This window comes from Cheilinus undulatus, linkage group 13 (genome assembly GCF_018320785.1).
Source record: "Cheilinus undulatus linkage group 13, ASM1832078v1, whole genome shotgun sequence".
NCBI lineage: Eukaryota > Metazoa > Chordata > Actinopteri > Labriformes > Labridae > Cheilinus > Cheilinus undulatus.
This window is the reverse complement of record NC_054877.1, coordinates 10,126,186-10,187,360: the sequence shown is the minus strand read 5'-3', so window position 1 is coordinate 10,187,360 and position 61,175 is coordinate 10,126,186. Positions and strand designations below refer to the sequence as shown.

Sequence of the window (61,175 nt, the reverse complement as noted above, 5' to 3'; positions counted from 1 at the left end):
TAAACACATGAGCCCTGACTGTTCTCCTGCATGTCTGTTAGAATCCCACTGATATCCCTGGATGAACCATGAACAACGCCATCAATTCATTTCAATTCAACTTTATTTGTATTGCATATTTCATACAAATGTAAACACAAAATACACATATCATCAGCTTATGCTGTCTTTTCTTTCAGGACAACATATCCAAAATGCAAAAATACTGTATTTCTAACAGTTATGAGAGAAAAGCAGTGTTTTCAGACCACGTTTAAAGAGTCTAAAGTGTCTACAGATCTTAGGTCAGCTCAGGCCATTGGACAACTTGGGTCTGTATTTTTACCTTGACAAGAGCAATTTTAACCATTTGCTGAAAGCCAGAGGTGAGTATGCCAATGTACATAAGTGATCAAGACCATAATTTCACCTCTGGATCAGACCCACCAAGATTCAGACAGATCTGACTGATTTAAGGCACTTTATAAAGCCATAGCCATTTTTGTTTTTAAATATATGTTAATAAAGGCCTTTTAGTTCAATTTAACTCACAGTGTAGTAATGTCTGTTGATATATCTTGCATAATATATACAGTAATAGAATATATATAGATATATAATGCTTTCCAGTGGCATTAAAGTGACCTTTTTGAAATGATTTATACTTCACTCAAAAAGCACTGTATATTTTATATTGTGCATTAATCTTACCTTATCTGACCTACAGCATAGAGGTGTGGGGAAACACATATAAATGTAATATTCAAACAATAAATACAATGCAGAAAAGGCCGCTCAGATTCATCAACAATGCAGGCTTTAGAGACCACACAAATAGACTTTTCTTACAACTACAAGCTCTTAAACTTCATGATCTGATTCAGTTTAAAACAGCACAAATAACATTCAAAGCAAAAAAATAACTTACTTCCAAACAAAATAAATAAACTGTTCTCAGAAAGAGAAGGAGGTTATAATCTAAGAGGGGAGCTGAACCTAAAAATGCATCGTGTCAGAAAAACATTAAAAAGCATGAGTGTGTCAATCTCAGGGGTTAAATTATGGAACAGTTTAGCAGAAGAATTAAAGAAATGTGAAACCATAGGTGAGTTTAAAAGCACATTCCAAATACAAATCTTAAATCAATACAAGGATGAAGAGCAGCGGTTTGCCCAGGACATAATGGCAGGATTTAGAAGAAACACGGATTTATTGTCCTGTTTTGTGTCTTTTTGCTGTGTGTGCCTATGGGATATCATATTTACAGAACTTATGTAGTATAGATAGGTGAAATATTATCTGTATATCTGCTTGTTTGTAGCTTAAATTATAGTCAATATATTAAAAGAACCATTGGTTCTTGAATAGATGTTCAGTGTTGTAAATATTATTATTATGGAAAAAAAAATAATAGTTTAAAAAAACTATATTGTAGTAATTGGTAATAAAAGGGGTAGATTAAATACGTTTTTTTACTTCTGCCTACTCCTTTTTGAACATGTAAACGTGAGACAAATGCAAGACTTTGTTAACACTCCCCTTTTTTTTTTTTTTTTTTGCAAATGCATGGGTGACTGTATTTATTATGGTGACAATCTCTGGTTGCTTTTTTTTTAACTTTTAAAATTATTATTATTATTTTCATTTTCATACATGTTCAAAATGAATAAAGATGAAAATTAAATTAAAATTAATAAATGAACATTATTACAATGAATATACTTAAATATCTTCAGTATAAGGTTGTGAACTAAAGTGGGCTGGTCTGAGTCATCAAATCCAGAGCTGAAAGTAAGTCCCAATCCAGTTCTGGATTCTGTCATAGACCCTGAGAATGAAAATCTACCAACCACCTCTGAATCTAACAAAGATTTCTAAGAAAAAAAAAAAAAAATCTAAACGAATCTTAAGCTATTGGTGAATGAGGCACAACCTTCATCCTGCAGAATTGCACATACAAAGCTCGAGAACACAAAGTCATTCATTTTTAATCCTGAGAAAATCAGCTCTATTTAACTACCTGTGGTCAACACCTGTAGAGGAGACTTTACACTAAACACTGAGAACTACAGTATAAAACAGCTATGTTGTGGTGAATCAGCGGTTCATTCTTTCTTCTTGAGCCTCTCAAAGACGTGAACACTGATGACGGCACACACCATGATGAAGAGACCGACTGAGACCACGATGATCTTCAGCATGCAGAGCGAGAGACCAGAACCACTGTGTGACTCTAGAAATAAAAAAACAGGGAGTTTGGTTAGAGACTGTGTGTCCTTTGGTAATAGAAACTAAGGTGAGGGAACAGATGTTAGAAACTAAGAGACTAGCAGTGTTAATTTTGACAACTAATTAAAATTTTAGTCTCAGTCTTAGTCTTTGGATTAAATACTTTTGTCACATTTTAGTAATTTACCCTTTTTAGTTTGAGTCTTGTTTTAGTCCCTAAAAAGTCCTCACATTTTAGTCTTTTGTTTTAGTCCAAGCATTTATTCTCTTGCCTGGAGACTAGTTATTGGATTTGTGTTGTTAAATCGAAAAATGTAGAAAAGTGTAGTCCACACTTGTTAATTTTTAATGTTCATTTCTCCTTTCCTATACAGTGTTTGATTGTTTTATGGGCATCATGGACTTTTGATTGATATTATGTAATATTTAGTTCAGTATATATATCTACAGGGAGTTCAATCTTATGTCTTTACTCAGCGATTAAACCATGTAACAAAAGATGTCTGTGAATGGCATGTTGGACCACTTAAGTTGATCTTTCAAGCAGTCTTCTATTAAACACATCAAGGAGAGCCATCTTGCAAAGCTTCAAGCTGATGCACTTGCCTTCATTAAAGGGATACTTCAACATTTTGGCAAATTCATCCATTGCCATAATCCCTATAGTCTTAGTAATAGGTTTGTTACCTTTAGTTGTCAGTGCAAGCTGTTTTTAGATCACCGCTGCTGAGTTCGGACCTGCTGTGCCAACTCAATGTAAGCAGATGGTATTCCGGCTTTCCCTCATCAAACTCATCAAATGCACAATCCAACAACTCCAAAACGCTCTCGTGGACAAGTTGTGACCTGCACATTCACCACGCTATAAAATAATAACGTATAATTATGTAAAATTACGACGCATGAAGCAAATACTCGGAACTATTTCTTGAGTAAACCACTGGGCGGAGTGACACAGTGCAGCAGCCATGTCTGGAGTATAGTTCAGGCTTTGCATTTAACTTTAAAACATCTCCGTCTTGTAATGTTCCATGATTATTTCATAGCGTGGTGAATGTGCAGGTCACAACTTCTCCACGAGAGCGTTTTGGAGTTGTTGGATTGTGTATTTGATGAGTTTGATGAGGGAAAGCTGGAATAGCGTCTGCTTACATTGAGTTGGCACAGCAGGTCTGAACTCGGCAGTAGCGATCTAAAAATAGCTTGCATCGACAACTGAAGGTAACGAACCTTTTTCTAAGACTATAGGGATTATGACAATGGGCGAATTTTCCAAAATGTTGAAGTATCCCTTTAAGAGGATGATCAGACCAATCAGGATCATTTCAAGAGAAAGAAGCAGTAGCTTTGGGTGTGGTTCAGTTTTACTGCAGGCCTGTAACTATGACATGGATACAGCTGCAGAGCTGATATTCACCCCTTGTGTTTTTCACCCTTGTTTGATTTTATAAGTCAATCATGGTCAGATTAATTTGGCTTTTTTGACAAAAAAAGGAAAAAAATATATTGATGTCAAGGTGAAAACAGATTTCTACTAAGTAATGTCATTTAAATAAGAATATATAATGGTACGTGACAAAATTCAGCCCCTTCAAGTCAGGCTTGCACATCTGGACGCTGCAGTTTTACTCCATTTTTCTTTTCCAAACTGTTCAAGCTCTGTCAGGTTACAGGTTAATTCAGGTTAATTCTCTGTTGGATTGAGGTCTGGGCTTTTGGGCTTTCTGTGGAGCAAAAGACAAAAGACAAACACTAAGCTGAGTGTGCAGGGGGGCAGGTTTAGGAGAGACTGTAAGCTGTGGTGAACAGGTGGTGCTAGAGGAGTTTGAGGAGGCTGTAGTCCTGAACACTCTGTCTCTGTAGGTACAAAATTTGGTGGTGGGAACAGTGAGAAGTCCAGTGTCGGAGGAACAGAGGCTCCTGGTCGGGGTGAAGGAGGTCAGAGAAGTACTGAGGGGCATGAAGGGATTTGTAAGTGAGGAGGAGGATTTTGTATTTGATTCAGAATCTAACTGGGAGCCAGTGGAGGTGGATGAGGGTAGGGGTGATGTGCTGCCAGGGCCTTGTGCGGGTAAGAACCAGAGTTTTGGATGTATTGGAGCCTGTCCAGGGCCAGACATAGCTGATGAATGAGTGTATGAGTGTCTCTGCAACTGAGTCTGTGAGTGATGATCTGAGTCTGGAGATGTTCTTTAGGTGGAAAAAAGCAGTTTTAGTCACAGATTTGATATGGGACTGGAAGGAGAGGGTGGAGTCCAGGATGATGCCCAGGTTTTGGACCTCAGAGGATGGATGAATGGGATTGCCGTCCACATTAAGTACGAGATCTCCAACCTTCCTGAGCAGTGCTTTTTGGGCCACAACCATTAACTCTGTTTTATTGCTGTTCAGGTGTAGGAATGGAAGCTGAGACCATGTTTGCAGATGATGTGACCAAGAGGGAGCATGTAAAAGATGAAAAGAAGACCAAGGACAGAGCCTTGGGGCACGCCTTGGTCTACAGGGGTTAGGGGAGAGCGGGACTTGCCGATGGTGACAAACTGCTTCCTGTTTGAGGTAGGACAGAAACCAGGAGAGAGCTGTTCTGGTAATGCCTAGGTGGTTGGATAAACAGTTTAGGAGGATGGTGTTGGAGATTGTGTCAAAGGCTGCAGAGAGGTTGAGGAGAATGAGTAGGCAGATTTTTCCAGAATCTGCTGCTATGAGGAGGTCATTAGTGGTTTTGATGAGGGTGGTCTTAGTGCTGTGGTCTGAATCCTGATTCGACTTGAGGGGGGGTGAATATTTATGCAGTCACTTATTTAACATTACATATTTTCATTTAATTGACATTACTCTGTAGAAATCTGTTCTCACTTTGACACTGAGGAGATTTTTTATATAAATTTTTGTCAGAAAAGCTAAATTATTTTGACCATGATTGATTTATAAAATCAATAAAAGGATAAAAAAAAAATCAAGGGGAAATACTTTGGTATTGTAATGTAATTATTTTGAACCACGTTACACCAAACACTAATTGTTGCCCTGTGTTTATGAATTATATCCCATTCTGTGGTTATTTTTCTATCTAGCATATTAATCCACAGTACACATTAGTGTTAAACGTTTGTTCAGTCTTTAATTCTTACCAGGAGTTTCTCCACAAAGATCTTCTATCTTTATGAAATCCTCTTCCGAGCTGACCTGGTTGCTATGGTTACAGATGACAGAGCCGTTCTCCAGGTAGACGTCCAGAGAAGCACCAGGTGTGGTTCCCTCTCCTCCGTCATGAGAGCAGGTTTGGTTTCTACATGTGAACGTGCTGCTGATGAGAGAGTCCAGACTTCTGCAGATCACTGTGAGGTTAGACCAGTCTGAGCTGCAGGATTTCACCGTCAGTTCTACTCTAGACACTGGATCTGTGAGAATCAGAGTAAATGTGAGGAGTTTATAGACAAAGAACTACTTCATCCACATTTATAATATGAGGAAACTTACCCTGAACTGTGAGCTTGTGTTTGGCTACAACAGTGACTCTGTCACTGTTAACACGTGCTGTGTAAACTCCACTGTCACTCAGCTGAACATTCTTCAACAGCAGAGTGTGATTTTGTTCAAAAAATTCAGCTCTTGATTTATAACTCCCCAAAATTATTGGTTTACCACCATGAAATAGTCTTCCAATAGTAGTTCTGCCATTAAAAAGCCATGTTAAATCGTGTCCTTCTTCTAGGGTAACTTCCTTTACATCCAGGAGTAAATCCGTTCCTGTTTGCTTAAACACAGGAGTCTCTGCAAAAAGAACAGAAATCAAAATCATTTATATGATCAGGGTAACTATAATCAATGTTTCCTTGATAACAATTTGTTATGTGAATACCTGTGTTATAGATATTATTACGTATACACCAAACCCAAATAGGAATTAATATTGGACTTTAATGATGATGTTGAATGCTTAGACTAAGTGTGTCAGTTTACTCATGTTTTTAGCTCAAAGTTCCTCTTATGTTTCCTAATTTATATTTAACCCAGCACTTAATAATCTTTTGCTTCTTTGATGCTCTGCTGTATAACTTTGATTTTACTGTACTTAAATTTTTGAGAAATGTACTAAATAAATCAATGCCACACACCACAGTAATGGAGAAAAAGTATAACAGCCATGATTGATAATTTTCCAATTGCAACAAAATCCAGAATGAGACGCTCAAATAATGTTCACACATTTGACTTTAATACTTCAGGCTGTTTACCACATAATCATCTAAATTTAAGAACCATCAGATCTCAACTAATATTGACATTCAGCCTCTTCATGGTTCATATTTACACTTGAATATAAGAAATACAGCAGTGTCTTCTTTTAAAATTAGATAAAGGTAAACACTCATTGCATATTTAATCCTTTTAAATTTGAATTTATCCATTTAAGGGATACATGAAAATCAATCAGACCACCCATGGATGAGGAAAATGAGCCCTAAACGGCATCATTGATAAAGTAAATTGAGATTAATGGTAAAGTGTAAGCTCAAATACATCAAAGTTTTACTTCAGGCTTGAACAACTCTGTGATTCATTAGGTGTTTTGTCACATGTTTAATGAGTCTGACCTTTGGTTCCTGTCTTTTATTGGTTTAATGGTTCTGGTTAGAACTCTAAAGCACTTTGAATTTTTCTGTGTACTATTGGTGCTTTATAAATAAATAATGTTGCCTTAGATAAAGAAAGGTCCGCTCTTGACTCATAATTCTGAACAAATGTTGATTTACCACTAGGATATAATTTTACAATATCAGTCCTACCATTGACTCTCCATGTTAAATCGTCTCCTTCTTCTGAAGTAACCACTGCCTTGACACTGAGGAGTAAATCTTTTCCTGATCGCTCAAACAAAGGAGTCACAGCAGGAAGAACAGATTTCTACATTTCCAGTCGCTCTTGTGATTGTTGCTCCAGTTTTTCAGGTATACTTGTGGTTAGAAACAGCTAATGTGTCCAAAATAAAGTTCTAACATATTGAGAGTTTTGTCATGATGTTGTTGTGATGTTCTGAGTGAGTTAAAGTTACATTTGCTGGTGAGTAATACTGCTAACTAGTGAGCTCCTGCTCTGTGTTGCAGCATCACCCATAGAGAGATGAATGTGTCTGAATTAGTCTTCTGTTTCTCAGTGAACTAATGCAAAAACATGCCAGAAATAAGAGTATTGCTGAATACGTGTTTGAGTTAATACACTTTGCATTATTTTGACAAAGAATTTAATAGGAATGAATGATTTTGGATCTTTGAAAATATCCAATATGCCAATTATTATGGATTAATTTAAGCAGAGACTAATATCAGAACCTCTATTTAAAGGTCCCATATTTTATTCTTTTCAGACAAGTTCATGTTGGTCTCAGAGGTCCCCAAAACATGCCTGTAAAGTTTGCATGTCTAAAAAACCCTCTGTTTCTGACTCCACCCTTGACCACGCCCCTATCAGGAAATGGATGTGGCTTAATGTAAGTCATTCTCCTGATCACGAGAGGAGGGCAGAACTTTCTTCCAAGTGGGGAGGTGGGGTGCCAACTCCCCATATGACATCATGAGGGAAAATCTGAGAGTGGCTTGTTTCAGCACACATTTTCTACAAGTTTGAGAAAGGGGGATGAGCACATATTTTTGTTAGAAAAGCCTGAAAAAGTGTATTTTGCATAATATGTTTTAACCTCCTGAGACCTGAGCTTTTTTGATAGCTTGGTAGCTTTTGATCTGAGCCATTTTTGATATTTCTTACATATTTGGGATTGGTAGAAGCTGATAAGAATAATAAATCATTGTATCTCAACAATAAACAGTTTTCAAAAGAAGTTGATGTCCTCATATGAGGACAGTAGGACTATTTTACTGTAAAACACAGTTAAGACATCATTGTGTAAAACAGTATGGAGAATTATTCCAAACTTGTGCAAAACAGAATTCAAAACCTGCTGAGAGAAAAAAAGTGTTTATTCCCTGACATCTTTTAGGCTATGGTAAACTTTTCTACAGTTTCTTCCACTAAAGTCTGGCTCTGTAATTTCTTATTTTCATATTTTTTTTTGTCTTCCAAATTGGTCACTACTCACAAAAAAGTTTATTATGACAGTACCCCTGAAGCTTTTTATATTTTGTTTAAATTTACACATAGGATATGTATATTATTTAGAAATTATTCAGTTAAGGCCATATTTTCATTAAACAGTTTTAAGTATTATGTTTCAGGTGTTTCTCTTTATTGAATCATATTTTTTGTTATTAAAGGCTTGCATTTATTTAAACTGGTTTCATAGTTAAAGATTCATAACATTGGATCCACATTTGACAAAATAATCAAAACATCATAATTAATGCATTAATATCTGATTATTTGGGGCATTTTCAGAAAATGCAACAGAAAAAATGCTAAAAATTATGACTGTTCTGTCATCATGAAATAAAATTTATAGGTTTAGGTTACGAGCAAAAATATTTTTTGCTTGAACAGTCTTAAATGAAAGTGAACAAAAACTTTAGCTCATGTGGTTATAAAGTCAAAAATTCAAAAATCCAACCACTGTTTTCAGTTTGGTTTCTTTTAAATTTTTGCCTTTACAAGGTTGTTAATTCGTGATTTAAAAAAAATAACTCTGTAACACAGGAATCATTCTACGCTGAACTAATGGCAAAATTTAAGACTTTATAAACATGGAAATTTCAAGATTTTCTTCTAAATTGACACATTTATATACTTTGAATTTCTGAGTTTTTTTCCTGTAAAATCCAAATTTATGATCTTTAAAATTCTTTTTTTTTTCCAAAAATGTTTACTGTCTTGCTCAAAATTACATTTCGTCTTGATTACAATTTTTTTTTATGGTGGCCCTAATATGTCTTTGTATACTATGTTTACAATCATGATATATTTTCATTATTAGAAATATATGTACACCTAATATAATAAGGTCAAAGCAGACAGCCCCCCGACCCCCACCGGTTGGGAATCACTGCTTTAAACAAACAACACCAAATCACTCATTATTATTTCTCTTTTTTCAGGGGTAACATTCCCTAACTCACTCTTATATGTTTTTCATATCCCTGTCTGATTTATGATTGTGTGCCACAGACTTTAGACTTCTTGGGGCTCTTCTGCCTTTATTCAGACGGGAAATATGAGGAGAGAGAGTGAGGGAAGACATGCACCAACCTCTGAGACCAGGAATGGATCCTATGACCAGTGTGTTGAGGACTACAGCCTCAGGATATGGACACCTGCGATGAACACTGAGCTAAACTGGCACCCGGATGTTGGACTTTGAGCAAGGTTTATGTGGTTTGAAGCGCAGCCATTTTCTATCACCTTAAGATGAGAACTTGCCTGCTCTGCTCCTGACCACTTCTCATTTTAAGATGCATAGACAGATAAAGGGAGTGCAAACTTCTCTGCTATTTAACGACATGAGTGCATGGCTGCATGTTTTAGCAACTGTGACTGTTAAAACAAATAGGACAGACATCTACACTGTATACCAAAATGATCATTGAATTTATTTTCTTTTTTTGTAATTGTAAGATAAAACCTGAGGTGACCTAATGCTGCTCTAAAGAAACCGCCCCATGAAAAACAGCTGCATCTTCAGATAACTGGAAATAACTGATAATCTTTCAATGATAATAGAAAAGTAGTCTCCACAAACAGCAAAGAAATGATGGGAAGAAATATTCTGTTGTTATTGAAGGGATCATAAAAACTTAAAAATATTAATTGGTACCATTAATGGTTTACAGAATAAAATAAGAGATCCTGTTCTCTACTTTGTCTGATTTTCATTGAACCTCCTTGTGTTGAATCTTCTTCCTCCTTTTTGTGTTCTCACATTAAAACCTCATTGAACTGTTGATGTATTCTGTGAACTTTAATTCCTGCACGTATTCAAACGTAGATATAAATATGACAGTGTTGTTCTCCTACCTTGAGCTTCACTGCAGACCAGCAGTCCCAGAATCACAAAGAGGAACATGATGGGGTCACCATCTGTCCTGAACATTGTCACCTGTGTGATCTGTTTCACTGCAGCAAACTCAGTGGACAGTTAAAGCTTTAACAGCGGTCTTTGTTTCCTGTCAAACCCACACATGAAACGCCTCTTTTTTACTTCTCTGAGCTCTGCTGCAGTTCATGAGAGGAAGTGTTAAAGTTATACTAGTGTGTGAGGAAGTTTATCTAAATGGTCAAATCCATGAGAAGATTGGAAGCAGTTTGACTTTATCTGGTCAGTCAAATCCAGATTTTGAGTGATTATGATCGGTACAATTAGGCTTCAGTGTTTTCTATTTTTTTTAGAAATTTTATTATTTGAATAATTTCTTCGGTATCAGATGAATATGAAAGAACAAAGTTAATCAATTCGAGGATAAAGTCCAGGATAACAAATATTTAACACAGAACATTAAAAGCATAATAAACTTGAGTTTGTTTTATGTTTTAGTTCTTGTTTTTGTAGCTGACCTGTGGTCAATATTTCTTTCATAATAATTTCTTTTCACAACCTTGTTGCTTTGTGCATTTCCTGTGCAAAGCAACAAGGTTTCAGTGCTAAACCTCAAAAGTTCACCCTGAAAGGAAGCACTGTTATCAGAGAAAATGATCAGACAAATGCAGACTTACACAGAAATCATTCTACACTGAACTTGCTCTGATAAAATGTTTTCTGGATGTCAGATATTCAACCCAATCACTTCAGAACTGTAATGGAGCTAAATCAGTCTCAAAAGGAGAAAATCACATTTATTTAAAGATTTCCTGTATGAATAGATGACTGGTTGTGGATCTTGTTGTTTAAATGGAGATTTTTCTACACTTATATAAGAGGGCAAATATTTAACAAGTGAAATTTCAGGCAAGAAGACTTGGTTCTTGGATTTTACTTTCTTTGTGCATAAGGATTTCTACTGTATTGCATGTGCTTTCTAAACTGTAATCCTGCCAGAAACCGGCACTACTGAGGAGACTCTTCAATGAAACCAGCCAAGGTTTATTGACTTAAATGCAGAGTATGTAAATGTAACCTTTATTTAGCCAGATAAAGACCTGTTGAGATCTCTTTACAAGAGTGACCAGGTCAAGAGGTCAGCAGCTTCATCTATCTATTGCTACTGTCTTACTCTCTTACCTTCTATGACATGGTGTAATACTACTAAAGGTCATGTAGCTCTCACTATTTAAGGTGATGCTTTATTTTTGTTTTCTGTTATGACTGTTCAGGTCAGGTGTGGGAGCATGGTGTCAGTTTGGCACTTTGCCACGTCAGTCTTGGTCCTGTACCGCCCGGGCCTTCTGATGACCATCCTCCAGGCTTGTGCCCCATCTCTACTGGTGTCTTCCCAGCTGCCCCATCCACAGTGCACTGGGTCGCCCCCAGTATCTGGACCAGCCCACTGGATTCTGGGCACTCATCAGTAAACATTCAGGCCTCACAAAGAGTGTAGTTAGACTGGAAGGACCAAGAACTGTAAGACTCTAGCTCATCGCCCCATGTGCCTCACAGTCAGCCGACTGATGGATTACACTGCCAAGGTAGGTTAACCTCTCTACAACATCTGGCTCTCACCATTTACACACACAGATTCAATGGCAGCATCCAGAGCATCCCCAAATGCCTGGATCTAGTTTAGTGGTGAAAGTATGATCTGTCTGTTCGCTCTCATGGTCGTTGTGTGTTCTCTGTCATACCCCTTTCCCACTGGCCAAAAAACCCGTTTAAACCTGCTAACAATCGGCTCCTGTCGGCAGTGGGAAAGGCTCTAATCGGCATTCAGACCCGGGTCGACTGACCCTGCAATGGACACGGGCCCACCTCCGATCGGCTCCAGCGGGAATGTCACACCCGGGTGTGACATTCCCACTGGAGCGTGCCTACGTTTATATTAATACAAGTAATATGTTTATATTACTTGCCTGTTGTGATCTCATTGATCCTTTTGGTTGTTGTTGTTGTTGCACAGAAACTTTATTCTGTCAGCTGTGCGTTTAATCCTGAGGAGGCAGGAGTTTAAAGGCAGAAGTTTCACAGCACGGCAGCAGAGTTTAACAGCGCATATAAACACAAAAATGCCCATGTCATAATGAAAATATCCGCTGAGAATATATATTTTTTCCCCCCAAGGACAGATTTAGCTCATTCAGCCTGTTAAAATCTCACGGATTACCCCATAAAGCGCCTGTCCGTGTGCAGCTGGAAAGAGAGATCCTTTTCAAACGATATAATCTATTAACCTTTCATTTATTTATTTATCGCATTATTTGCTTCTTGGAAATGATCACATCGATCCTCTTTTTTGTTTGTTATTACGCAGAAACTTCAGCCCATCAGCTGTACATTAAAGCCTGATGCGGGCTGCTACTGGACAGAGATTTCCAACACTGCAGCGCTGTTTAACGGCACAAATAAACACAAAAGTGCTTGTCTAGCTCACTCCTGTGATAATGAAGATATCTGCTGAAAGCTATTATTTTTTAATGAACAAGTCAGGCTTCTACAGCCTTGGATTTCTCTTGGTTTATCACAGGAAGCGCAGTGCTTCCTGCGTCACTTCCAAAGTGACCTTATAAAACAGTTGTTAATAATATGAAATGGAAGGAAATAAAACAATTATTTTCCTTATATAGAAAACAAGTTTCAAAGTGGTTGTCACTGTAAACTTAAAGTTCTGTCTTCCTTATGAATGTTTTAACCTCTACAGTCTCCCAGTCCATTAAACAAAAGGTAACAACCATCCTCGATCGCAAATGTCCTTCGATTGTCTTTGAAAGGAAAAGAAAAAAAAAATCCTGGCCAGTGAAATAAAAGTTTATAGAGCTGTATATGTGTGTGTGTGAAAAGGGAGTATTAGGCGTGTAATACTCAGGTTGGTCCAGGAGGGGGCAAAGCGACAGCAGCTTTCCTCATTGGCCACCAGGAAACAGCAACAATTCCATTCCCATAAGAGTCCATACACTAGGAGTGAAACTATGATGTGAGCAGACGATATGATGCAGCTGGTACAGAGAATGGAGAAGCAGCACACACGTGGGCTCCCTTTACTCCTGCTGCTGCAGCGTCTGAGCACACAGTTCTCCCCTAGTGGAGTTTTAGTAAACAACAACTGTCTTAAAGGGACAGTAGCATATTAGAGCTGTAACTGCTTAGAGGACATTTTACTTATAATCAGGGGCGCTGCCAGGGCCCATGAAAAGAAATCTAACTGGGTCCGCCCCAAAGCCAGCCTTTTTGCCGGCGGAACATTTTGATACTGTGTTACATATAACTATGCATTTTAATGATATTGTTTTACTATTATTTCCATATTTGTGAAAAGAACAACATGACAGTTACTTGGTAGGGAAGCAGTGAAAATACAATGAAATTCAAATTTAGATTCAATTGTTTGCTGCAAGACTGATACTCTATAATCAAAAACCCATCTCTTTCTTTAAATACTTGAACATAAAATTCTCTTAAGATTAATTATCTGAAAATACACAATCTAAATACAAAATAACCTCTTCCATTAAAATGAAATGCAATTATAATCTGTGGAGAAACAAATAAAATCTCAGCTAAAAACACCATCAAAAACAAAATGGCCAATTGCCTTTTATGATTTATTGTAATTTGAACATTATCATCTATAGAACAAGATGCAACAAGCAAACAATAAAAATACATAAAATTCATAATAACAATAATGATGATAAATAAAATCAGCAGCAGATGTTAAACTAAGTAAAGTAGGCTCACATTATATAGTATTTCCTATAATGTAATACCGTTTGTAATAGCATCATAATCACCATTTCAGGTGGCCTCACCATTTTGTTTTACTTAGTGGTGTTTTCAGTTATTTGCCTAAAAATAACAAAGGAAACTGTGATTTTACTACCAATACTCCACTGCTCACTGTCTCCCTCTTGTAGGCCCACATGCAGGTCTAATTTATCTCCAAAACCGTAGACTCACAGGTGATGGCATTAGATTTGTGGTGAAAAATACATATATAAGGCTGTATGGTTGTTGCTATTTAATCTTCTGATTTCCAGAAAATGTAAACATTTCTCTGATTGGATTGAGAGCAGTAACCCAGTCTGCATGCACTAGAAATGATCTCTGTTACTGCAGAGCAGTGAGAGTCCCAAACTACTGACCAAACATTATATTTCAGAGATAGTTGATGCTTTTTAAACCATTAAAATCATTCTGAAATAAAAACATACTATAGACTTTTTTAAAATTTCAGAACAATTTTATATTCTTTAATGTTTTTTTTCCATAATAATCAATTATTTGAACACACAGCTGCTCACCTCCTTCCTCAGGGGGTACTTGGGCTTGTTCAGGTGGGGCAGGGGGAGGGACTGACAGACAGCTGCTGCTGCTCTTGACGTGTCTGTTCGGAACATGCGTCATTTTTTAACTGACTGAATATGAGAAGAGCAGCTTGCTAAACATTTGCCTGCGTTGATTATTTAACTACAACAGTGAAATGTATAAATCCAGAGTTTTCTCCAGAAATATGAGCTAATATGGGGAGAAAATTGAGCTAGCTTATAAAGTATGTATAACGTTAGGAATAGGCAACAGGCTAATGTTCCAGAACTTGAGTATTTCTACATCCTCCTATAGAAACTTCTGTCATCATTTATGGTGTAAATTTTTTTATATGGGTAAAATCAAGCTAAATATGACTTTATTCAGCTGGAATCTCCTTGACTCCTTAGTTACTCATTTAGGTATCTGTTCCAGCCTCTTATCTGTCTGTCTCTGTGTTTCTTGCCTCCATGAACCGTATTTAAAGTTTTAATTTCCCTATCGTCTTTTATGTCCGTTCATTCTCAATAAGCGACAATGCAGAGATTCTAACATTTATTTGTTCCCCATAAACATATGATATTAAGGGAATTATCAACCAAATAATATTTTAACATTGTGCACACCCATGGCTCACACGGGTGACACAGAGACACACACAGCTCACGCACACACACACAAACAGCGCTGACATGGAGCTTTAAGGAGGAAAGAGTTTAGGTATTCTGAAACTTTTGCCCTCAACAGACTGAAGCCTGAAGTCTGCAGTCTACCAACATGTTAGCGTGCATTTCAGAGTAGGTGTGTGTGTGAGGGTTGCGTTTGTGTGTCATTGTTTTGCAGCATGAACGAAGATGAGGAAGAGAGGAGAGCAGCGCGTAAAAGACGCACGAACCGTCAGACGTAAGGGGAGGACAAGAGATGATGGAAAAATTAAAAACGGAAGATTGTGCACGAGTCCCAAACCACGGGTCCGAGTCGACTCTCGAGTCTTTTCCGTACGAGTCCAAGTCAAGTCTCAAGTCACTGATGTGTGCGACTTAAGTGCAACTCAAGTCCAAGTCGCTGACTCGAGTCCCCATCTCTGGGAGAGACTGACAAAGGGCATTAAAATCACCAGACCGGTGATGATGAAAATGACAATAAAGGTCACACTTTCATGAAACAATTACAGACATAAGGTTGGAGGTTTAAAATAACATTTCTAAAAAAGCCCAAAAAAGCTCAGTAAACTTGAGCAGCTCCTGTAGCCTGTTCCACGAGTCAGGAGCTGAATAGGAAAAGGCAGTCTTTCCCAGGTCAGACCTGACTGGAGGAACATGCAAAAGCAGCTGGCCAGAGGAGCGTGTGTGACGTTGATTGTTAAAAGAGAGATGGAAGCTCAGAGAGGTAAGATGGTAGTTTTTCTAAAAGGGCTTTATAAAAAAAAAAGATGCCAGTGGAAATTTCATCTCATCTGTAGAGAAGACCAGCCAACCTTACTATATAAAACACAATGATATGTGTTAAAAGGATCACTGGTGATAAAGCTTAATGCAGAGTGGTAAACAGAGTCTAGCTGTTTGAGGGTTGTAGGGGCTGCATGTCTGTAAACAACATCACCATAGTCAAGGACTGACAGAAAAACAGCCTCCACTACCCTCTTCCTACAAAACATAGGGAAGTTTAATTTATTCCTGTAGAAATACATGATTTTTTTTGTTGCCAAAGTTGGCCAACAATATCACTGATATGACAATTGAAAGTCATTTTATCATCAATCCAAACACCCAATTTAGTCTTTCAATCATTTCTCCATTTCTCACTACAATTGTCAAATCATTTTGGTCGACTGCTTTTGATCTGAAGAAGAGCATTAATTTTGTTTCCTGCATTAAGGACCAAGTCAAGATCACTGAAATTGTCTTGTTATATGTTAAATGACTGCTGCAGCACATTACAAGCAGACAGTACATTTTCTGCAAAACAATACAGAACTGTATCATCTGCATACAGATGAGTATGACAGTTAAAAAGAGAGTTGACAACATTATTAGTAAATAGAACAGGACTTAAGATGGAACCTTGTGGAACGCCTTTAGTAACACTTAAAAAATCAGAAAAGTGGTTTCCTAATTTCTAATCCACATATAAACCATTTTGAAGTGAAAATTGATTTATTCAGATTCTTTAGAAATTTACATCTTAAAGCATGGTACTCCTAGAGACAACCTGCCGGGCTTAGACCAGATCCCGCCCACACCTTAGAGAGGACATTTAAACCCAAGTCCCAATTCTTCCCCCTAAATAACAATCCCAGCCTCGTGGCCTTCACAAAAAAAAGTGGATTATGACATTGAAAACTATTTAACATACCAGCGCAGCCTTCACCAAAATACAGTCTGACTCACCTGGAATGCATAGCTTTAAAAGGATTACAGGACAATAAAGAAATTATCATTAAAAAGGCTGACAAGGGTGGTGCTGTGGTGATCTGGCCCTATGACAAATATGTTCAAGAAGCCCATCGCCAACTACAGGATATCCACTACTATACTGAACTGGGTAAAAACCCCCTTCCCCGCATGAAGGAGAACCTTACAACTCTCTTAAACAGAGCAACGGACTGCAGCTGGATTAACATCCATGAATGTGGCTTCCTGTTATGTGAACATCCTAGACATGCTACTTTTTACATGTTACCTAAAGTCCATAAAGAACCCAAAGACAACCCCCCTGGGAGGCCCATTATTACTGCAAATGGGACTCTCACTGAAGCAGCGTTGCAGTTCATTGACTATTTTCTAAAACCCTATGTTCTTAAGCTACCTTCATATGTCCAGGACACCACAGATGTGTTAAAGAAAATAAGTGATGTGGAGGATATGATGTGGGATTTCATGGTCACCATGGATGTGGAGGCCCTACATACTAATACTGAACACTCTGATGGCCTTAGGGCAATTTGTCATTATTCGTCAGAAAGAGAGGGTATGACACCCCCTACTGGTTTCATAGTAGAACTGACTGAATGGGTTCTGTACTACAATGTCTTTCTGTTCCAAGACAGGTTATTTAAACAATGCAAAGGAACCAGCATGGGAGCTAGTTTCACCCCAGAATATGCTCGTCTCTATCTGGGACTGTGGGAATCAGAAAACGTCTTTAACCCTCTAAGAAATCCTTTTACAGACAATATCAAAATGTATTGTAGATTCATTGATGATATTTTTCTTCTCTTTCAGGGAAGCCAGAAAAATCTGATGGATTTCTATAACTATTTTAACAATACCAATGATAATATCAAACTATCTATTGAATACTCTGAGGAGAATTTCCTTTTTTTTAATTTAACAGTTTACAGAGGTGATGACAGCAAATTACATACTACTTTATTTAGAAAACCCACACATTGAAATTCCTTGTTGCATTACAACTCCTTTCATCCTCAACATCTAAAAGATAACATCCCCTATGGACAATTCCAAAGGTTAAGAAGGATCTGTGACCAGGACTCAGATTTCCAAAAACAATCTCAAGCCATGACAACGCACTTTTTAGATAGATCATATAAAAAACCATCATCTCCACAGCTCAGACCAAAGCTGCTTCCATTGGACGTCACCACCTTCTACACCCTTCTGATAAACCAAAAAAAGACTCTTCAGGTATACATGCAGTTATACGCCATAAGAACTAACAATGTGGACTACCCTATGGTCTGCCATTTCCAGGAATGTCATCAAAGCAATGACAGCCTTCTGAAGGTAGAAGGTTTAAAACTAGTGGAGCAGTCAGTTAGAGGTGGGGGTCGTCTCAAAAAACTGCTTCAAAGAGACACCTTCTGGATCTTTAGGTTTGGTGCTATGATGAACCCAGGCCTTAATGAGGAGATTGATTTCAAACCTTTTCTACAGAAGATGGTTTCTAAAATTTAGATCAGAGTTGTTAGATTAACATATTTCATAGTAAATCTACCTCTTTAGTACATGGATCAGCCCATATTTTGCATTTTAAATTAATATTGTGATTGAATTGAGTCACCAGGTTTATACACTCTTCCCTCTTTTGAGCATCTTACCCCCCTTTTGGTGTATCTGTCTTTAATTAATTGACATTTTCACTGTAGCATTTTAGTTTGTAGGTGTATGCATATACTTGTATGTAGGTATGTGTGTGTACAGGTACATGTGCTCTTATGTATGTGTGTAGGTGTATGTGTGCATGTGTACATGCATATGCACATGTATATATTTATGTTCTGCATGTGGAGATATTTTTCTTATATTTTGCTTTTCGTTACTCTCTCCTATAATTGATCTTGGATATTATCTCTATCCCAGTGTCTCACAGTTATAAGGTGTTATATATTCATTCTGGGAATACCTTCAGCATTGTGCCTCCAAGCTGGTGTGGCTTCAGCCCTCAGATCACATGACTCCTTTAAATGAACTTCACCTGTGTCAGTGTTTAGTTCACGCCCTGATGAAGACCCTGTGCGGTCAAAACCGGTCGGCTTTCCTAGTGAATTTTAATTTTTATCAGATATGCCCTGAGACAATAAAGGCTTTTTACTTTAATCCTTGACTGGAGCGAGTGTGCCTGAAGATTGCCCTGGTGGCTTCTCCCTTTTTTTAACAGATTGTTGTCTGTCTGATAAATAGCTCCTGAACCAATCACAAGCGTTACTGTCAAACCCAATATTCTGGAGCCAATGGTATCAAACATTTTAGACAAATCCACAAAAATTGCTACACAGAGTTGCTTTTTATCCAGAGCTGATCGAATGTCATTCACAACTTTAGTGACAGCAGTAGTAGTACTGTGCCCTGGCCTAAAACCAGACTGGTGAGGGCTCAGGGTGTTAGCTCTTGATTAAAAGCTTTTTTTTAATTGATTATTTATTAATGATTCAAGGATCTTGGCTAAACAAGGCAGTTTTGAAATTGGTCTGTAGTTATTAATGTTTTTCTTGTCCCCGCCTTTATAAAGGGGTATGACATGTGCCATTTTCCAGACCTTAGGAACACTACCAGATGTGACTGAGGAGATAAAAATGCCTGGATTGATCTGAGATGAGTAGAGCAGACAGATTGAGAGAAAAGGATCCAGATGATCTTCTCTGATGGGTTTTTTAGGATCAAGCAAGCAGAGCATCTCCAACCATGCTTAAGAAGACTGGATGTATGGTAAACAGTGGAGAGGATGGAGAACACAATAAGCTGTTATCAGAGTGATTTTTTTTTTTTGATTATTCATTTAAGGCCAGACTAATCTGTTTGTGGTCAGAGATCACATGATCGTTGTCCAGAATCTGAGTGAGGATGGAGGAATTGTTATTTTTATTTGAATTAATCACTTTCCAGAATTTGGCAGGATCAGAGTAAGAGTTAGAAACTAGGTTAACAAAATATTCTGATTTGGCTTTCCTCACCATTGTTGTACATCTATTTCTCAGCTGTATGAATGACAACCAATGTGAATGACCCCCAGACTGTCTGGCTAAGACCCAAGCTTTGTTCCTTCCTATCAATAAATCTGACAGATCTCTGCTAAACCAGGGGTCTGACCGATTTTTTACCCTTTGTTTTTTAAATGGTGCATGTTTGTTTACAACAGCAAGAAAAGTTTTAGGAAAGTAATCCAAGGCCAACTCGGTGTCTGGAATATGAGATGTAACGTAAATATCACTATGAAACAAGTAATTCAAAAACGCTGGTTCATTAAAGTTTTTTAGATGTTTTTTTTTCCAAAATAATTTTGTACGGTAATTTCTTTATATTCCTAATACAGAAAACTAGACAGTGGAGATTATTTCATCACCTCTGTTAGAGAGGACAAGGTCTATTAATGTGGACTTCTCAGGATGTTTGAGATTCGGCCTTGTTGGTTCAGAGATCATTTGAGAAAGACCGAGACTGCAGCAGAAGTCTTGAAAGTTGTTTGAGGAGTCAGAGAGCCAATCAAAGTTCAGATCACCTATAATAATAATAACCTCTCTATGCATGTATTTAGAGATTAAATCTGCCAGAGTATTAGTGGATCTTATGACAGCTGAAGGAGGGAGAATAAAACAATCATTAGATGCCAAAATGATTTCAGTGGCAATAAATTCAAAACAATTTGTTAGAGACACAGAATGTAGCAAAAAGACAGAGTAACAAGATGTAATATAAACAGCAACTCCACCTCCTTTCTGTTCCCTGTCTATTCTGAATAAAGAGTAGTCATTAATGGCTACATCAGAGTCACTGATTTAGCCATGATTCAGTCTAGGGTTGCCACCCATCCTTTAAAATACAGTATCGTCCTGTATTTGACAGTTAAATGCAGCGTCCTGTTCTGAGTCAATACAGGACTCCATTTGTTCTGTATTTTCATCCCTCATGTACTACTTTGCCACTGATTTGTCGATACATAAAATCATCACTCCCTTCAATACAATTGATATCAAATTTGCAATACAGGACAACAAATTTGCAATAGGACATTTTTGTTAGATCCATTTGAATTTTGGGGGAAAATTAGCTAAGAAATTAAGTATTTTTGCAGAAATTTGAGAAAAGTATTTTGAAATTTTTAGGAATTTTAATTTGATTTTTTTTTAATTTGTTTAGAAAATTGTCCATATTTTAGGGAAATTTTTAAATTTTTAACATTTATTTATAAATTTTGGAGAATTTGATTCAAATTTCTGGGAGATTAAGGTTTAAAACTATAAATCTTAGTTATTTTCTTAGAAATTTGGAACATTTATTTGTAGATTTTGGTTTGTTCAATATAAACTTCTGGGGAAATAGCTTTGTGTGTTATAATATAGAATGGCTTATAAGATGAGGAACCTGAAGAATAATTGCATGTTAAATTGAAATCACAATATTGGATGAAAAAAAATTGCAATAAGATTATTTTCCCAAATCGTTCAGCCCTATTAAAAACACTCCAAAAAGTAAACAATGGCCTCCACAACAAAACTTAAAGAGTGGTAATAGTAGTCATGCTACAGGCACCCCATTCCTCCAGCCCGTGATAGCTGTGGCCCCAAGGATTGTGGGCGTTCTTTATTTTTATGCTGAAAAGGTGGCAACCCTAATTCAGTCAGAACCAGAACATCAGGGTCTGCCTGAGAGACTAGTATCTTAAGATGATCTCCTGTCCTCCCCTGTTATGCGTCAATGTCTTTTTTTATGTTTCTTGGACGGGATGTAACTGAAAGGCAATTTCCCCCCCGGGGATCAATAAAGGATTGATTGATTGATGATCTAATTTTTCCTGTTTGAGCAGACTTCTGATATTAAGATGTATAAAGCCTAAACCTTTCCTCAATTTGAGGGTACTTGGTGAATTTAGGCTTGGTTGTGCAGGGTTTTCTATAATATTAAGGGATTCCAGAGTTATGTAGATAAGGTTATTGTAATTTATGCCATTCTGGGACTTGCTGTACTTAGATTTAGTCCTTTGAGACTTGCAAACAGTGATTTGATGAGTTGGTGGGTTAATTCTTTGTTCTGGCCAGAAGAGGGCACTAGGTGCATCAGGACTGGACAGTAAGTCAGAACAGTGAGGTGGGTTAAAGACCTTTTGATGAACCAGGTGTGAGTGAGGAGCAAACAGTCAGTCATGCTGTACTTTGTTACAACTGTGGCTGCAGAGGGATTGTTTTGGAAGATGTGAGGGAGTATGACATTAATGTCTTAAAGAAATGGGAACAGAAGCTTCCGCTCTCTTCTTCACTTAAAACTCAATCAGAAAATGCTCTAGTATTTAACTGTGGAGGAAGTGTGCTGTTGTGAATCCTGTATGTGTGAAACAAGGAAGGACATCTGTGTTTTTGTTCCTGTACAAACTGACCATATCTGTTGTTTGCATGGGCAAATTACCAACCATAATTCAGCACTGGTGGTGGGAGTAACGATACTACAGTATCAATACATATCGATATTTAAATAGTACTCTTTTAGTATCGATCTCTCTAGCAAAGTATCCATACCCAATGAGTACCTTTCCCCGCACCTTATACATACGGACCATTCAGGTTGGTTAGGAGAGGGTGATGTTAGAGTGGACATCACATCAAATATAATGCTGGGGTCCCTCAACAGACCCCCTAGTATGTCTTCAGTCTGTTGAGGACTCATAGCTTGAATTCTGGTCTGCAAGACAGTAGATGAGAGAAAAATACATTTTTAAATAGACATACATACATGCATACATACATCATGATATGGAAATGACGCCATGTTTATTTAGAGATACCTCTTCAAATGCAGCCAGATGTGCTTGTATCCCCTGAACACGGTTCAGGTCTTCCCCCCACAGGGGGTCTGTGTCCTGATGGTGATGTCCTCTTCCTCGGCCAACAGCTCTGCCACGGCCACGCCGTCCTCTGTGGCCACAGTACGGATGGCCGAGTGTGAGTGCTCCCTAACTCGCCCTCTTGCAGCCCTGTCTCATCGCTGACTGTTCGGGGATGTCCAAGTCAGCAGGGCTCTGTCAGTGATAATACATGAAACAGTCGTAAACTTGAAATTGTTCTCATTAATAAAACCATGGCTATGGTTGCATTTTAATTTATGTGTGCCGACCATAGACGCTGACATTAGCAAGACCGTGTTAGCATTAGTTAGCAATTGGTATGTTACTAGGCATAGATTCTATTAGTTGTCCGGTGCTGTGTACAATTTGTCCATGCTGAGACGAAGTGTTTTCTTACCTGTGTTTTGGCCATTATTTTCAGTGAAAAGCGCAGCAAAATCACTCCGCCACGAGAGCCTTGCCACTGTCAGTATTCGATTAAGCATTGTCTTCTTCTTCTTCTTTTTTTTTTTTTTTTTTTTTTTTCTTAATCTTCTTCTTTGGTTTTATGGCGGTTGGCAAACAACTTGTAGGTGCATTACCGCCACCCCACCTTCTGGACTGGAGTGTGGAACAGAATGTACTACATTCTAAACTCTATTTATAAGCCCTGTTGCTTCTAAAAACCTAAAAACCGCCCCGAACACAACATCCCCTGAATTCCTCCTCAGTAATTCTGTTACATTAAATGGTATCTTATTTCTATGGAATGCTGCTCTGAGTGTATATCTCTGCGCTTGGTACTTTGGACATTGGAAGAGGATATGCTCCACTGTTTCTCCAGACCCACAATGTTTGCAATTTCCAGTCTCATGTTTACGTATTAAGAATAATGTGCTATTTAAACCTGCATGACCAAATCTCATGCGTGATATGATGTCTTCCTCCTTGCTACTCCTGTGACTTACTCTCATTTCTCCAACCTTCTTTTGTACAATTTAAAACTGACGACCTCTACTCTCTCTGTCCCATTGCTTCTGCCATTTCTGCTTCATCTCTGATTTGACTAAACTTTTAATCTCTGCTTTATTGTGTGTCACAACCATTCATATTTGTTCTTTCTTTGTTGCATTCTTGGCATATTTATCTGCTAATTCATTCCCCTCAACTCCTACGTGTGCTGGAACCCAAATGAACCTGACCTCTACTTCTGCTGCCTTTATTCCCTGCAACATGTGTGATATCTCCAATATTATATCTTGTCTTGTGTCTGACTGACTATGTTGAATACTGATCAGTGCACTACTGGAATCTGATGCTATCAGCACTTTACTTGGTCTGACTTCTTGCACCCAGTTCAATGCCATATAAATGGCCAGTAGCTCTCCTGTGTATACTGCTAACTCATTGCTGACTCTTCTATTTATTACAATATTTAAATCTGGAACTGAAAATGCTATGCCTACCCTGTTTTGCTCTGATTTGGATGCATCTGTGTATACTTTAATGTACTGACTGTATTTACTATTTATATACTTGTTTACTTCATTCACACTCACACTCACTTGTTTTCCTTTTTCTCTCTTTAGTAATCTTAAATCAACATTTGACTCTTCCAGTGTCCAAGGTGGAACAACAGAGAGCGGAACTGTTTTACTCATATTTATATCAGCTATCCTACTCTCTTCAACCCGATTTTCGATTGTCCATCCAAAAATTTGAATCTTTCTTTTTTCTTTCTCTTGGCTTGGTTTAAGTATATGCTGAGCTGGGTGGCTTTCTCCATGTCCTTTTAACTGTGCCCAATATGTCAGTGCTACTTGTTCTCTTCTGATCTCTAGAGCAGTGGTTCCCAACCTTTTCCAACTCAGGGCCCACTTTTAAGTTTCAAAATTTTTCGCGGCCCACCTCCGACCCTGATACACAATATATATCGTGATATTTTGAAATGGTCTCTCAGCAGCTGTATTAAATTCAGCCCCAAATGGCACTGGTTTGGTGATAAAAATAGACTGTTCTATTGGATTTTTAATAAAATTATATGCAGAAAGTAAAAATCAATATAAAGTCAAATTTAGCTGTTTTATTTTGAAAAGTACTTCATTCAATCTTTCACTAATAAATCAAAAATACATAAATCATGAAATACTCTGTCTTTTACAGTGTATGGAAAGTCCTGAAATGTTTTCTGTGTTATGCTTACTATTGATGATTATAAAATGATTATTTTCCTCATTAAGGGTGAAGCAAAACTCACCAATTATGCATGAAGACCAAAACCCTGCAGTCTAGTCCTCCATTCAGGCTCACAGCTGTGATTATATTAGTCCGCTATCTGTGCTGATGAACGCTGGAGCAGTTTCTGACAAGTTCATGAGATGAGAGCATCTTTAGACCTTATTCTTGAAGCTCTCCTGTGTGATCATGGGCTCATGATCAAAAGCTCGTCTGGAGGCAGGAACATTTTAACTTCTCGTTGTCGGTGTTTTGAACTGTAAGGCTGAGATAAGTCTCCGTTGTTGTGGAGAAGTGGATCGCATTTTTCCGCTGCTGGACGTCTTCTCTCTGACATGTAGGACTCTGGCAGGGAGTTTTCAGCAAAATGTCTGCACCCAGACAAATCTTGTATTCTGGGTTAAGTGTCTTCATGAGATTTTTAAAATCCTGGCTTTTCAACAACACTGGGCTCATGTCTTTAGTGACATATTGTGTTACTCCTGCCGTTATCTCTGAGTCATCTTGCGGCGTATTTGAACGAATACCGCTTGAGTTCGACCTCTTCCTTTTCAAAGTTGAACGGCTGCTCAACGCTGCAGATCCAGCTCTGTTTCTGTCTCTAAAGTCAGCTAACTCCCCGCTAACTAGGCACGCGGCTGCTGTGTTTACCTTCCTCTCCCTTGCTTTTTGCCGCTGATGCGCATGTGCAAAGGATTTTTCTGATTGGGCGCAGGAGAGAGAGTGAGCTCTCTGCTGTGAGAGATGCATTCGGGGACAATGGGAGAAGTGAAACTCCGACAAGAAATGCATGCTGGTGGCTCAAAACTTCCACATAATTTATACTCGAAAATTTGCGATATAGTCATTTTAACAACACGCTACATTCACAGACCGAGGGTGAACAGGTGTGTGATTACAACCAGTAGTAGATATTACATGTTGTTTGCACATAAGCACAAACCAGAGGTTGCGCTGGGACAGAGCGCCGTATCAGCTTTATGACATCATCGTAAAAACTAAACTTGTTTAAATAGCGCGGCAGTTTGTTCACATTTTTCCTCAAATCATCAGAATTCAGTCAATAAATGGTGTGCTGTGTCTCACCTTACAGATGAACACAGGCTGGAGTCAGTGAGAGGAGGTGCAAAGGTCACCTCAAAAACTACGGTGGCCCTGAAGGCCAACAGGAAATAAATATTTCAAAAGCGCAAAATACATTTCACAAAACACAAAAACATTTCACAATACACAAAAACATTTCACAATACACAAAAACATTTCACAAAACACAAAAACATTTCACAAAACACAAAAACATTTAACAATACACAAATACATTTCACAATACACAAAAACATTTCACAATACACGAAAACATTTCACAATACACAAAAACATTTCACAATACACAAAAACATTTCACAATACACAAATACATTTCACAATACACAAAAACATTTCACAATACACAAAAACATTTCACAATACACAAAAACATTTCACAATACACAAATACATTTCACAATACACGAAAACATTTCACAATACACAAAAACATTTCACCGATCGCAAAATACATTTCATGAAACCGGAAAGGGTAGGACCATGGTGCTTGTTTGTGATTGGCTAAACCCAAGTCTGTCCGGCATCAGTCATTTATCATTTCCTGTTTACACTTCTTACCGCAATAGCTGAGCGAGCACGAAATTTCAGGAGTCTACCGGCATGGAAGAGGAACTTGAGTTGATAGCGGAATACTTCAACAAGGGAAATACATATAGTGTGATTCTTGATATGCTCTCCTCGTATCATGACATACACATTTCAGTTGGAAGCCTAAAATCGCGCTGAAAGTGTCGTGCCAAAAGAAGTACCCCCGGTAGGACTTGTATCCCCCTGCCACCTTTGCCGAAGGAGCTGACTATCGACTATCAGGCGTAGATTTCGCCTCAGTGAATAAAAATGACAATAAAAGAATGTATAAAGCAGAAGATTAGTTTTGATCATCTGTTTTATTCATCATTATCGTGTTTTTGTCAGTAATATCTTTTAAAATAAGATCTTTTAAGTAAACGTTTTGATACTGCAGCTTGGTGCACACTCATTACGCCGAACTGAGAACGCATCTTTTTCCTCCTGCGTCCTGTCATTGTATTTTGGCGGCGTGTTGGTCATCAAATCTGGGTCCACGCTGCTGTACATGAGTAACAGACATATTTTCTTCATAACTTTTATCATCTTCTATTAGCGCTGTTTAGCGTCAAGCCGCTGACATGCACTCACCACTTCCCACTTCCGCCTCGAGGTATTTTAAAATAAAGGTCCTGCATAGCCATATCACTGAATATTGACTTGTCTATTGACCAGTCTGAACAAGATATATGTACAGAGAGATCAATTTCAGACCATTTATTTCAACACATTGTCCACTTTGACTGCATCCCACTCTAAACAAGTGTTTCACAGTGTAAAGAACTGTAAAAAACAAAGGAACATTTAATTGCGATCAAATATGTCATGTTTTTGTGTATTGTGAAATGTTTTTGTGTTTTGTGAAATGTATTTTGCGATCGGTGAAATGTATTTGTGTATTGTGAAATGTTTTTGTGTTTTGTGAAATGTTTTTGTGTATTGTGAAATGTTTTTGTGTTTTGTGAAATGTTTTTGTGTTTTGTGAAATGTATTTTGCGATCAGTGAAATGTATTTGTGTATTGTGAAATGTTTTTGTGTTTTGTGAAATGTTTTTGTGTTTTGTGAAATGTATTTTGCGATCGGTGAAATGTATTTGTGTATTGTTAAATGTTTTTGTGTTTTGTGAAATGTTTTTGTGTATTGTGAAATGTTTTTGTGTATTGTGAAATGTATTTGTGTATTGTGAAATGTTTTTGTGTTTTGTGAAATGTTTTTGTGTTTTGTGAAATGTATTTGTGTTTTGTGAAATGTTTTTGTGTATTGTGAAATGTTTTTGTGTTTTGTGAAATGTTTTTGTGTTTTGTGAAATGTTTTCGTGTATTGTGAAATGTTTTCGTGTATTGTGAAATGTTTTTGTGTATTGTGAAATGTTTTCGTGTATTGTGAAATGTTTTTGTGTATTGTGAAATGTTTTCGTGTATTGTGAAATGTTTTCGTGTATTGTGAAATGTTTTTGTGTTTTGTGAAATGTTTTCGTGTATTGTGAAATGTTTTTGTGTATTGTGAAATGTTTTTCATGTATTGTGAAATGTTTTCGTGTATTGTGAAATGTTTTTGTGTTTTGTGAAATGTTTTTCATGTATTGTGAAATGTTTTTGTGTATTGTGAAATGTTTTTGTGTATTGTGAAATGTTTTTGTGTATTGTGAAATGTATTTTGCGATCGGTGAAATGTTTTTGTGTTTTGTGAAATGTTTTTGTGTTTTCTGAAATATATTTTGCGCTTTTGAAATATTTATTTCCTGTTGGCCTTCAGGGCCACCGTAAAAAAACCGCTGTATCTTTGCAGCGGTTTTTTAATCCTCTGAGCTGCACGTAGATGTGCAGATACTAAGAGCGAAATTGCTGGCATCCTAAAAGTGATTTTAATCATCCATGCATGCATGATGGACTTTTTACCGGGTCAAAACAAAAAACAATCTTCTTCTTCTTTCTCCTCCTTTGCGGGGTTGTAAACCAGCTACGTGCATACCGCCACCTGCTGTTTCAGACCGAGTAAATACACAAGTGTGCCAGGGCACGGTTCGATATTGCTAGTGCCCTGCCTGCGTGGGAAAGGGGAGGGGGAGGAATCGCGCCGCGGCGCGGTTCGAATCAGCTGGGCCTAATGTGAAAGCACGTTAAAATCCCGCTGGATCCATCCTGATACTGATACTACAAAATTTAATATCGAGCCGATACCAAGTAAATACAGGACCAGTATCACCGATACTTGATACGATACTTTTTACTTATAAAAGCAGCAGTATACATAATCATTAAATTGATATGAATAAGACCAATAAAAACTCAAAATACATAATCTATCATTTATTTTTCAGTCTTAATAAATAGAACTAATTCTTTTCCGAGTTATCTTTAACTATCAACTAAGTATTTGGGGTAAAACATATTTTCAAAGCAGGATTTTAACTTATATATTTTTTGTAATATGGGACTTGATTTTATCTTTTTTGTTTTCCCACTGTACCTAATGGTTAGACTGTTTAAATTAGTTAATTAATCCCTGGACTATTCAATGTGTGGTTTGAGAAAATGCTGCAAAAAACGTTATAAACTTTGGAAAACGCAGTCAAATTATAGGAGAAAAACTAGTAAACAGTAATAAAGAGGAACACATTTAGAAGTACACTCTCAAAGTCAATTAAAATGAATCGCACATGCATCAGAGTCAGCTACAGAGCTTCTTTCTTTCCTGGTTTTTATGACTAACAGCTCCAGCTGTGGCTTTGGCTCAATGAAAAACACCATCAATGTCTTTCGTCGGAAAGTGAGATTTGTCATGAATCTAACATCCTCTTCATGCATCAGTTTTTTATAACTTTGAGATAAAAACTTATTTGATACTGGAAATGCTGACTCACCTTTGCATTTTTGTGGAAAGTTATTTCACAAAGCTGCAGCAGTTTATTTCTGCCATTCTCTCCAGTTTGATACAGACATGAGGCCTCTGAATAACCGTGTGTGTGTGTGCCTTGAGTGTGTATGTGCGCGTTTGCTCTATCTGATTGGTCGCCAAAGTCACGTGACACGGAAACCAGTGCAGCAGCGGACCTTTGGCACAACAGACAGACGAGAGCGACTGCAAACAAACAGATGGGGTGCATGGTGAGACGTTTTTTTTAAAGTACTCATTTAATATCGATACTTTTAAAAAGTACTCGATACCAAATGAGTACTTTTATCGATACCGATATCGATCAGTGGTGAGCAAGCGAGGTGTTCTCAAGCAGTCTGTGATGCATTTTCCTTAATATTTAGATAGGTCAAGCATTTTTTAAATGTCTTTGGCAAAATTCAAATCTAGCATTTTAATCTAGATTAATCTGGATTAACTACAGGATTGCAGTGAGATTAATCTAGATTAAAAAAGATGAATCTATGCATTAATCTCAGCATTATTTTTTTTGCATTTTCCTGCTATTTTTTCAAGATGTACCTTCCAAGTAATCCTTTTGTCAAACCAAATCCCTAAATACTTAAAACAATCCACTATCTCTAGATTTTGCCCATATAGTTTAAGATTGACTTGATTTTGTATTTTCTTTTTGGTAAAGACAACCACTTTTGTTTTGTTAACTGAAAATCTAAAGCCCCACTTCAGTGCCCAAGCTTCTACCTTTTCAATAGCCTCCTGCAATTTCCCAACAATATAAGAGATATTCTGCCCCCTTTTCCACGGAGCCCCGTCATCTGCAAATAATGAAACACCAATAGAACTGCATACATTACTAAATATGTCGTTTATCATGACTGAAAATAAAGTCGGACTAATTATACTACCTTGTGGGGTTCCGTTCTCAACTGTGTAGTTTTCGCTTAGGTTTTTACCCACTCTTACTGATATTTTCCTGTTGGTAAGAAAGTTTTTAATCCATTTAAATATTTTTCCTCTTATTCCCATGATATAATTTAATAAGCACCCTGTCTTTCCACATCATATCATATGCTTTTTCCACATCAAAGAACACAGCCGCTATACTTTCTTTATTTACTTGGGCTCTCCTTATTTCATGGTTTAAACATAAAGCTAGATCTACTGTGCTTCTTCCTTTCCTAAATCCACTTCGATAACTTTTTAATTCTTCCCTTGTTTCTAAATAATAATTCAACCTTTCATTAATCATTTTTTCCATAGTTTTGCCGACATGAGATGTTAAGGCTATTGGCCTGTAGCTCTCTGGCAAACTCGAGTCCTTACCTGGTTTACAAATAGGAACCATTATAGATTCTTTCCATTGATTAGGTAAGTTCCCCTCTTCCCATACCTTATTGTATAACTTCAGTAATACCTCTTTACCTTGAACACTAAGGTTATCTAACATACAACAGTTTATTTTATCTTTTCCTGGAGTTGTTTTCCTAGCTTTTTTTTTAGTGCATCATTTAGTTCTGTCATTGAAAACTCTACATTTATAACATATTCTTCTTCGCCTTGTAATGCTTCAGTGTTTTCCACTACTGTTTTTTCCCTGCCTTCTCTCTCTTTAATACTCAAATTTTCTGAGCTGTGCACCTTAACAAAGGTTAGAGCCATTAGTTCTGCTTTTTCCTTATCTTCTATTATACAGTTGCTTCCATTTTTCAATACTTGATATCCATATTCTTTCCTATTACCTGACATTCTTTTGATCATACCCCACACTCTATCCAATGGTGGACTCCTACCTAGTGACTCACAGTACTTTCTCCAATATTCTCTTTTTGCTCTTCTTATTACCTTCCATACTGTTGCCTGCTGTTTCTTATAATTTATTAGATTCTGAGGGCTAAGGACTTTTTTCAGTACCTTAAAGGACTTGTTTCGGGCTTTTATTGCCTCTGTACAATCACTTGTCCACCATGGTACTAACTTTTTCTTCTTTATATTCCCACTACTTTTTGGAATTGATTCCTTTGCTGCTTCAACAATCCTTTTACAAATTTCTTTATACAAATCATTAAGTGACTGATTTAAATTAATCACTCTCATTTTATCCTCACTCAGTGCTCTGAACTTATCCCAGTTTGCTCCCTCAAACTTCCATCTCCCCTCTCCCTTGTTCTGATCCATGACACTGTTGATTTCTACATTTACACTTATCGGGTAGTGATCACTTCCCACTGTGCTCCTCTTTAAGACCTCCCAATTACTTTTCCCTGCCAGAGGTTGTGAGACCAGAGTGAGATCTATTGATGATTCTGTGCCCCTCACTAAATTCACCCTTGTGCCTACACCATTGTTTAAACATACCAACCCTTTGTCATCCAATATTTCCTCCATTACTTCCCCATTTGAGTCATCATGGTCCCCCCACACCGTACTATGTGCATTGAAATCCCCACACCAGACTATTTTCCCTATCCACTCATCAAGAATACCTTCCATTTCTTCCTTTTTTAATTGTTTACATGGATTATAAAAATTAATAACTTTTATGCGTCCCTCTTTTGTCCAGACCTCTATAACTACTACCTCTAGTTCTTGTGGTGCTGTTATTTGTCTATATTTCATACCTTGGTTGATAAATATTGCACATCCCCCACCATTTCGATGTGTTCTGTCCTTTCGAATGCTAGAATATCCACTTATAACAAAGTCCAAGCTTGGCTTGAGCCACGTCTCTTGTATACAAATCAGATCTGGTTGTTCCTTTAACTCGCTGACGTATTTTTTAAACTCTTGTCTGTTTGCTTTGAGACTGCTAGCATTCCACTGCATGCCTGGTGTGGTTTCAGGTATATATCACAAGGCTTACTGACTGTCAGTTTCACTCTCAGGTTAAAGCAGGTGGCTGAAAGTTCTTAAATACTAGTCATTATTCAGAGTTTGTGGCTTTCCCCTCAATACATCAGGACATCCCCATAGTTTCAACTGTTGTAAGACAGTGCTGAGGGTGTGGGAGACATAGCCTCTTTGTTCGGAAAGACAACATACCTAAACCTCCTCCTGTTGGAAAAGATGAAGCACAAATACTGTAACAGGTACTACAATATGTTGACCGTCCATAAGGGGGGAGAAGGGGAACGGCTTTCTGGAGCCGTTGGAGTTCAGGAAAATCATGGTCCATTGTAAAGGAAAGCAATAACATACATATATATATATATATATATATATATATATGTATATATATATATATATATATATATATATATATAATTTCCTGTGAAACATGGGCTGAGTGTTTGCAAAAATGAACTGAGAGGGGCAAAAATGTGTAGAAAAGGTGGTGGTATCTGGTGGCCCACAGCATGCAGTGGAGTTGCATGCTGTGTCTCAATTCAAGGGTAGCATCCTTTGTAGAATCTAACCAATGAAGGACACAGCCTTCATAGTCTGCATAGAGGTCAATCTGAAATAAGACAGTCTGGTCTGTGGACTATTTCCTGTTTGTATCATTAGCTGTCCACATCCTTCTATTTCTAAGTGAAAGGGTGTGGACTCAAATCTGGAGAAGACAGCCTACTGTCCCTAGGTACTGACAGGGTATGGAAACTGTTCTCTTTGGGTGTCAATCAGGTGCCAGTCAGGCACCTGATTGTCAGCACCTTGGAGTACCAGCAGCTCAAAACAGGAGTCAGTAACAGCAGTAGAACCTGTTTGGCATTGGCAGAGAAGATTTGACAATTTTTTGATGGCCGCAGCTCACATACTCAGCTCTGCTGCTCATTCCACAAATGCATGATCCATACAAAGGTGGCACCATTTAAAAGGGAAATAAACAGGCTTTCCAAGTGTAAAAGATTTATTACAAAGAAGCATTGTTACAACAAAGAAATAAGAGGCAATGTGTTAAACTTTGTTCACTTAGAGTACACCACATTGGGCACTTTGACAAATTTTGGCCACTGTGAGGACACTAAAGGAGGCACTTTGTTGTGTTTGTCCACCATAGTGGCATACAAGAGAGCACTTTTGTGGTGATTTTTCAAACATTATGGTACACTCCTCAGCATCCACCAGTAGAAGATAGCAGAGCATTTTTTCTGTGAAGTCTTTAAACCCCTACTGTATTGTCGTCAAAGTTATGCTGGAAAGTTTACACCTCCTTCAGAACAATTAAAGTGTGAACACCGTCAGGAAAAAAAAAACTAAGCGAGACTTTGGGTGGGGGTGTGGGAGAAGTGTTAAAGACAGAATTTAAACACGTGGACCTGTCTTGTGACACTTATAGCATGTTACAGAATGAGTCATGTACAGGAGGAGCTCAATGCCAATGCCAGTGCAATATGCACTGCCTGTCCCAATAAAAGTCACCAGCTGGATTTAACTAAGCAAATAGGGAAGAGCCTCCCATTGGATAATTACTGCATGGATGGTTATTTTTCAGCTGGCAACAAGTTATTTAATCCTAACTGATGCAGTGAGTAGATTTTCATTTCTTAAACAAGCATGTAGGATGACACATCCTGTGGTCGGGGATAAGATGCTTTATCTGTTTCAGAAGGGTCAAATTATCGGCACGCATCAAGTAAAGAAAACATGTAAGGAGATCAGGAGGCAGATGAAGTGATGCACCCATCATGCATAGTGCTAAATAAACATCCATAAACAAAACAAAGAGAAACAGAGACCAAAAATCATACAAGAACACAGCATGGAGGAGGAAGGGAACAAAAACAGGGGGACAGAAACACAAGCTGTGCCCCATTTAAAAACAGTAAATATAAATTGGGGAAGAATCAAATTACAAAAAGCTCAGTTAACATAGGGAAGTAAAATGAATAAATACGGCAGCAAAATATAAAAATGAAGCAAAATTGTAAAAGAGAGGGCAGATATAATGCTTAGAAGTAGCCAAAAGAGCGATGAAATCAATTGAAATCATTGAGGTTCAATGCAAGAAATAGATTAAGAGGAACTGGAATATGATAAGGGTTAAATAAGGTATAAAATCTGTTAGAAAAAAAAACAAGGAGACAACGTCATATAAACCCAAGTGTGTAATCATGCGTTTTAAAGAGTGATTTAAAATATGTTACTGATTCTGCAGGCAGGTCATTCCAAAGTTGAGGGGACCTCATGGGACCTTTGGTTTAAGGCCTCGAATTTGGAATAACCATGAGGCCCCCATCTGGGGATTGAAGGCTCATAGGACTTAAAAGTTCTGTGGTACATATAGATTGGAGCCAGAGCCCTCAGCAATGTTCCCTCTAATTTAAGAAACTCCTGAGTAGGCACTCAAGTCCCCTTAGCTCCTACTTCAGCAACTGGGGGCAACATCTGATGCTTCGTCCACATGTCAGAGCTGTGACATCACCTCTCCAATCCCAAAATACCATTACAAGTGACGACTACTTTAATGATTAATAATCAATTATAATGACTGCTACTGTAATGATTAATAATAAGTTACAAGGTCTGAATCCAGTTTTGAACTGAAGGGGAATTCCCCCCATGATTCTACATATGGAGGATTTTAAAACCAGTTGGTGGGTGGGTGGGGGGCTGGGTTTGGAAGCTCAAACTTACGCAGATGAGTTTTTATCTTCTTAAAAAAAAAACATAAAAAACAGACTGATATAATGTTGATGCCTCTATCTACCCTTTAAAAGCAAATGAAACCATCAAAAGATTATTAATCATTTTTGTTTTTGTATTTAAACGATTGTCATCTCTACCACTGGATCAGTGTCAATGACAATTTACTGCACGCAGACCAAAGTTCCTCAAATATGAATTTCCAGTGTGTGCAGATGGCCTAGCGGTCTAAGATGCTACCCTTGTATGCGGGCAGCTAGGTTCAAATCTGGCCTGTGGCCCTTCCCCGCATGTCTCTCTCCCATCCCCAGCTCTATCCGCTGTCCTTTTGTATGGATTAAAGGCATGAGAAGCCCAGAAATAAATCTTTAAAAAATATATTTTATATATATACATGAATGTATCAATTTCCAGGGACAGGATTCAGAGTAAGTTTTATGAATGATTATATAAAGTCATGATGTGTTTGGGATGCTTTTAACTCAGTTTGACATCACTTCTCCACAAACAGTGTAAATACTGGACAAGATGTACCATTTTGTTTGCAGGGCTCACTGAAACTTACACAAAACTGAGATTTTTGACAGGAGCTTTCAGTTGTGGAATCATTTCTCAGTTTGAGTGTGCAGTTGTGCAGAAAATCACCTTTGAGGGAACAGTTCCCTGCATTGGATTAGTCTTATCCAGTGCTTATATATTTCTGTATGTACCCCTTTAAGTAAAATAGTTTGGACACCCCTGCCTTAAGTGCTTTAAAAGTAATGGGTAAAATCCCTAGATCAACACTAAAACTGTTAGGAAGTCGATGTAGAGATGCTAAAACTTGGGTGGAGTCAGTAGATTTCATATGAATAAGCGTCATCAAACTTTAAACCAATTCAGCCATTTTTCCCAAACAGGTGACAGGAAAACTGCTCCAGACGTCTCTGACCAAGGAAGGTGAGACAGTTCGTCTGGACCAGAGGAATGTCCCCTTCCAAGTGGACATGTCCAGCGACAGCCCCTTCCTCATCCTGCCCCTCACTTTTTACCATCTCAGCAATGACACAAGCCCCCTAAGAGCCTGGGCAGCCAAGGGTAAGTTCAGCTATTATAACAGGAAATTTAGTGGGTGGTTGGGTTTCATTTCTGCGGTCCGTTCATGTGCTGATTCTCTGACACAAGTGAGAATCAACAGGAAAAAGAGAAGTGTTGTTAGTGTGAATCTATTGTTGCAGATGTGCTGTATGACATTGAAATAAATATTCTTCCTTGTAGCTTCCATGACACTTCAGCATAAAATATACAGATTTTCATTGATAGACATGAGGTAGAAGAAGTTCATAACTGTAAAAGCCTTGCTAAAGGTCCTGGAAAAACCAGTGACAAACAACTTATGACTTGGCAGGGAAAAAACACAACACGCATGATAAATTTCAGTCTGGTTTACAAAAAATACTGTACAGAGACATCTCTGCCATGTGGTGCAGTGGATTGTTAAGGGTTACTCCTCCTTGACATTTGTTCTGCCTTGGCACTACTGGCCACTGCAGGGCCGTCACTAGGATTGAGAGATGGAGGGGGCTTAGCCCCTAGGGTTTTAGGTAATGCTTGGCATATGGCGTGCACCAACTGTTTTTCTCCACACCTTAAAATGCTTAATTAATTCATTTATTATTAGTTGTAGGGCCTTTATCAGGACCTATAATCGGGCTCACTCTCTTTTCCTTGGAAGCCTGTCTTTTCCTGAACCTTGAGGAGGTCTTCCTTTTTTCTAATAACAGCCTGAGTGAGTTTATGAGTTGGTATTTAAAGGTCTATATGCTGGAGTGAGTTCATGGAAAGATGTTGGAAAACATATCCATGAATGCATTTAGTAAAATATAATTGTGGTGTATAATATTTATAAATGTTTGGTTTCATAACTCCTCTCTTTATTCTCTCAGGCTGTTCATGCTTTCCAGAATATAAAAGTTTTCATTTAGATCTGGCACTACAGAGCCACTGGCGACTAGGGAGCCATGGGCTGAGTATCTCTCCTCTTTACATTAAGCAGTGAGTAACGTAACGCTGTGGTGCATTCCTATATTAACTGTGTCTCTGGTTTTACTGTAGTTATTGTTAGGGGGGCTTAGGAACATTTTGGGGTGGCTTCAGCCCCCCAAAACGGCCTAATGACATCCCTGGACCACTGTATCCTGTTAAAAAGGCTCCATGGTTGGATAGGCATCTCAGGTACAGCATTAGAGTGGTTTTTATCATATTTGTCACAGCACTCACAGTATGTGTCTGTGTCTCTGAGTCTTCCCTGCTGTTGTTGTGTGGAGTACCACAGGGCTCTGTCCTGGGGCTGCTTTTTTTTTTCAATATATCTTCTTAACCTCGCAAAGCAGATGGATTTACTAGACTCCATCTCTGTAATCAGGCAAATCGGTCAAAGCTCCAAGCCACAACGTTTGTGTTGAACCAAACACAGTTCGAACCAATCAGCATCATTTGTGGTGAATGAGGTAGCAGCTATGGGTGGGGTTTAAGCTGTTTGCATTGGCTGCCTCTAGTGCAGTGATGAGCTTAGATATAGCATCAATTTTACCAGAATTTGACCATGTTTTTTAGGAAGTAAATCATGAAAATAACACTAAAAGGTTTTTTTAAGATTTATTTTTGGGCCCTTTGTGCCTTTATTAGATAGAGGAGGACAGTTGACAGACTAAGAAATGAGGATGGGAGAATGAGGAGAGTCAGAATTCTGAGATTAAAGTCAGAATTCAGATATTAGAATATTAAATTCTCAGTAAAAGTTTTGCTTCATATAAATTCACAACTTTAACTCTATTTCTTAAATTAATGACTTCAAATTTAGGAATTTAAAGGTTTTTTTTTTTCTTGAATCAGATTATCAGATTATCTTTATTTTCTTCTGATGTTGATCGATTTTAATTTTCCTTGTTACCTGGGGTCTCAGCTTTCCTCAGAAAAGTGGGTGGAGCTCTGAGGAAAAAAGGGAGGGAACCACTGCTTTAGATGACAGAAACACAGGGGGACTTGACAGATTGCTGCACCACTCGAGGTTAGAGAGAGAGAGATTTTGTAAGTTATTGATGATGGTTCTGTTTGAACTGAATAATGATGGTTTGGACACAGTGGGTGAAGCAAAGATGAGACTGATTTGGGAAATGGTGATTTCCCTAATTAACATTAAGAGAGAGATGTAAAGAGAGCTTAAAATGAAGACGAACTGAGACTATAATCGCTAAAATGAATGATTAAATAAACTTGATTCCAGTTATTTAAGGGTTTTTTCTGTTTGGCGTCTCTCATTAGAAGTCTTAAGCAGGATCAACAAGATAATTGTGACAACACTGAGCCAGATTCTCTGTTTCTGACTAAAGCAGCAATCGCCTGATTGGTTCTAGATTCTGAAAAAACACAAGATACCAGTGCCCTACAAAGAGGATCAGCACTCAGTGAAGAAATCCCTGATCCATTACTTTTGTCTCCACCAGTCAGCCATGCAGACTGAAGGGTAGAAAGAAACCAACCCTTCTTCTGCGTCGAGGTGGAGTTGTTGACTGGCACTGTGACTGTCTGTAATAAAGGTGCTGTGTTTAACTCTCAAAAGCAGACAGTCAATCAGATAAAATATAAAACACTAAGATAAAGTCATAAAGTTTGAATGTTTTTAACTGCTGTGACAGTTTCTGACTGTGGCAGACAGAACGAGCCTGTTTAAGAGAATTAAGGTTGCTAGTTAAAATTTACAATAGTTTTTTTTTGGGTGGGGGGGATTCTGCATGAAAAAAAGAGGAAGTGCTGACTCTTCATCTACAGCAGCATGAGGTTATTTCCCCTCCTGTTTCTCTTATTCTGAGAAATGGATTCCATCGTCGTTGTTGCTCTGTTTCTGCTCTTCTCATGTGAAGCCCAAGGTAAGAACTTCATCATATTTACAGTATGTGTCCATTGTTTAGGGGTTTGTCTTTATGGCAAGGCCTTAAAACTTAATCTAAACATACATTCTGTGTATTTCTTTCTTTTTTTTTTTTTAGAATGATATTCCTCATGGCCTGTGCCTGTTTGGGTCTCATAAAGACTCTAGAAGTTAAAAATCCTGAGAGAGACAGGATCATAGTTCATGTTAAAGGGGACATATTATGCAAAAATCACTTTTCAGGCTTTTCTAACAAAAATCTGTGCCCCTCGCCTATCCACAATCCCCTCAAGCACCAGAAAATTCCATTTGCTCCTCCCCTTTCTTTTTCCACCTTTCAGAAAATGTGTAAACTTCATAGGCATGTTTTGAGGACCTCTGAGACCAATATAGACATGTCTTAAAGGGGTAAAAAATGTCACCTTTAAAGAAACATATCTGTTAACAATCAACTGGTGGTGGGCAGACACAACTACTGGTTGGATTATGGATAACAATTATAGATGTATCCAGAGGATGTCAAGAACCATGGACCAGAACACAAGATAAACAGAACCCAAAAATGCAGACTCTGAGACAGGTTGACGTGAGGCAAAACTCAGATTCTTTAATTCAGTCCGAAGTCAAAACCCAGAAGTTCCAAAACTCACAGGCAAAGGTACAAATAAGCAGCAGACAGGAGCGGAGTCAAAAGGGCTGGCGAGGTCGAGATCGAAAAGAAACAAACACGTGAGTATACTAGAGAGCTGGTACGTGACAGAGAAGGTCAGCGGACTAACAAAGGAGGTGGGTGAGCAGGTGAGTATTATACTATGACTAATTAGTGATGCAGGACCGGTGTGAGGAGCAGCGTGCAGGACGGAGAACAGGAGAGGGAGGGGACGAGGTGAGTGACACAAGAGGTAAGGAGAGTCAGTAAGGAAGAGGCGGGGCGTGGTGAGTGGAGCATGATCGATCTAAAACAGAAAAGAGAAATTAGAACAAGCAAAAAATAAAACAGACATGAATGTGCGAAAAAAGTGAAAAAATAAACTTAACAGACGGGGATCGTGACAGAGGACAACATGGACTGGCTCTCCTTCAGATAGCGCTTAATGTGATAAAGTAAATAAAATAAAATAAAGCGCACACATTAGTTCCCCAAAGGGAGAAAAAGTAGTCTGAGCTGGCCTTAAGGAGCTGGGTCTTTAATTTTCCCTCGAAAGTAGAAAGGGACTCTGTGGATTGGATGAAAATTGATAATTCACTCCACCATCGAGGGAAATTCGAGTTGAGCTGGTGACTCAGAGCCCTGATGTGATGAAAGTACCAGGCGCCTTTCACTGGTGGAGTGTAGTGACGAGAAGGAGTGTAGACCTGGATCAGGGATTCCAGGTAATCAGGAGCAGCTTTAGTTACTGCTTTATAAGAAATGATTAGAGATTTGAATTTGATGCGAGCTGATGCCACAACAGCTGTGTTGGGTTGGTTGAGGACCAGATGTGCTGCAGGGAGGCCTGTAGTTGCAGTAGTCAAGAACCTGTACCAGGAGCTGTGTCGATGCTCTGTCAGGTGGGTCAAAGCTCGAGATGTTATAGAGGGTAAATCAACAAGACAGAGCAATCGAGGTCACATGAACCTTTAGGGTTAGCTGGTCATCCATCATGACATCCAGATTTCTGGCAGAATTAGTGATCATGAGTTTATTTGATCTAAGCTGGATATTGATCTGTGGTTTCATGGTGAGACTGGCTGGAATGATAACAAGCTCAGTCCTGTACAGGTTGAGCTTAACATCCCTTCATCCATTTAGAAAGATCAGCGAGGCATTATGAGATCTGGGCTGAGAAAACTGTGCCATCTGGTGGAAAGAAGACGAATAGCTGTGATAAGAAAAACATGAGAGGATGATTGCACCAAGGGAAAACTAAGGAGGATCAGAGGACATGCTCTAGTGGATTTGCTTATCAGGCAGTCAGAAGCATTATTTATCCAAAACACCAATGTAGATTTGAATGCTGTCAAACCTTTTCATAATTTAGAGAATTATAAAGTTCCACTAAACAAAAAGTTTGTGTCCTTCTGCCTCCTAACAAGGATGGAAAAGGTTGATTTTTTATATAACTTGCAGGATAGGGATTTAGTGCTATAATTCATAAATGACAGTATGACTTAAAAACAAAACATAAAAGAGAAATTTACGCTTCAGGTGTAGTTTTAAAGGTACTGCAGACAGTTAATGACAATTAATGTTCACTGGCCCTTTCTATGCTGCAGCAGGTGTTTAAGTTTAAGAATGAAATTGTTTTGTCAGTTTGGCATCAAGAATAAAATTCCTATTGAACAGAATAAAGTAGAATAGAATATTGTCCTTTGTCAGTGTAAGCTCAGCATTTACAACATAAATAGGGGACAATTATCATTAAGAATATAATAAAAAGGTAATAAAAGCATACAAGAACCTAGGGCTAAAATCAGGATAAAAACTAAATATTAGACACTTGTTGAGTAAAGTGCAGCCTTCTTCTAGTCAGGGTAACAATAATCTTTTCAGCTGTTTTAACTACTCTGTGCAGAGCTTTCTTGTTTGCAGATCCAGTAAAGTCTGATGTTCACTGTGCAATTTTTTTTTTTAAAGATTTATTTTTGGCCTTTATTAGATAGGACAGTGGATAGAGTCGGAAACAGGGAGAGACATGCAGGAAATAGTGCCACGGGCCGGATTCGAACCCAGGTCGCCTGCGTATATGGCGTGCGCCTTAACCACTCGACTACTGGCGCGCCACTGTGCAATTTTAAGATGACCCTGTGACGTTTGTGGTCAGATGTCAGCTCATACTGTGTGACTGAACCACTTAGATCACACGACCACTGTGCATGATTTATGTGCTGATAACTCATGGTTTGCATGCTCACACTGTAGGAGTGAAGTCAGCACGGATTGTGACAAAAATACTGAGGTTAAAGTCATGCCAACTCTCTCTCACTCACAAAAAGTATCACCAAAGCAAAAACTGGAGTGTTGATATCTAAGGGTTAAATATTTCTGAGTTATTTTGACTCCACTCTGACTAAAATAAGCGTTGTTGTTCAGTGATCCCTGCTGCGGTTCTTCTGCTCATTTGGATCATGTGTGAGGTTATCCACTGAATTAGAGTTCCTGCCTGTGACTGAGACCCATAGTTAATATTCTTCATCAGAATGCATTCCCTTGCTATGAGGCTGATTCTGCTTGTTTTGTTCAGAGAGACCCACCTTACCACTGTAAGTGTTACTGCAGCTCTGTCATATTGTAAAATATTTAACACTTTCATGTGCAGTTCAGCTTTATGTAGTGTTTGCCAATACTGACACTTTTAAAGTGTGAATTTAACTCCCTTAGGAGTTTATTAACCCTGTAAATTTTACCGAGTGTTTGACTTAATAATAGAGGTGTGACTTCACCTGAACAACCTGGCCTGATATCTGTTCTCTTGTTGTTCTTACAAATAAGAAAAGATCACAAGTACATCTCCTCAGTCGCTGCTCAGTACTTAAAGTAAACTTTGAATAATTTTTACCTCTACTTGAGTAGATTTATGGACCAGTACCTTTACTTTGACATAAGTAGATTTTAACCTGAGTAACTGTATTTTACTTGAGTACAGTAATCATAAACTTTTTCCACCTCAGCTGTACGCTGACTCGTCCTCTCCTGACACGACTGAAGTAGCATCAGCAAATCCATGTTACTGTTATTGATCTATTTCTTCCTTTATATAAAAAAAATGGTTCTCAACTAATGGGTTGGGACCCAAATTGGGTCACAAAGCTCTTTTCAGTGGGTCACAAATGTTTGATGTTCAAAAAGGTGGCAAAAATCACGGAAGCCTAAGGGGACATACAGTATACTCATACATGTGTTTTGTAAGGTGTCCTTTGGTAACAAGTAAATCTCATTATTTGTCCCAAATTTCTACCTGTTTGCCTTTTTTTTGTTGGAAAATAAAGCTGGGTTTCCTGAGTTAACATGGAAATTCCAAGAGGGATTACAGAAATCTTAGGAAAATAGTAAAATAAGGTGTATGCATGCAATCATGACATGTTCAAATGCCACATGAAGAAAATGAAAAATGTTGATTTTGGTATTGATAAATTAAAATCATTTACACCCCTCTTTTCTTTGAAAATACTCTGAAATAAGTCAATGTCCTTCATTCAAAGTTTGTAGGTGTTTTATCTGTATCTAAATCAATCAAAGTACTGAAATAGCATTAATATGAGTTTATTTTTTGTAATGGAGTTTACATACTGTTAAAATTCGGCTTATTAAATCAGTCAAAAGAAAGAAAACAGTTTAAGTTAAGTAAAATACATTTTTGGAGTTTTAATTGATCTATAAATATCAAAGGGACTAAAACCAAAAGACATTTTCAATTCAAGCCCAAGACCAAATCCTCAAATCTTAGCTACAAACGATATTTTAAAAATCTGATATTCACAGTTACAGTAGAAAAGGCTTGTATAAATAAGACACTACTTTAAATATTTCAGATATTTATTGAAGATGACTTTATTTATAGAGCACCTGTAAAACAGAGAATTTAAAAGTGCTTTACAGAGTTAAAAAGAGAAAAATTATAACATTGAAATACAGCCTAAGAAGGTCAGACTCATTAACCATACAACTAAACACTGAATAAATCACAGAGTTGTTTAAGCCTGAGGTAAAACTTTGATCTAAATATCAAAGTAATAAATATTATAAATTATTATCTGTTTGAGCTTACACTCACTGATCCTGCATTTCTTTTCAAGCTCCATTATTATTCTCATGTTATTTTATTGTGGTGATGTAGTTTAGGGCTCATTTACCCATCCACAGGTGGTCTGATAGATTTACAGATATCCCTAAAGGATTAAAAAATAAAACAGCCACTGTATGAAGGCTAATATCCATGATTTCAGCATTAATACTGCTGTCCTGTCCTGTCCTACAAGGTTTACTTTGTATTGTAAATTGTATTTTATGATGCAAAAATAAAGTTGTATTAATAAACACTTATCAAATGGTCAGCTAATAAAATAAAACCATCTCATTGCCTTTATCTAATATCAACACAAGACACTACTAAATTTCTAATTCTCAAGTGTAAATATGAACCATGAAGTGGCTGAATGTCAATATTAGTTGAGATCTGATGGTTCTCAAATTTAGATGATTGTGTGGTAAACAACCTGAAGTATCAAAGTAAAATGTGTGAACTTTATTTTAGCTCTCATGGTGGGTTTGACGTCACAGAGACCTTATAACAATGGGGAAATTATCAATCATGGCTGTTATACTGTTTTTCCTTTGCTGTGGTGTGTGGTGTTGATTTATTTTGTACATTTCTCAAAAATTTAAGTACAGTAAAATTAAAGTTATACAGCAGAGCATCAAAGAAGCAAAAATAAAGTATCAAGTGCTGGGTTAAATATAAACAAAGAAACATAAGAGGAAGTTTGAGCTAAAAACATGAGTAAACTGACACATAAACCAAGCATTCAACATCATCATTCAAGTCCAATATTTCAAATAACAAATTGTTAACATGGAAACATTGATTATAGTTACTCTGATCATATAAATGATTTTGATTTCTGTTCTTTTTGCAGAGACTCCTGTGTTTAAACGAACAGGAACGGATTTACTCCTGGATGTAAAGGGAGTAGTTACACTGAAAGAAGAAGGGCACGATTTAACATGGGGTTTTAATGGCACAACTCCTATTGGAAAACTATCTTATGGTGGCAAACCAATAGCTTTTGGGAGTTATAAATCAAGAGCTGAATTTTTTGCAGAAAATCACTCTCTGCTGTTGAAGAATGTTCAGCTGAATGACAGTGGAGTTTATGTAGCACGTGTTACCAGTGTCACTGATGTAGCCAAACACAAGGTCACAGTTCAGGGTAAGTTTCCTCACATTATAAATGTGGATGAAGTAGTTCTCTGTCTATAAACTCCTCACATTTACTCTGATTCTCACAGATCCAGTGTCTAGAGTAGAACTGATGGTGAAATCCTGCAGCTCAGACTGGTCTAACCTCACAGTGATCTGCAGAAGTCTGGACTCTCTCATCAGCAGCACGTTCACATGTAGAAACCAAACCTGCTCTCATGAGGGAGGAGAGAGAACCACACCTGGTGCTTCTCTGGACATCTACCTGGAGAATGGCTCTGTCATCTGTAACCATAGCAACCAGGTCAGCTTGGAAGTGGACGCCAGAAAGATTGAAGATCTTTGTGGAAAGACTCCTGGTAAGACTAACAACTTTCTTAGACAACACTCAGATAGATGTTGAGATATTGGAGTTTACATTCCTTATAAAAAACAACCTTGGCTACAGAAACACTGCCATGATTTAAGACTAATAGATGTTAGTATGTATTGTAACAAATTTTCACTGTAAACTGATGGAAAAAAAGTACTTTTTTAAACAAACTATAGACACTAAGCATTGATTTAAGGCAGAAATGATTTGTCCTTGCTGAGTTTATTTGTTTAAAGCTAAACTGATCAGTGACATTCATTTTTCATTATTAATCCTAACTGCAGAGCAGACTAGTTGATTGATTTATTGTACTTTATTTACATGTCATGCACAAAAAGTGCCTAACCCACATGGGTTTATAAGACACCAGAAATACAATAGCAGCATTTTACAGAAAGATAAATTCATAACAATTACAAAGTTGCGTGATCTTTTCCCAGCTCAGAAGTAAACAATACACTCTGCCTTTTCTCTCAGGTTTTGCAGATAAATTCTGCTATAACAAAGGTTCCTTTTCTGAAACAGAACTCAAGTTTTTCAGTCATCAAACCAGAAAAAGTCAGCATTAATTAAGGATATTTTCCTAAAAAGTAAATCTCTTAAGTCATCATAAATTGGACAGGGAAACAGAAAATGGATCTCGTTCTCAGTTTTTCCAAAGTTACACAACAAACACACTCTGTCCTCCTCTGGAATAGCATTAAACCTGCCAGTCTCTATGGATCAGAGAAAAGTTCCTGAGCGCAACTCTGTCCATAATGATCCCTGTTTTATAGTGAGATAATCCTTCACATAAGACTCTAAATCATAGCTATTCTTCATAAGACAATATGTTCATAGTTTTGGTTTACACCATATATATCCACAGACCATTTTTGTCTGTATTTAGTAAACATAGAAGTCTTAATGTCCTGAAAGTCACATAGTAACTTATTTCAAAAAATGAACGACATGTTATTGGTTTTGAAAACAGTTTTTAGTTCCTTGGCCCAGGGGTGATAGTAGCTGTGGTTATGTGAGCATTTTTTCACAATCAGATTAAAGTCATTCAGATCAGAGATGAAAATGTCTCTGTACACATGGACGATGGAAGATACAATCCGATTCAGATACGTGTGATCATGCATCTCAATCTGATCTGAATACAATTTTTAGGCATGCGCCATTTAGTCCCACTGGTTAAATATACCGACAATTTGCCGTAGAAGAAGACATTCTTCTTCTGCACCTGTTAACAAACCAGTGTGACTTTATACTAGCCATCTCCAGATGGCGGCCTGCGGGCCAGGTCCAGGGCCAGCAGGTGTCATCTGGCCTGTGAGACGTTTGGGGAAAAAGATGGATTTTTCTAATATAAATTTTCAATATTAATTTATTTCAAATACAAATTATCACTCCCTTATCATGATCTATCTATAGTTATAGTAAGGAAAGGTTTTAAAGTTCAGGCTTCTGAAAAGTATGCTCATGCCTTCAATACTTGCATCAATGTGGTGTGGCATGGAGGCGATCAGCCTGTGGCACTGCTCAGGTGTAATGGAAGCCCAGGTTGCTTTGATAGGGACCTTCAGGTTACCTGCATTGTTGGGTCTGGTGTCTCTCATCTTCCTCTTGACAATACTCCATAGATTCTCTATGGGATTCAGGTCAGGCCAGTTTGCTGGCCAATCAAGCACAGTAAACCATGGTCATTGAACCAGCTTTTGGTACCTTTGGCAGTGTGGGCAGGTGCCAAGTCCTGCTGGAAAAGCAAATCAGCATCTCCATAAAGCTTATCAGCAGAAGGAAGCATGAAGGTCTCTAAAATGTCCTGGTAGATGGCTGCGTTGACTGTGGACTTCAGAAAACACAGTCAGATGCCATGGCAGCCCAAATCATCACTGACTGTGGAAACTTCACACTGGACTTCAATCAATGTGGATTTTGTGCCTCTCCATATTATCTTTTTGGATTCTTTCAAATAAAACTGAAGGTTTTAAATTTACAATTAGAAGATGTGAAGGTTTAGCACACTCTCAGTTATGCACCAAGATTAAGATCTAAGTCCTAAGTTCTGAATTTCTAATACAGCTGCCCTGTCTTTTTAAATCCAGAATATCACAAGCAGATCCATGAAGCAACTCTCTATTCCATCGTTCCTGCTGTTGTCCTCGTCGTCCTTCTGGCTGGAGTAATTGTTGGAGCATTACTTTGTCGACAGTGGAAAAGAAAACGTAAGTCAAATTCAAGAGAAGTTGCTCTAAAAGCTTTCTGCTCAAGAAACTGATTTTAAGTGGCAAAGCATAACATTGATAACCTAAATTACTGAATGATAGATCAACATTGTTGTAATTTGTTTGGTTTTTCATTCTAAGATTTCAACAGATTTGTAACACGGACAGTATAACATGTTAGAAGAACAAATGAACCCTTTAAGACAATTTTAGCAGAGCTTATTAAAAATCAACTCACCACAGGGACGGCACAGGAGTCTCATTCAAAAACATTTCGAAAAGTTGTGTACACACAAAACAGGCCCCCGTGAGCAAACTCTGACCCATTCATATGAAAGTTTTGAAGGCAGAGGTAATGCAGCAACACACACATGGTGAGGTGGTAAATAAAAGCCTTGTTAATTTAGGACTGCAAGCCTAATAATGTTACTCACAATCATTGTAAGTAGACCGTTTCGTTTTACATGAGCCTTGTTACCTTTTCATCAAAATGTTTTATTCTACTTTCATTCTACTTTCAAAACCTGCTGTATGTTTCATTATTCAAGTCTCATCTTCATTCCTTGAGTGTTGGAGGTTGAACCATAACATCAGCTGTGATGTAGAAATCCAAACACCAAGAGCATTCTGTTTGACTCTTGCTGTCATTTGTGCAACATTTTTGAGCTTCAAATCTCTGCCCTATTTTAAGTGTTGAATTATGTTGGTGTGCTTTTGTGTTTTGCAGTATTTGTGCACTCTTTTTGTCCTCTGCACCCATCCTGTCTCCACTCTACTGCTTTCAAACAGACGCTCTATCAGCCTTGATCTCCACTTGTTTCTGCTATCTGCGTGCATAGAGCTCATAATTTTCATTATTCATTACCTATTGTTAATTATTAAATATAAACTAAACCCTAGAATTTCAGCTGAGGTTCACCTGCTCTGGAATAGAATAATCCTTTAGAACATCATGGAAAACAGCCTAGTGTCCCTAATCAGCCACATATCAATCAGTCCATGCTGCTTCTTAGATGAGATCATCAGCCATAGTGTTGAAACCATTTAGGTAGACTCACAACCAGCAACCTGAGTCTGAAATCAAGATATATGGTCATGTAGACGAGTCCAGCTTGTATATTATTGAAGCTGTAGATTTTGGCTGATGGCTGCTATTGATGAAGCTAATGAAAAAGCTGACGGTAATTGTTGAGCCCTGTGGTGGTGAACGTTGGCACCACATAAAAACCTGTCACTAGATCAATCAATTAGATCTTTAAATTATTCAATTTGCAGCAGATGGTTTAAAGCTGTAAAGGGAAGTATGTATAATTTAAATGCTTTGTTGTAAAATGTCAATATTTAGACCCTAGCTTATAAGTAGTACTGTTAAATACCCATGGCTAGGGTTTCATCTGAAAAAGTGGTCTAAGGTTTTACTTACTCTATCAATAATTAAGTTGCTAAACTGCTTCTATCACTGTAGACAATCTTTAAATTGCTCTTAAAAAGCAGCTCCAGTATTGTCATTTTTAACGTTGTTTTTTATAACTGATCTGCAGAGGAACCAGAAGAAATGGAAAATACGGTTTATGCAGATCCCGAGGTAAGTGGAAGATTTTTTAAAACATCTCTCCTCAGAATTCACCAGATACATCAAAGTTCAGAATTTCTGGAGCAAATCTGAAATAGATCAGAGATATAAAAGCTCACTATCATATTACTGCTGCCTATCCCTGTGCACACTTCTGAATTATGATGTAAGATGCTAACAGTTAGCTTGTATTATGCTAACCTTTGCACTTAACCACTGTTTCAGGATCTGCTGTTTGCTCCTACCTGCCTGCAACTCATGTCTCTGGTTGATTTGCTTTCTTTGTGCTTCACTGCTTTGTGTTGGACCAGATGAACCTGATTAAATCTCAAGATGAACAACAGTCCATCTCTTCCAATGTGCTGCAGTGTTGCCTTGCAGGTTGTCCTCTGTGTTTAGGGCTGCCAACTTTTTCATTGCCAAATCAGGGACAAGATATGTAGTTTGGAGTGCCACAGCAGTGTAGACCACATACCTCCATCTGAGAGTCATTTTAGATGTACGCTATATGGACAAAAGTATTTGGCCACCTGACCATTCCACCTACAGGGACTTTAATTACATTGTATTCAGGTACATGTACTTTAATATGGAGTTCCCCTCCTTTTACAGCTATAACAACCTCCACTTTTCTTGAAAGGCTTTCCACAAGATTTTTGAGTGTTTTGAGGAAATTTGTGCCCATTCATCTTGTAGAGCATTTATGAGGTCAGGCACTGATGTTGGACTTGCAATCTCCATTCCAGTTCAACCCAAAGGTGCTCGATGTGGTTCAGGTCAGGACTCTGTGAGGGCCAGTCAAGTTCTTCCACACTGATCTCATTAAACCTAGGCCCCACCTACCCAAAGACGTGTATTCAGGAGTACACACATGATTTTTTTGTTGTATTGACATTTCATGCACACAGAAACAGCGTTTTGGGAGGCCATAAATGCTACGTTTTGAAACCGGGTCCCAGAGTGAACAAATCTGTAAACGCCTACTGTTTCGCCTCTGTGTGGACAGTCAGCTGCATCTAGAAACGATTTCGTCACACATAGCATAGCTGACTTAAGCTGCATGCGTGGGTCCAGGCAAAACAACAATTGTGGATTACAAATCTGATGCTTCTTTACCACTACCGTGAACACGATTGGACTTTGGAACATGTTCTTGTTTCTGTGTATGGCACAAATGCTTTATTTGCATGCTCTGTAATCTTCTCTCTTTTTGGTCCATGTCCATGGCAGCGTTACAGAGCTACCTACAGGCTTCAGTGGTACTGTGCTTGCACAGACATTTCCTGAAATGATCCCATGTTTACAGAAAATGGTTTCAAAACAAATTGAAATATATCATTTTAGTCTTCGTGTGGATAAGGTGTATGGTCCTTGCTTCGTGCATAAGGGCACAGTCAGCCCCATACATTATCCCTTCTTCACCAAACGTCACAGTTGGCACAATGCAGCCAGGCAGGTAATGTTCTCCCAGCATCCTCCAAACCAGTGATGATGTGCTTTACACCACTCTTTCTGATGCTTGGCATTGGAAGTTCAGAACCCTTCAGCTATGGAATCAGTGAGGTTTTTCTGCTTTGTGGCTGTTGTTCCTAAATGCTTCCACTTTGTAAAATAACTTAGAGTTGACTGTGAAAATACCCAGCAGAGATTAAATTTACAAACGACCTTATTGTGAAGGTGACATCCATCACAGTACCACACTTAAAGTCACTGAGCTCTTCAGAACGACACATTTTACATCACAAATGTTTGTAAATGGGGACCTCAGGGCTAGATGCTTGATTTTCTTCACCTTTGGCAACAGGTCTGATTGAAGCACCTGAATTTAATGATAAACTGGTCCAGCCAAATACTTTTGTCCATATGGTGCATTTTTTACAGAAAAAAAAATCATGACTAAAGGTTCAACTTGTCATTGCTTTAGTCCACTTTTCCAGCACACTTACACATGATGGCTTCATTCACTGCCGTTTTTCATCTTCTGGTGTCATCAATGTCACAAAAACAGACTGATAGTGCTTCCATCTTTTTCTTTCGCGAGCTTCTTGTCCTTCTCTGAAGTAACATGCTGTGTTAGATCCAGATCACCTCTGTGGCCTTTTGATAACTCATGTTGGCAAGAAGTGCAGAAAACTTAACTTCAGTTGCCACTTCTCATTACTCGTTGAACCTGCAGAGCCTTTTCTACAGGTTCATCCCTTTTATCTGCATTTGCCAGCCAAATGAAGAAACTATCTCCACACTACTGATTTGGTGCTTCTGATGCAGGAGCTTTATCTGATGCATGCTCTATCCAGTGTTAAGAGTGAAGAAAGTCAAGCTAATTTTGTCTTGTATGACAATCCCAGCAGACTGTGGATCTTATTATGTCCTATTTGATGTTGGTGGTGAAAAATGAAGGCATTGGAAAAGTGAAACAAAAATACAGTCTCCAAAAATATCCCTGGAATTACTCATTTGTATACAGAATACACATATATGCAGTTTAGCAAAGAATCATAAGTTTTAATCATAAAGTTTGTTAGTATATTGTGGAGTGTAGTTGAACCTGCTTGCTTACTGTCAAACATGAAATCAGCAAAGTCAGCATCATGACAGCACAATTTAAACTAATAAAGCAATTGAAACAGCAAAATAACCATTCTTCTGATTTGTCTTTAAGGCTATAAATACAGGCCTGCCCATGGAGAAGAGACCAACAAATGATGCCTCCGCTGATCCTCCACCAACCATCTACTCCCTCTTAGGGCCCATCAAAGGGCCCACAGAGCCCACAGAGCCCACAGAGCAAACAGGCCCCACGAGTCAAGAAGCACCCACTCAAATCAGAGTCAACACTCAGCAAGAAAGCCTGTACGCTACAGTTAAAAAACCTGCCTCTAAGGCTATAAATACAGGCCTCCCCATGGAGAAGAGACCAACAAATGATGCCTCCGCTGATCCTCCACCCACCTACTCCCTTTTAGGGCCTGTCACAGAGCCCACAGGGCCCACAGAGTCCACAGGGCCCATGGAGCCCACAGGCCCCACAGGACTCACGGAGTCCACAGGGCCCATGGAGCCCACAGGACCCACAGAGTCCACAGGGCCCACAGAGCCCACGGGGCCGACGGAGTTCACAGGGCCCACAGGGCCCATGGAGCCCGCAGGGCCCACGGAGTCCACAGGGCCCACCGAGGCCACAGAGCCAACAGGGCCCACGGAGTCCACAGAGCCCACGGAGCCCACAGGCCCCACGAGTCAAGAAGCACCCACTCAGCCAGAAAGCCTGTACACTACAGATGAACAACCTGCCTTTAAGCTAAAATACAGGCCTGCCCATGGAGAAGAGACCAACAAATGATGCCTCCGCTGATCCTCCACCCACCTACTTCCTTTTCAGGCCTGTCACAGAGCCCTCAGAGCCCACAGGGCCCATGGAGTCCCCGGAGTCCAGTGGGCCCACGAAGTCCACAGGGCCCACGGAGTCCTCGGAGTTCACAGGGCCCACGGACTCCACAGAGCCCACAGGGCCCACAGAGTCCACAGGGCCCACGGAGTCCACAGAGCCCACAGGGCCCACGGAGTCCACAGAGCCCACGGGGCCTTCGGAGCCCACAGGGCCCATGAGCAAAGAAGCACGCACTCAGATCAGAGTCAACACTCAGCCAGAAAGCCTGTATGCTACAGTTGAACAACCTGCAAAGTCTTGAAACAATTCTGTACAAATTCTGTTCCACACACAGCACTGTCAGCAAATGAAGACGTCTGGCTGCAGTTTCCTTTGCCGTCCGCTGATCATTGTTGATTCTGATGAGTCTCTTGAGTCCTGTGACTGATGTTGAAAGCAAATTCACACGAGCCAACCTGTGCCCGAGCATGCTTGAACACTAAAATCCAGCTTGTTTGACCAGGTTGAATGCATCATACCATGCTGAAGCATGGATGAGCTCCTTGTCTGTGGCTTGGATGGAAAAGGTGGACTTTGCTATCATGTTGTCTGATTCAGTCAATCTTTATTTGTATAGCACCAATTCATAACCAAAGCTATCTCAAGACTCTTTACAATGAGGGCAGGTTTAGACTTGACTCTCAGCTTTATTATTATAATGATCGAACGTTTATCATCATGAGCTCAGCGCTAAACATTGAACAAAGTTACACTGGCAAAGAAGAACTTCAAGCAGATCCAGACTGATTTTGAACAGCTGAAATTGTGTTGAGTTGAAAAGGGTTAAAGGGGGAAACCGAAAGAGGAGGGAGATGGAGAAAAAGAGAGAAAGAAGGAACAATGCAGAGCAACAAAAACGAATATTATCTGTTGAAGTATAAATAAACCCACAGTAAGGGGAGGAGGGAGATGGAGAAAAAGAGAGAGAGAGAGGTAAAGGAAAACCGAAAATATGTGGAGCAACAACAAAGAATATGATATGTCAAAGTGTAAGTAAACCCCCAGCTCAGAGCTAACTCCGCCCACTTCAGACTTTTGAAAAATGCACAGAAAATGGGCAGTTTGGTACTGAGAGGAAGGAGGGGAAAAAGATGGGGTTTTCCAGATAAGGTTGGAGTGACAGTGAAGTTCCCTTGCCAGACAGTGACATAGAGTCCTGTAGCACTGCTGCCTCAGAGCAATCTTTTGAGGTGGAGGATTTATCCCCTCCAGAGTCCCTGAAGCAGGCTGTAGTGTGGTGGTGGACCATAGTGGTCCTGAGCGCTACCTGTTTGGGCCGACATTGCCTCCAGCACCGGCATTACTAAAGCCGGAGCCGAGGCAGTGCAGGTGCAGGAGAGGATGGGAGCGGTCTCCGAATGGTAGAGTTGGTTAGAGGTGGTAACAGTCTACCTTTTATATAAAGTTAGGTTTCTACATCACATAAGCCACAACTTTTCAGAAAAGATATTTTAAAGCAGATGTCCGTTTAAGCTAATGAAAACCCCATAAAATGCAGATTGTTGTTATCAGTTTGTTGTAAATGTCAGAAATAAAACCAGCATTGATGTATTTTATCATAGTTCAGTCAGATACTTCAGTGTACAGCTGAAAAAAATGTTAAAGTGTTCACTACCTCTTTAATGACTGCCCTGGCCAGCATGTTCTTGTTATTTGTCAGATATAGTTCCTTAATGCTAGTAATTTTATTCTAGCAAAAAACACTTACTGTTAATGAACTGTTTATTCTAAAAAAAAAAAAACATAAACAAAAACAAAACAAAACTCAATAAGCATTTCTAATTCTCACTCAAACAGATCTTCAACAGAGTATGCCGAGTATTTCTCGGCATACTCTGTCATCATTTACGGTGTAAATTTCTTTATATGGGTAAAATCAAGCGTAATTTTACTTTATTCCGCTGAAATCTCCTGGACTCCTTAGTTACTCATTTTTTGAGTTTTGTGTAAAATTCTGTCAATTTTGTCTTTTTTATTCAGATTTTTTGTGTTTTTCCAATGTACATAAAGGCAGTAAACATGTGTACACCAAAAACACTTGTAATTACAAAAATTTCTGGGAGAAATGCTGTATTTTCTGGAAAAATTCCAGGGGTGCCAGTACTTTCGTCCATGACTGTATCTGTTAAAGCCTCGTATCTATCTGTCTCTGTTTCTCGCTGCCTCCATGAACCTTATTTAAAGCTTTAATGTTCCTATCGTCTTTTATGTCCGTTCATTTTCAGTAAGTAAGTTATTACAATAAGTGGCAATGCAGAGATTCTAACATTAATTTGTTCCCCATAAACATATGATATTAAGGAATTCTTAACCAAATATTATTTTAACTACCAATGTTTTAGCGTGTGTTTCAGTGTAAGTGTGTGCGTGAGCGTCACAGCTGTGTGTCATGTCCAGCATGAATGAAGACGAGGAAGAGAGGAGAGCAGCCTTTGGTGCTGTGTAAAAGAGGCACAAACCGTCAAACGGAAGGGGAGGAAAGGGGAAAAGAGTGACAGGGGGACAAGAGATCATGATGGAAAAATTAAAAACTGAAGATTGTGCACTGATGTGTGTGACTTAAGTGCGACTTGAGTCCAAGTCATGGACTTGAGGCCCCATTTCTGCTCCATGAGGTTTATTCCTGGAACAGTTTACCTCTACTTCATTTAAATACCATCATTTATGTAGCTCAGCAGTCATTGGCAGTATGAGGAGACCTTTCCATCGTGTCAGGTCATGGTGCAATAAACAAAGATGGCAGCTGCATTTGTGGTGATCATGATAAATGTCTCAGTTTTTATAACGGTAGATTGGTAAAACTGGTACATAAAATACAAACAGCTTTTTACATAAATATGGTGTCTCCACTCTTAATTTAGTGGTCTGTATAATGCCATATAGAGAGGTCTGAACTATGCATGGACATTTCAGTCACGTAAAATAGGGCTGACATATTTTTTTACATTTTCTTTATGTGAATATATGCACTGTAAATGTAATATTAAACCTTGTTTTAAATCAGTGATGTGCCACAGCTATTATGTTTTTGCTATTTGATGATCTTGAACATTGATGCTTCTGTTCTTAAACTTCCATGTAGATAAATCTTCTGAAATGTTTGTGAATAATCTTGAAATAAAGCAGAACTTCATGTCAGCAGAAAGAGTCATCTGAAAAAGTCTCTCAACATCAGACACATCACATTTAGCTAGATATCAAGCTCTAGTAGAAGTTTATTTTATTTATCAGGCTCTACAGATGTAGAGAATCACAGCTGCTGTCTTGGAGCAGCCACCATAACTGTGTTTGAAACGACGGTGACTGCTGCCATCCTCTGATTTTAATGTTTTTAGCATCCACTAATGGTGAATTTATGAGAACTGATTACTCTTTCTAAGGAAACATGAAGTATTGCTGTATACGGCTGAAATAGGTTGTACATAATATCTGATCTGACACTGGGTTATTTCATTTGACCTGGGATCTGTGCATTAATAACACATAGACCAGTGAGGAGAGAGAAAGAGAGATTTATCTCTAAACAAACAGCACACTACCATACAGCCTGATTAGCTCACAGATTTTCAGCCCTTCTCCTTCTAAGTGAAAGCTCAACTTTTAAAGACATGAGCCCTGACTGTTCTTCTTCTGCATGTCTCTTAGAATCCCACTGATATCCCTGGATGAACCATGAAGGACACCATCTCTCTGTGGAATTTTGAGTGTCTTTTATCGCTGCTCCTAAACCAAACAAGCAGACCTCTCATTCAATTCAATTAAATGCAATTCAATTTTATTTGTATAACACATTTCATAAAAAATTGTAAACTCAGTGTGCTTTACAGATGATAAAAAGCAAACAGTTGAAGCAATAAACAACTGCTTTCCAGTGGCATTAAAGTGACCTTTTTAAAAACTCATTTATAAATGAACATTATTACAATGAATATATGAATACACTTACATACCTTCAGTATAAGGTTGTGAACTAAAGTGGGCTGGTCTGAGTCATCAAATCCAGTGCTGAAAAGAAGTCCCATTCCTGCCCTGGATTCTGTCATAGACCCCGAGAATAAAAATCTACCAGCCACCTCTGAATCTAACAAAAGTTTATCTAAGAAAAAAAAAAATAAAAAAAATCTTAAGATATTTATAAATGAAACACAACCTTCATCCTGCAGAGTTGCACATAAAAAGCTTGAGAACACAGTTATTCATTTTAAATCCTGAGAAAATCAGCTCTGTTTAACTACCTGTGGTCAACACCTCTAGAGGAGACTTTACACTAAACACTGAGAACTACAGTATAAAACAGCTATGTTGTGGTGAATCAGCGGTTCATCCTTTCTTCTTGAGCCTCTCAAAGACGTGAACACTGATGACGGCACACACCATGATGAAGAGACTGACTGTGACCATGATGATCCTCAGCATGCCGAGAGAGAGACCAGAACCACTGTGTGACTCTGAAAAGCAACAAAACAGAGGGTTTAGTTAGAGACTGTGTGTCATTTGGTAATAGAGACTAAGGTGAGGGAACAGATGTTAGAAACTAAGAGACTAGCAGTGTTAATTTGGACAGCTATTTTTAATTTTAGTCTCAGTCTTAGTCTTTAGAGTAAATACCTTTTAGTTTTTGTCACATTTTAGTAATTTCTACCCTTTTTAGTTTTAGTCCTCACATTTTAGTCTTTACTTTTAGTCCAAGCATTTATTCTCTTGCCTGAATCTGGTACTTAATTGTGGTATTGTGTTCTCTGCACCCTGCCTGACCTGCTTTCTACAGCTGAGAGGCAGAATAGTTACAGATGGATTGTTTTTGACAGATTTACTCACGGTGGAGAAATATCATGGATTTTAAATGTCTGACAAAAAATAAATTACATTTAAGTCTAGTTTTAGTCATCTTGACTAAAGGAGGCTAATCTTTGTCTAGTCTTTCTCATGGAAAAAAGGCTGTCGATGAACATTTTTAATCATAGTTTTTGTCGACCGAATTAACACTGGAGAGTAATTACTGGATTTTGGTTGTTAAATCAAAAAATGTAGAGAAGTGTAGTCCATACTTTATACTTTTTATTGTTCAGTTCTCCTTTTCTAAACAGTGTTAGATTGTTTGAGGTTCATCATGGATTTGTGATGAATTTATATTATGAAAAGTTTAATTTAGTATATATATCTCTAGTGAATGTGATCTTATCTCTTTACTAAGGGATTCAACCATGTAGCAAAAGATGTTTGGGAATGGCATGTTGGGCCACTTAAGTTGATCTTTCATGCAGTCTTCTATTACACACATCAAGGAGAGCCATCTTACAAAGCTTCAAGCTGATGCACTTGCCTTCATTAAGAGGATGATCAGACCAATCAGGATCATTTCAAGAGAGGAGCAGTAGTTTGGGTGTGGTTCAGTTTTACTGCGAGCCTGTAACTATGACATGGATGCAGCTAGAGTGCTGATATTCACCCCTTGGATGTTTCACACTTTATTGATTTTATAAGTCAGTCATGGTCAAAATGATTTAGCTTTTTGACAAAAAAAAAGAAAAAATAACTTGACATCAAAGTGAAAAAAGCTTTCTACTAAGTAATGTAATTTAAATAAGAATATATAATGTTAAGTGACTGCATCAAAATTCAGCCCTTTCAAGTCAGGCTTGCGCATCTGGACGCTGCAGTTTTACTCCATTCTTCTTTTCCAAACTGCTCAAGCTCTGTCAGGTTACACAGGGATTGGGTGTGAACAGCCTTTTTTCATGTCCAACCACAAATTCCCTGTTGGATTGAGGTCTGGGCTTGTGGGCTTTCTGTGTAGCAAAAAACAAAAGACAAACACTGAGGGCACACTCACACTAGGCCATCAGTACCGTGTCATATTCTAACTGTGCTGAAGCCCATTTCACTCCCTCCCTGTCCTCCCTTTGGCCTACACTCACATGGCTCAAAGCATCCAGGCCTGGGGACGTATACGTCACACGCCAACGTCATCACAGGGAGAATCCACTGTTGATGAATTTATACGTGTTGATGACTCATATACATAAGTGTTGTTTTTTTAGGCTGTAAAATAGAAACAGCGTTATACCAAATCTGATCTGACACCAGAGTTATGTCACCTGTACTGGGATCAGTAGGCTACGTTAACTACACAGAGCCCACTGAGGAGAGAGAAAAAGCCGTTCATAGCAAGAGTTATCGCTCACAGCATATAATATGGAGCCTGATCAGAGTTCCAAGCTCTTTCTGCTGAATGAAACCTGGACTTTTTAACTCGTATGGGCCCTTACAGTCATTCTTCTCTGTGTCCCTACATTATCTGAATCCCCCTGGCATTCCTTTATGCGCCATGAACTGTGCCATCTCTCTGCATAATTTTGGATGCCTTTCAGTGCTGCACCAATCAATCAATCAATCAATCTTTATTTATATAGCACTTTTCATACAAGAAAATGTAGCACAAAGTGCTTTACACACAGACAGATAAATTAAAAGAAGATAAAAGGAGGTATGACCCAAACCCACTCTGCCCGACCCCCCCCCCCCCACAGTCCATTCACAGTATTGGCAAAAATGCATCATAAATAAGACACTGGTAGAACAGGAAAATACATGTACCCAGTACGCACAGAGGAAACACCATCTTGATTTAAAAGGTTTAAAATGAGTAAACACTGGAGGTTAGGTTAAAGTGTAAAATAATAAAAGGGTGCTGTAATGAGAGTAAAAACACTAAAAGGTAACGGCAATATGCTCAAACAGGGAAATAAAACACCTAAGAACTTGGGAAAAGACAGTAAGACAAGAGGATAAACTACTTAAAGATAATTCTAAAATTAAAACAGAATAAGATAAAACCTAACTTACTAAAACAGATTAAGATGAGCGTATTAAATTCAGGTAAAAGCCAGACTAAAGAGGTAGGTGTTGAGTTTGCTTTTAAAAACATTACCATCAGGCGTGGCCCTCAGGTCTTCATGTAGGCTGTTTCATAGACGGGGGCTGTAGTAATAAAACTATGCCTCACCGTAAGTTTTTGTTCTAACTTTGGGAACCGTTAACAGAGAACTTCCTGAAGACCTGAGGGCTCTACTGGGCTCATAGGGTAAAAGCAAATCTGATAAATAAGAAGGCGCAAGACCATTGAGAGCTTTAAAAACCAGTAAAAGAATCTTAAAATCTATTGTAAAAGAGATGGGTAGCCAATGCAGAGACCTTGAAATAGGTGTAATGTGATCCCTCTTTCTGGTCTTAGTCAGCGTCCTTGCAGCTGACTTCTGTAGGAGCTGGAGCTGTGAAATATTCTTTTTAGGGAGACCAGAAAGAAGAGCATTACAATAGTCTATTCTACAAGTGATAAAAGCATGGATTAATGTCTCAGCATTGGCTTGAGAGAAACAGTAGCACTTGGGCTATGTTCTTTAAAGGTACAATGTGTAGAATTTGGCATTTTAGCGTCATCTAGCGTTCAGATCTCTCCCCAAAACATCACATCACTAAGCGACAAGAGCCTGTGAAGACCAAAAAGGATCATGAGCCGGACATCATCTACAGCAGTGACGAGGTGAGGGTTTATTCATTCCTTTTTGTAACCATTATTTTTATAGCTTATAGGTCAGTCTTCTTCTCCACCTGCCTTCCAGGTAGCTTTCAGGACTGGCGGGCAGGTTCGTATTTAAAAATCGCGTTTCGCTCTTTCTGTCCCCAAAATGTTGCCGTAGACGACATAGCAGTTCATGATGTCAGCCTGAAATCTGAATCAAATAAAACACCTACATTTTTTTGCCTGCTCACATGGATTAAAAGATAACGTTTTGAGTTTGCTGACCAGTTTCTCTCTCTTGTCCCCTGCAACAATGACTAAAACCTGAGTTTTGTCCTGGTTAAGTTGTAAAAAGTTCTCTGCCACCCATGGTTTAATATCTAAAATACAGTGAAAAAGGGCATCAAGTGGCCCTGTGTCATCAGGAGATGGCAGCCTAGAGTTGTGTGTCATCAGCATAGCAGTGGAAATTGATGCCATGCCTCCTGATGACATTCCCTAAAGGTAACATGAAGATTAAAAAGAGTAGGGCCCAAAATTGAACCTTGGGGAACACCACACTTCATGTCATAAAATTTAGACGAGTAATCCCCAAGGTTCACATAAAACTTTCTATCACTGAGATAAGATTTAAACCAATTAAAAACAGTGCCAGAGATGCCAATAAAATTTTGGAGTCTATTTAAAAGAATTTTATGGTCAACCGTATCAAATGCTACACTCAGGTCCAACAAAACTAACACAGATGGTAATTTATCATCCATGTTGGACCTGAGGTCATTAGCAATTTTGACTAGAGCAGTCTCTATACTGTGTTTTTTCCTAAAACCAAATTGATACATTTCATTAATATTTATAGAATTAATAAAATCATTTAAGTGGTTTAAAACAATCTTTTCTAAAATTTTACTTAAAAATGGCAAATTGGATACAGGTGTGTAATTGTCAGGTGCTGCTGTATCCAGATTGCTTTTCTTCAGGAGGGGTTCAATAATAGAAGTTTTAAAAGCAGAGGGGAATACGCCTGTCTGAAGAGAATAATTACCTCCGCCAAGGAGGCTGTAT

The 61,175-nt window shown here is 38.4% G+C and overlaps 2 protein-coding genes across 2 annotated transcripts; one reads left to right on the top strand and one right to left on the bottom strand.

The window, feature by feature from the left end:
* Positions 1–2,084: 2,084 nt before the first annotated feature.
* LOC121519888 lies at positions 2,085–10,262 on the bottom strand. The gene is made up of 5 exons (XM_041802987.1): positions 10,171–10,262; positions 5,689–5,982; positions 5,340–5,609; positions 4,222–4,398; positions 2,085–2,212 (listed from the first exon to the last, which is right to left on the bottom strand). Exons 1-5 carry the CDS (start codon positions 10,244–10,246, stop codon positions 2,085–2,087), a joined length of 945 nt encoding a protein of 314 aa, XP_041658921.1. The 5' UTR covers positions 10,247–10,262.
* Positions 10,263–11,478: 1,216 nt separating this feature from the next.
* LOC121519887 lies at positions 11,479–55,598 on the top strand. Its single transcript, XM_041802986.1, has 10 exons — positions 11,479–11,504; positions 11,587–11,710; positions 22,844–22,921; positions 36,089–36,266; positions 39,041–39,097; positions 44,716–45,009; positions 45,089–45,358; positions 47,466–47,585; positions 49,127–49,170; positions 51,821–55,598. Exons 1-10 carry the CDS (start codon positions 11,479–11,481, stop codon positions 52,499–52,501), a joined length of 1,872 nt encoding a protein of 623 aa, XP_041658920.1. The 3' UTR covers positions 52,502–55,598.
* The last annotated feature ends 5,577 nt before the right edge of the window (positions 55,599–61,175 follow it).

Coding starts and splice junctions, on each gene's coding strand:
- LOC121519887 (XM_041802986.1), top strand. CDS start 11,479: ATGGTGTCAGTTTGGCACTTTGCCAC. Junction 45,010..45,088: donor ACACAAGGTCACAGTTCAGG/GTAAGTTTCCTC, acceptor TGATTCTCACAG/ATCCAGTGTCTAGAGTAGAA. Junction 47,586..49,126: donor TCGACAGTGGAAAAGAAAAC/GTAAGTCAAATT, acceptor ACTGATCTGCAG/AGGAACCAGAAGAAATGGAA.
- LOC121519888 (XM_041802987.1), bottom strand. CDS start 10,246: ATGTTCAGGACAGATGGTGACCCCATCATGTTCCTCTTTGTGATTCTG. Junction 5,983..10,170: donor GGTCTGCAGTGAAGCTCAAG/GTAGGAGAACAA, acceptor TTCTTTTTGCAG/AGACTCCTGTGTTTAAGCAA. Junction 5,610..5,688: donor ACACAAGCTCACAGTTCAGG/GTAAGTTTCCTC, acceptor TGATTCTCACAG/ATCCAGTGTCTAGAGTAGAA.